This window comes from Salvelinus namaycush, chromosome 22 (genome assembly GCF_016432855.1).
Source record: "Salvelinus namaycush isolate Seneca chromosome 22, SaNama_1.0, whole genome shotgun sequence".
Taxonomy (NCBI): Eukaryota; Metazoa; Chordata; class Actinopteri; order Salmoniformes; family Salmonidae; genus Salvelinus; species Salvelinus namaycush.
The window spans coordinates 7,508,961-7,581,049 of record NC_052328.1 but is presented as its reverse complement, the minus strand read 5'-3'; the positions used below and the strand labels follow the sequence as shown (position 1 = coordinate 7,581,049).

Below are 72,089 nucleotides of genomic sequence, written 5' to 3'. Positions count from 1 at the left end.
ATGTTCAAAAAGCAGGTGTCCACATACTTTTGGTCATGTAGTGTATCTTATTTACATAAGTATTCACACCCCTGAGTCAATACATGTTAGAATCACCTTTGGCAGCGATTACAGCTGTGAGTTTTTCTGGGTAAGTCTTTAAGAGCTTTGCACACCTGGAAATGTACAATATTTGCACATGTATTATTTTTCAAATTCTTCAAGCTCTGTCAAGTTGGTTGTTGATCATTGCTAGCCAGCCACTTTCAAGTTTTCCCATAGATTCTCTAGCTAATTAACTTGGCCACTCAGGAAAATTCAATGTCATCTTGGTAAGCAACTGCAGTGTATATTTGGCCTTGTGTTTTAGGTTATTGTCCTGCTGAAAGGTGAATTTGTCTCCCAGTGTCTGTTGGAAAACAGACGGAACCTGGTTTTCCTCTAGAATTTTCCCTGTGCTTAGCTCTATTTCGTTTTTTTTTTATCCTCAACAAATTCCCTAGCCCTTGCTGCTGACAAGAATACCCATAACATGATGAAGTGATGTGTTGTTGGATTTTGCCCAAATATAACTCTTTGTATTCAGGACATTCAGGAAATTTTTTGCAGTTTTACTTTAGTACCTTTATTGGAATATTTTTACTCTGTTCAGGCTTCCGTCTCGTAAGTATAATATTGTTGATCCATCCTCAGTTCGTTCTCCTGTCACAGCCATTAAACTCTAACTGTCTTAAAGACATCATTGGCCTCATGGTGAAATCCCTAAGTGGTTTCCTTCCTCTCTGGCAACTGAGTTAGGAGGGATGCCTGTATCTTTGTAGTGACTGAATACTTATTGACTTTTAGCTTTTCATTCTAATTAATTTGTCAATTTCCAAAAGCATAATTACACTTTGACATTATGGGGTATTCTGGGTGTAGGCCAGTGACCAAAAAATCTAAAGTTAATCCATTTTATAGTCAGTCTGTAACACAACAAAATCTGGAAAAAGTCAAGGGGTGTGAATACTTTCTGAAGGCACTGTACTTACAGTGCATTCGGTAAGTATTCACACCCCTTCACTTTTTCCACATTTTGTTACGTTACAGCCTTAATCTAAAATGGAATAAATTGTTTTCCCCCCTCATCAATCTACACACAATGCTCCATAATGACAAAGCAAAAACAGGTTTTTAGAAATGTTTGCAAATGTATTAAAAATTAAAACTGATATCAAATTTACATAAGTATTCAGACCCTTTACTCAGTTCTTTGTTGAAGCATCTTTGGCAGCGATTACAGCCTCGATTCTTCTTGGGTATGACACTACAAACTTGGCACACCTGTATTTGGGGAGTTTCTCCCATTCTATTCTGCAGATCCTCTCAAGCTCTGTCAGGTTGAATGGGGTGTGTTGCTACAAAGCTATTTTCAGATCTCCAGAGATGTTAGATCGGGTTCATGTCCGGGCTCTGGCTGGGCCAGTCTAGGACATTCAGAGACTTGTCCCGAAGCCACTCCAGCGTTGTCTTGGCTGTGTGCTTAGGGTCGTTGTCCTGTTGAAAGGTGAACCTTCGCCCCAGTCTGAGGTCCTAACCTGCTCCAGAGCGCTTTTCATCAAGGATCGCTCTGTACCTTTCTCTGTTCATCTTTCCCTAGATCCTGATGTTGCCACCATAATGCTTCAGCGTAGGGATGGTGCCAGATGCCCTGCAGACGTGACGCTTGGCATTCAGGCCAAAGAGTTCAGTCTTGGTTTCATCAGACCAGAGAATCTTGTTTCTCATGGTCTGAGTCCTTTAGGTGCCTTTTGCAAACTCCAAGCGGGCTGTCTTGTGCCTCTTCCTGAGGAGTGGCTTCCGTATGGCCACTCTACCATGCAGAGATGGTTGTCCTTTTGGAATGTCCTCCCATCTCCACAGAGGAACTCTGGAGCTCTGTCAGAGTGACCATCAGGTTCTTGGTTACCTCCCGACCAAGGCCATTCTCCCATGATTGTTCAGTTTGGCCGGGCTGCAAGCTCTAGGTGGTTCTAAACTTCTACCATTTAAGAATGGTGGCCACTGTGTTCTTGGGGATCTTCAATGCTGCAGAAATGTTCTCATACCCTTTCCCAGATCTGTGCCTCGACACAATCCTGTCTCGGAGCTCTACGGACAATTCCCTCGACCTCATAGCTTGGTTTTAGCTCTGAAGTGCACTGGCCTCTGTGTTCTCACAGTTCTGCACTTTCTAACAGTATTAAGCATGTAAGCCTTATAATATTGAAACTGAAATGTACTTAATGAGGGTAGTATACAATGTTATGCGTTGTTTAGAAAATGCCACCAGAGGGCGTCAGAGTTTGAGGTTAAAGAGTCTGTGCACACTTTAATGGCATTTGACATGGTTATGATGCCAATAATTTCATTTAAATGTAATATTGTGACACAGAGGTTGGTAAATGACATAACACCTGTTATAACACCTGGTATGTAGACTCTTATGTAGCATGTAATCACATATTTGTCATGCAGACTGTGTAATAGCAGTTGTTATTAGCAGTTGACATTCAAGCAAATGACAACAGGATGAACAGTCATCTAGAACACCCATTACGACTAGTTTTATATCATCTTATGCTGTTACTCATAACAATTCAAAACTGCTTATGACAAATGATATAATGTGTTATGTAGCTGTAATAAAGGCTTTATTACTGGTTCCTCTCTAGGTTCCTTCCTAGGTTCTGGCCTTTCTGGGGAGTTTTTCCTAGCCACTGTGCTTCTACATCTGCATTGCTTGCTGTTTGGCGTTTTGGCTGGGTTTCTGTACAGCACTTTGTGACATCGGCTGATGTAAAAAGGGCTTTATGAATACATTTGATTGATTGATATGCATTCATAAGGACACCTAAAGTAAAGTGTTACAAAGTTCATCATACTGACCAGACAGTGTGCCATGGAGCAGTTCTGTCGGCTGCCAAACTGCGTAGGATCTAGTTTTGGCGTGATGTCCCTCGGGATCCAGTGTGCAGCAAACTGTTCGCAGTTGAGATGTTAATGAGATCGGCCTCAGTTCTTCAATGTTTTGTGGGGTAGATTTCGGTATGGGGACAACAGTGGTCTCTTTCCATTGTCCAGGGATGATAACTTATGTGAAGGACCTGTTGATGATGTCACAGAGAGGAACGCTGATCTCACATGCAAAGTCCTTCAATATTCTTGGAGGTATCATGTCATGGCCAGGGGATTTGTGACAGTTGATGGAGGCCAGTCTACTATACAGATCCCCCAATGAAATGGTGGGCAGTGAGGGGGCTGGCAGGAAAGGAGACCGAGCTGAATGTTTGTGGAGTGGAAATGACTAGGACATCTTGACAAACTTTGTGTTGATGGCGTTTGCGATTGCCGACAAGTGCTGGCGATGGATTCCAGGAAAGTTTTTTTTAAAGTTCTTTCGGTCAGCTTATTTTGCTGTGTTGCACATGGATTTTACTCTACAGTCGTGGCCAAAAGTTTTGAGAATGACACAAATATTAATTTCCACAAAGTTTGCTGCTTCAGTGTCTTTAGATATTTTTGTCAGATGTTACTATGGAATACTGAAGTATAATTACAAGCTTTTCATAAGTGTCAAAGGCTTTTATTGACAATTACATGATGTTGATGCAGAGAGTCAATAGTGGCAGTGTTGACCCTTCTTTTTCAAGACCTCTGCAATCTGCCCTGGCATGCTGTCAATTAACTTCTGGGCCACATCCTGACTGATGGCAGCCCATTCTTGCATAATCAATGCTTGGAGTTTGTCAGAATTTGTGGGTTTTTGTTTGTCCACCCGCCTCTTGAGGATTGACCACAAGTTCTCAATGGGATTAAGGTCTGGGGAGTTTCTTGGCCATGGACCCAAAATACCGTTGTTTTGTTCCCTGAGACACTTAGTTATCACTTTTGCCTTATGGCAAGTTGCTCCATCATGCTGGAAAAGGCATTGTTCGTCACCAAACTGTTCCTGGATGGTTGGGAGAAGTTACTCTCGGAGGATGTGTTAGTACCATTCTTTATTCATGGCTGTGTTCTCAGGCAAAATTGTGAGTGAGCCCACTCCCTTGGCTGAGAAGCAACCCCACACATGAATGGTCTCAGGATGCTTTACTGTTGGCATGACACAGGACTGATGGTAGCGCTCACCTTGTCTTCTCCGGACAAGCTTTTTTCCGGATGCCACAAACAATCGGAAAGGGGATTCATCAGAGAAAATAACTTTACCCCAGTCCTCAGCAGTCCAATCCCTGTGCCTTTTGCAGAATATCAGTCTGTCCCTGATGTTTTTCCTGGAGAGAAGTGGCTTATTTGCTGCCCTTCTTGACACCAGGCCATCCTCCAAAAGTCTTCGCCTCACTGTGCGTGCAGATGCACTCACACCTGCCTGCTGCCATTCCTGAGCAAGCTCTGTACTGGTGATGCCCCGATCCTGCAGCTGAATCAACTTTAGGAGACGGTCCTGGCGATTGCTGATTGTTCCCAAAATGTTTATAGTCCCGTACCCCTTCAAACATTCAACCTTGTAAGCCTGACACGATCACACTATACAATACATTTATTAAACATAAGAATGAGTGTGACTTTTTGTCACAACCCAGCTTGTGAGAAGTGACAAAGAGCTCTTATAAACTCAGCAAAAAAAGAAACATCCTCTCACTGTCAACTGCGTTTATTTTCAGCAAACTTAACATGTGTAAATATTTGTATGAACATAACAAGATTCAACAACTGAGACATAAACTGAACAAGTTCCACAGACATGTGACTAACAGTTATGGAATAATGTGTCCCTAAACAAAGGGTGGGTCAAAATCAAAAGTAACAGTCAGTATCTGGTGTGGCCACTAGCTGCATTAAGTACTGCAGTGCATCTCCTCCTCATGGACTGCAACAGATGTTACCCCACTCTTCCACCAAGGCACCTGCAAGTTCCCGGACATTTCTGGGGGGAATGGCCCTAGCCCTCACCCTCCGATCCAACAGGTCCCAGACGTGCTCAATGGAATTGAGATCCGGGCTCTTCGCTGGCCATGGCAGAACACTGACATTCATGTCTTGCAGGAAATCACGCACTGAACGAGCAGTATGGCTGGTGGCATTGTCATGCTGGAGGGTCATGTCAGGATGATCCCGCAGGAAGGGTATCACATGAGGGAGGAGGATGTCTTCCCTGTAACGCATAGCGTTGAGATTGCCTGCAATGACAACAAGCTCAGTCCGATGATGCTGTGACATACCGCCCCAGACCATGATGGACCCTCCACCTCCAAATCGATCCCGCTCCAGAGTACAGGCCTCGGTGTAATGCTTATTCCTTCAACGATAAACGCAAATCCAACCATCACCCCTAGTGAGACAAAACCGCGACATGTCAGTGAAGAGCACTTTTTGCCAGTCCTGTCTGGTCCAGCGACGGTGGGTTTGTGCCCATAGGCGACATTGTTGCTAGTGATGTCTGGTGAGGACCTTCCTTACAACAGGCCTACAAGCCCTCAGTCCAGCCTCTCTCAGCCTATTGCTGATGATGGCGGGATTGTGCGGTCCTGGTGTAACTCGGGTGGCTGTTGTTGCCATCCTGTACCTGTCCCGCAGGTGTGATATTCGGGTGTACTGATCCTGTGCAGGTGCTGTTACACGTGGTCTGTCACTGCGAGGACGATCAGCTGTCCGTCCTGTCTCCCTGTAGCGCTGTCTTAGGTGTCTCACAGTACAGACATTGCAATTTATTGCAATTTACATCTGCAGTCCTCACGCCTCCTTGCAGCATGCCTAAGGCACGTTTGTGCAGATGAGCAGGGACCCTGGGAATTTTTCTTTTGGTGTTTTTCAGAGTCAGTAGAAAGGCCTCTTTAGTGTCCTAAGTTTTCATAACTGTGACCTTAGTTGCCTACCGTCTGTAAGCTGTTAGTGTCTTAACTTCTAGTTCCTCCCAAACCCGGATCCGGGAGCACCCCCATCAGTAAAAAAGCTGACTAGCATAGCCTAGCATAGCGTCACAAGTAAATACTAGCATCTAAATATCATTAAATCACAAGTCCAAGACACCAGATGAAAGATACACATCTTGTGAATCCAGCCATCATTTCTGATTTTTAAAATGTTTTACAGGGAAGACACAATATGTAAATCTATTAGCTAACCACGTTAGCAAAAGACACCACTTTTTTTACTCCACCAGTTTTTTACTCCATCAGTAGCTATCACAAATTCGACCAAATAAAGATATAAATAGCCACTAACCAAGAAACAACTTCATCAGATGACAGTCTGATAACATATTTATTGTATAGCATATGTTTTGTTAGAAAAATGTGCATATTTCAGGTATAAATCATAGTTTACCATTGCAGCCACCATCACAACTCTCACCAAAGCGACTAGAATAACTACAGAGAGCAACGTGTATTACCTAATTACTCATCATAAAACATTTCTTAAAAATACACAGCGTACAGCAATTGAAAGACACAGATCTTGTGAATCCAGACAATATTTCAGTATTTCTAAGTGTTTTACAGCGAAAACACAATATAGCGTTATATTAGCTTACCACAATAGCAAACATCACAACAGCATTGATTCAAGCCAAACATAGCGATAACGTATAAACCACCAAAAGATATTAATTTTTTCACTAACCTTCTCAGAATTCTTCAGATGACAGTCCTATAACATCATATTACACAATGCATATAGAGTTTGTTCGAAAATGTGCATATTTAGCGGCACAAATCGTGGTTATACAATGAGAAAAGTAGCCAAGCTGCAAAGAAAATGTCAGGAGAAATCTTGGGAAAGGCACCTATTCTAATCGAAAACTATTCATAAACTTGACTAAAAAATACAAGTTGGACAGCAAATGAAAGATAAATTAGTTCTTAATGCAATCGCTGAGTTAGATTTTTAAAATTAACGTTACTGCGCAATACAGCGTGCGCTAAAGCGAGACCGCCCCATAATTCATGGCGGAATTATTATTTTACATTTGTCAACATAAGTACGAATTAACAGCATAAAGACTGCTTACTATTAGCTGAGCTTCCATCAGAAACTTGGGCAAGGTGTCCTTTCTCCAGAACAATCGTCTTTGGGTTGAAAGATGTCCTCTTGTCCGGTCGAAATAGCCGCTAATGTTAGCCACCAACTGGAGAGGTGTCCAACTCGTGAAAGCGCATGACAAAGAAATCCCAGAAAATCGCAATAAACTGCTATAAACTGCTATAAGTCGGTTTAAATGAACTACCTTATGATGTCTTTAACACTTATAACGAATAAAAACATGACCGGAGATATAGAACTACTAAAACGAAAGCGTTTGCAGGACGCCATTGTGATGTCTTCTTGCGCCAGGCGCACCGTTGAAAAGGACGGTACTTCCGTTCCACGGTCTTATATAATTATATATAAATATATAAATATAATTATATAATTCACGATGCGCAGGCCAGACGAAAAGTCAAAAAATTCCATTACAGTTCGTAGAAGCATGTCAAACGATGTATAGAATCAATCTTTAGGATGTTTTTAACATAAATCTTCAACAATATTTCAACCAGAGAATTCCTTTGTCTTTAGAAATGCAATGGAACACAGCTACCTCTCATGGGCGCGCGTCTGACTGAGCTCATGGACTTCTGCCAGACCTCTTACTCAATCAGCTCTTATTCCCTCATCCTTCACAGTAGAAGCATGAAACAAGGTTCTAAAGACTGTTGACATCTAGTGGAAGCCTTAGGAAGTGCAATCGGACCAAATTTCCACTGTATATTGGATAGGCAAAGACTTGAAAACCTACAAAGCTCAGATTTCCCACTTCCTGGTTGGATTCTTTCTCAGGTTTTTGCCTGCCATATGAGTTCTGTTATACTCACAGACATCATTCAAACAGTTTTAGAAACTTCAGAGTGTTTTCTATCCAAATCTACTAATAATATGCATATCTTAGCTTCTGGGCCTGAGTAGCAGGCAGTTTACTCTGAGCACCTTATTCATCCAAGCTACTGTCACGCCCTGGCCTTAGTATTCTTTGTTTTCTTTATGTTTTTTAGTTAGGTCAGGGTGTGACATGGGGAAGGTATGTGTTTTGTAATGTCTAGGGGTGTTGTATGTGTATGGGGCAGAGTAGAGTAGTGTTGTCTAGTTATGTCTATGGCTGCCTAGATTGGTTCTCAATCAGAGACAGCTGTCATTCATTGTCTCTGATTGGGAGCCATATTTAAGGCAGCCATAGGCAGTAGGCTTTTGTGGGGTGTTGTCTATGTTGAACGTTTGTTGCTTGTCTGTGCACTTACGTTATTTAGCTTCACGGTCGTTTGTTGTTTTGTTAGTTTGTGTATAGTGTTCGTTTCGTGTTTTTTCTCTCTTCCAAAATAAAGAGATGTATTTTGCACACGCTGCGCCTTGGTCCTCTCTTTCTCAAGAAGACGATCGTGACAGCTACTCAAAACTGCCCCTCATCCATAAGAATTTAAATAAAATGTTCACAGAACCGCTTGTTGCAATTTTGACAAGGCTCTCTTGTTCAGATATCGCTAAGTAGACTGGAGGCAGGTTATGAAAGGGATAACGAATCCAGTTGTTTGTGTCATCTGTTTCGGGAAAGTACCCGTGTAATTGCGCACCCAACTAACTCAGGTGCTTCGCTATATCACATTTGACATTGTCCGTAAGCTTGAGTTCATTTGCACACAAAAAATCATACAATAATGGAAAGACCTGTGTATTGTCCTTGTAAATGCAGACAGAGAAGAGCTCCAACTTCTTAATCATAGCTTCAATTTTGTCCCGCACATTGAATATAGTTGCGGAGAGTCCCTGTAATCCTAGATTCAGATCATTCAGGTGAGAAAAAACATCACCCAGATAGGCTAGTCGTGTGAGAAACTCGTCATCATGCAAGCGGTCAGACAAGTGAAAGTTATAGTCACTAAAGAAAACTTTAAGCTAGTCTCTCCATTAAAAAAAGTTTGGGCAGTCTTGATACAACATTTTGAACAGAAATGAACAGAAATGCAATGGTTCATTGGATCAGTCTAAAACTTTGCACATACACTGCTGCAATCTAGTGGCCAAAACCTAACCTGGAATAACACATTGTGGCCTTTCTCTTGCATTTCAAAGATAATTAAAAAATATATATTAAAACACTTTTTTTTCTTTGTATTTATCTATTATCAGATCTAATGTGTTATATTCTCTTACATTCATTTCACATTTCCACAAACTTCAGTGTTTCCTTTCAAATGGTATCAAGAATATGCATATCCTTGCTTCAGGTCCTGAGCTACAGGCAGTTAGATTTGGGTATGTCATTTTAGGCATTAAAAAAAAAAAAAGGGGTAAAATCCCTAAGTTAAAGCCAGGCTCCCTTTACAGGTCGTACAACCTGTTTAGTGCATTGGGAAGGTCTTGGTTGTTCATTTGGGCTCCAGAGGACACAGTTGTGGTCACTTGAGCCGACGAGAGGGAGGATCTCAGGCTTCAAGTACGATGTCTTTATGTTGGTGACAATCATGTCAGGATGGCTTCACCTCTGGTGTTGTTCTGAACTACCTGACAGTTTGTTGTCCAAGGCAGATTCCATGGACACAGGCGGTTGAAGTCCCCAAGAGTTGTCCGATGTCTGGGTACTTAGTACGGAGCAAATCAGATGAGGATATTAGATGTTCAAAGAGTTCATCCTGATGTGGTGATTGTGGCGGTGAGTACACCACACAATGTAATAGTAGATATGCGCCGTGCAAGTCTCAGGTGCCTCACGTTCACCCACAAGCATTTCAGATGGTCGGCAACACTAATGAAGGTTAAGGGGGTATGAATGATGGAACAGTCTCTGATGTACAGTGCAACACATCCTACCTGGTTGATCCTGCCAGTAACACATGCTTGTCTCAAAGATGAAGCCATGCAAGTCTTAGGGTGTTTCTCAATATGTCTACTACCGTGCTCCGATCATTCAAATTTGAGCATATGCGGTCGGAAAACGAGTCCAAATCAGAACACTCAAAACGGAGCAAGGAAGGCACTTCTTGGATGCGTACTCCATTTGTACACATTTTGAATAATGCATTGATGCAAGCTTCAATGGAAAGTATGCACAGAAATATGACTCAACCACTTAAAAAACAACGCAACATTTCTTGAAAACAATGGCAGACATTATTTGACCTGGAGCGAGAGAAAATAAACTCTGACTGCAGAATTAAATGTTGCCCATTCACGTCTCATATGTTGCCTGAAACGTTGTGTCTTGATACATGAATAAATATGAACTGTGTTAATTTTGGCATGTTTAAGCCAATAGTGCCAACTAGCTAGCTAGCCACGAAAAATTGGTTGCTAGCTAGATTAATTAGATTAATACGATTCACATATAGCTAGCTGGTAATTATGAAGTAAAAAGTTTGCTTTATGTATATCTTTCATCTCTTTTGCCATTGTCCTGGCTGGAAGCAGGTTCAGTGAATTGGGAATGTGCAGCGTGAGGGAATACGGTAGCAACGGCGTGCGAGTGCAATATCAACTGTAATATTTGATGCGTTCTCCACACTCTCGTCCCCCACAAGAACGTACTCAATAGAACACTCATGGAGAACGAACTCTGAGCGTGAACGTGTAGAGCACGGTTGTATGAGAAACACCCTTAAGTACAGAGAAACTGCGAATGGCTCATTAAGTCAATGATATAGCTATAGCATAGCAGCTGTCGAAAGCTGTGTATACTGGAAACCCTTGTGTGAGGAGGTCAAGTGAAGGGTTGTGTTGTTCATATGCATTTTGTGTGTTTTACGCTATTGACAACCGTAACAGAATGGTTGTGTGGTATAGGATAGGATGTGATTTTCTTGGAAAATTCTACTTGTTCAAGAGACTCGGATGGCGACTTAATGGGATAATAGGTTAGCCGGTCATGTTCGTGGCTAATGGATAACTGGATTAAGGATGGAGTTCAGGAAATTTGGAATACGTTTATTTGTATGACGTTATTGTAAACGAGCTGTAGAATTCACGACGTGATAGCATTCGTTCATGTTCTCTCTCTTTCTCTCACACACTCCCCTACCTCTTACCACCTCCCCTATCTCTCTCTGTCCCTCTCACTTTCTCCCCCTCTTTCCCTCCTTTCTCCCCCTCCCTCCCCCTCCAGGAGGTGTGTTCCAGGTCTCCCTCTATCTGCAGTCTGAGAGCCAGGGAACAGCTTGTGGTGGAGCTGCATAAGGCCAATGGCAGCCTGGGCATAAGTGTAGCTGTGAGTAAATCTATATATGTTACAGTAGTGCTTCCCAACTCCACACCTTGGCCATGCCATAGAAACAGAATAACTAGAATGTGTACCCATGAGTGTTCCAGTCAAATTGCTTTGTCGCTTCTAGCAATTATATTCCTCATTTCCACCTACAATACTACTACTGTCTCAGTCACACCAATCTACAGTACACATTCTTCTATAGGGTGGAGGTTAGGGGTCAGGTTAGGGTTTATGTTTAGGGGTCATGATCAAACCAATCCCTAGTGCCTTTGAATAGCCCCTACTCGCAGTCTCCTATACTTAATGCAGTATGTTATATGTTCTCTATAGGGGAGTCAACAACTGTGTTAGTGTTAGAGGCAGTAGTCTGAGGCTAGGGCCAGGGCCAGGGGTAGAAGCGATGATATATACAGTACAATATGGGATACAGTATGTGTTGTGCCCTACAGGGTGGAATGAACAGCTGTGTTCGTTACGAGGGGATATACATCAAGAGTCTGGTGCCAGGGGCCGCTGCTGAGCAGGACGGGCGCATTCAGATAGGTAACCAAACATCACTAATCAACCAATACCAGACTAGCTTCACACATTCAAATAGGTAACCAGACATCACTAATCAATCACGTGCGTATGTATGACAGGTGACCGACTGCTGGAAGTTGATGGGTCCAACCTACGAGGTGTAACACACAAACAGGCCGTGGAGTGCCTGAAGAAGACTGGAGAGGTACGATGCACACACACTCCATCTTTCTCTCGCTCTTTATCCTCGCCTCTCTTTCCTTCTCTCTCTTTCTCTCTGAGAGTGGCAGGGCAAACCATATGTTTTCAGTTGTTGTTATTTTAGCCCTTGCTAATGAGCTTTAGCCTCGGCCTTTAGGCTTGCTGACGTTAGCATGCTGACACCCGGGCCACATCTCTAACATAGTGTTAACAGACAGCTTAGCTTAGCCCAGTCACCCCCTGTCCAAACACTAGGTTACGTAAATCCCATGATTCCAGGACAAAAACAAATAACATAACAAATCTAGCTATTTTCTCACATGACTTCACTAGCATAATGAGTCTCTAAACAGCACTGTCTCCCTATTGTCGGACTTAATTCTGTGATTTTAGCTGTTTTGTTTTTTCTGTGTGCATGATCGTTGTGTGTGTGTGGACGCTGTGTGTATGTTCACTGTGTGTCTGTGTGTGTGTGTCTGCCTGCTTGTTTGCCCATGTCTATGGGGGTGTGTGTGTGTGTGTGTGTGTGTGTGTGTGTGTGTGTGTGTGTGTGTGTGTGTGTGTGTGTGTGTGTGTGTGTGTGTGTGTGTGTGTGTCTGTAAGTCGCTCTGGATAAGAGCGTCTGTTAAATGTAAATGTAAATGTGTGTGTCTGCCTGCTTGTGTGCCCATGTCTGTGTGTGTGTGTCTGCCTGCTTGTGTGCCCATGTGTGTGTGTGTGTTAGGTGGTGAGTCTGCTTTTAGAGAGGGAGCCCCAGGTGGTGTTGGAGGCGGGAGCGAATCGCCCCCGCTCAGCTTCACAGAGCCAATCAGGAAGTCTCAGGAGAGACAGCTCCATGGAGATGACCTTGAGTGGCAAGACCAAGGACTACAGCTTTGTCACTGATGGTGAGATGAGAGGGCACACATACACACACTCTCACACACACACAAACATATAGGCACACAACCAGGCAGACACACACTCAGACTCCCCCGAGGTGGCTGTGACTTATCTGACAGCTACATTGTGTTGGCTGTCACAGACACAGACAGCCCCGACACACCCCCAGTCCCCTGAGAGCAGCCTTATAGCTCAATGTGTGCCTGCACGTGCGTGTGTGTCAGCGTGTGCGTGTGCATGCGTCCGTACATATGTACAGAACTCGGTCTTGGTCTTGGTTTTAATGTTTACACACATTCCAGTCTGGTGGAGGGGTACAATGAAATGAAATGAGTTTAACAGCAGAAAATGCTTGTTGGTGCATGTAAATAATGATGTGAAGCGGAATCACCCTCCCCCTCTCTCAAACACTCCTAAAATAATGATGACTGTTTGCGCTCTTCTCAGACAACACTCTGAAGGTGCTGTTGAAGAAGAGCCTGTGCGGTTTGGGCTTCAGCTTCTACATCAGTGAGCTGAACAGTGGTTGTGACCAGGGCAGCAGTGTGGTGCGGATCAAAACCCTTTTCCAGGGTCAACCAGCCCAGGAGTCAGGACAGATCAGAGAAGGAGACGTCATATTGGCTGTTAATGGACAATGGGTTAAAGGCCTCAGCTACCAGGTACACAATGTCTTTCTCATGGTCCCTCAAGCCAGATATGAAGAATTGTGTCCTGTTGGTGAGTGTGAATGAGGTGGTTAGAGTTAGCGTTGTGTTAAGAAAAGTATGTTAGGGTTCGGCGTTAAATATTTTCATATGTTGGCGTACCTTGCTGAATCTGAGAGGGGGGAGGGGGGTGGTCTACCGATGAGGCGCAAGAGCGTCACTAATGACGTTCTTTGTCTTTTTGTATGTTCTTTTAACGAATCATGATCTGGTGCGTCAGCATCACAGATTGTTTTAACGAGTGATGATTTTCTGGAGGTGGTGCTGAAGAGGAGGTGAAGATTTTAACCAGAACGTTTGGGTAGTTCTGTTGGTGTCATCTAGCTAGCTAGTGCATGCAATATTTGGTTCTAGTTTCTGGAAAGAGGTTTAATTTAGTGTTCGAATGCAGTGCATCTCTCTGTATGTTAGCTCTGTGCTTTATTAAGCCCTCTCTCTCTACCTCCTTTGCTCTCTGTGCCACATCACAGTTAATCCCCTAATCTGATCTAACAGAAATTAACTCTGTATGTCTCACCTATGGCTCTGAACTATGGATTACACAGCGGTCGGACTGAGACGGCAGTGTAGTTGACATGCAAATTAGTTGTTGTCATGGAATGCTTGGTGGCAAAGGGGTACTGCATGTATCTGTGGCCCACCAAAATAACCATACATTTTTACATTAGTGCACAAAGTACAGTGGCAAATAAATGCAGCAGATACAGAGCACTCCTGACCAATATGCCCCTGCCCTCCCCAGCAGACTGACCCACACACATACCGAAAAATTCCTTGTACTGACCCTTGACCTCTCATCCACAGAGGGTGTTGTTCCTGCTCCGTGGGCCTCCGTCTGAGGTCCACCTGACTCTCTGCAGACCTGCTCTTGGAGTACTGTCTCAACTGGATGCTGACACACTGGTGAGTGTACACACACACACACACACACACACACACACACACACACACACACACACACACACACACACACACACACACACACACACACACACACACACACACACACACACACACACATTGAGCACTGAGTTGTATCTCTCTCTTTAAATAGGTTCCTTTCTTGTTTCCAACCCGTGGGGTGAGGTCCAAGTCTCTAGACATCAGGTTAGAGGAAGATTATAGCCAGCTGCTCAAGCTACAGGCATACCAGAACCATCAGTACAACCAAGAAAACCAGGCCCAGAAGGAGCCAATGCAGACATCACAAGCCCAGGACCAGGCTTCCATGCAGGCCAGCCAAACAGACAAATACCCTGAGCCCTCTGGAGGTCCGAAGACTCAACAGAGTCGGGATAGTCAAGACCGTGAGATGGACGCAGCCGAGAACCAGCCCTCCTCACCCTCTCCCACCCCTCCCTCACCCCCTTCCCCCATCTCCCTCGCCAGCAGAAGTGACGCAGGAGACAGTGAAGAGTTGTCGGTTGTGGACGAGGACGAGGAAGTTTCCGAAGAAATGAGCTCGGCATCTGTCGGGGCCAAGACCAGTACTAGTCCCGTGTACACCAGGTAACGTTGATGTAACATTTTAAGTACAGAACAAATGATTGATTGCTGCCTTTTAGAAACAGGTCGCTCATGTAAAATACATTTTTATTTTCAATGCGATTTACCTTAAAGGATCAATTAAATGAAAATAAATACACAGACAAACACACACACACACACACACACAACTGTGAATGAACCCTGTATGTACTTCCAGTGGCATCAGAGAAGAGGCGGACGGCAGTTTAACATACTGCCTTATGGGTGATGGAATAACCATTCTGGCTGATAAAGAATACTTGACCATCAGTTCGACTTCGGACAGTCCCTCTAGCCTCACCTCAAACACCTCATGTACCCCCAGTGTGGCTCCACACACTACCTCTCATACCCCCAGGACCAGATCCACCCCCCCTACTAGGGTCCGATCCACCACCCCCAAAAGTACTTCCATCCCCCACAGCTTGTTCTCGCAAACCACAAGCTCAACAAACCCCAATTTGTCATCGCAAACAACCTCTGTCCAGCAGACACCATCTCAGCCCTCCTCTAGGCCTACATCCAGCCTTTCCTCTAGGATGTCTGACCTCAACATCAGCCACTCGGTGCATCCTCTCCAGCCCCAGCATGCTACACCTCCTGTTCCCAGCCTCTCCTCCCATACCTCCAACCCCAAATCCAGGACCTCTGATCGCAAACAAAGCATCACCTCCGATCGTAAACACAGCATCACCTCCGATCGTAAACACAGCATCACCTCCGATCGTAAACACAGCATCACCTCCGATCGTAAATACAGCATCACCTCCGATCGTAAACACAGCATCACATTCAAGACTACCAATGCCTCCAACATCACTCGTTCAGTCATCCAATACAATCCCCAGCCCCCTGACACATTGCCCCCCTCGCAACCCGCCGCACGCCACCCCTCTCCCCAGCCTCCCTTGTCCTCACTCTCTCCCCCCATTCAGGCTGCACCTCTCCCACATACACACCCTACCTGGAGACAGGAGACAGAAGGGGAGGAGGACGAAGATGAGGATGAGAATGAGGAGGATCCCAGAAAAGTGAGACTTAATGTCAATGACATTACATTTAAATATTTTATTTTTTATTTTTATCACATCCATAAAATCACTTTCCTAGGTGCTGGATTAAAGAGGATAATGTAGAACAAAAAATACATCTGTCAGTATTATTTTCCTGACGCAGCCATAGTTTGGGGTTGAAATGTTGTCCTATTAAACAACACTTTGGGAGGATATACCAGTGTGCAGATCAATTTTTCGTTCTAATGGCATTTGATTGAACTTTATTCATAGGGATCCCGAGTGGCGCAGTGGTATAGAACTGCATCTTGAACCAGGGGCTGTAGAGACGTCACTACAGCCCCTGGTTCTAAACCAGGTTGCATCACAGCTGGCTGTGATTGGGTGTCCCATAGGGAATCACAATTGGCCCAGCGTCGCCATTGTAGGCCGTCATTGTAAATAATACTTTTTTATTAACTTTATTTAACTATTAACTAGTCAAATAAAGTTTCATTTTAATAAAACAAATTATAAAAGCAATTACCAAAAAAATTAAGTAGCACTTTTCACAAGTGCGTTCACAAAAACCCAAGCCTAAACCCTGAAGAAAACAGCAGAGATAGTGTCCAGGCTTTTGTTCTATTTTCTGTCTTTGTGTTTTCCATCCAGGGCATGATGAAGGAATTTGAGATGTGTGTGGTTCTGACCAAGTCGTGGAGCGGTAGTTTTGGGTTCACCATCACACGCAGCAAACTGGATGCCTGCTACTACATTCAGGACATACTGGACAACCCTGCTAAGACTGACGGACGGCTCAGACCAGGGGACAGACTAGTCACGGTATGCACACACACATGGACACACACACAGGAACACACACATACACATAGGCACACATTATCTTTACCCGTCTCCCCCATATTCCCCACTCCCAGGTCAACGGCCAGGATATGACGAATGTGACAGATGAGGTTGCCATGTCGATCCTGAGGTCGTCTCCTAGGAGACTGAGTTTGATCCTGGGGAGGGCGGTGACCAACCTGATAGCTCCACCTTTTCCAGACCACCTGCAAGACATCATACTGCACAAGACACCGACTGGACAGCTTGGTAAAACACTGAATGGGAGCGTGACTATTAGTATTTATCAGATAGGGGAACTCTATTATAGAAAGCCGGTGTGAGGGTCTGCGCTCAGGCTGCAATGTATGGCGGCCGGTGCGTGGGAGAAAAAATATTTGTAGAACTACGTAGGCACTCAAACCATGAAAAGGAAAAAAACCAAGGAGGTCGAGATGCAAAAAATATACTTAATTTAGTCCATGCTCAAAAGGATATTAAAAGGTCCTCGTGCAGAGTGCTAAAAAGTGCTGAACAAAAAAAGGAGCATACGTTTCGGCTTCTATGCCTTCGTCAGTGCTGTACAATCTCATTAAGGAGGCACGTACCTAAGAAGACACACCTGCTGTGCGTCACAGATGCAGGACAAAGGTGCTCTGTTGCAATTTCAACCTTTCCGTCTGTATGTATTTCTAATGTCTGGATGGTGTTCATTAGGGCACACCATAGCAAAACACTTTGCAACGGAAAACATTCAGTTGTTTAGGTCATATATCCTCGTCACTCTTTTTTTCTTCTGTTGTATTCCTAATGAACACATCTCTCAGGTATCAAGCTGACGGGTGGTATAGGCAGCAAATGGCAGGGGATCTACTGTCTGGAGGTGGTTCCTGGTTCACCTGCCTGTGAGGAAGGCAGCGTCCAACCAAACGACAGGATCCTGTACATCTGTGGCCGATGCACCATGGGAATGACTCTGGAGGACGCTGTCAAGGCCTGCGAGAACGCTCCGCGCAGAGTGAAACTCAAGGCCACCAGGTGTGTGGGGTTGCCTGAGTGTGTCTGTGTGTGTGTTTTGTAGGCACGCATGCGTTTCTTTTGTTAAATGATCCGTCTGTTTCTTATCTTTCTTGTTGTAGAGATGACCAGCCTGTGACTCCCAAAGCCAAGAGTAATGGTGCGTATAAGATCATGTAGGGAGATGCTTTAACCTCCCGGTGACCACTATGTTCTGTTCACGACTCATCTCGGTGTATATGACCGCTGGTTCACATAGAAACAGACACGAACTGAAACACTGGAATGCTGGCTAAGTGTTGCAATGGGTTAAGTTGATGTCATGAGTCGTTTGTAACCAGGCAGGTTGATGCCTCATTGACGAAGTAGATGCTATTCTCAGATCAATCATTACCAGGGTAGATAACCACATTACCTGAGACAGAAGCTTCATGGTTTGGTCTTTCAACATTACGGTGTGTGATTCTGTGTCCTGTCTGTCTGTGTCCAGGTCTCAGTGACCTGAGAGAGTGGAAGAAGGAGAAGGAAATGGACTATTTCAGTGGGACCTTTCTCTCGCTACATTTTTTTTATTGGTCTCTCTCCTCTGTCATCTCTTTGTCTGTGTTTGTAGCCGTAGCCCGGTGCTGACAGACAGTGTGTGTGTGTTTGTTGACAGACAGGGCCTGTGCTGCCACTGCAGGATTAATTATTACAGAGCATCTAAACCTCCACTGGGGTATTAGACCACACACACACACACACACACACACACACACACACACACACACACACACACACACACACACACACACTAGTTGTTTGTTGACAGTAAGGGGTGAGGTAGAGGGACAAGAGAGGGGCAGTCTGAAAGGCCAGTGTTGTCTACCTGTTCGAGAGGACACCTGCGCACCAAAATGGCCACAGAGGAGGGAGGTCAATGTGAGTTTCTGTCCTGTTCGGAATACATCATCACCAGGGGAATGTTTTACTTTTGTTTGACGTGGACAGCTTCTGCAGAGGCTTTGTTTTGTGACTGGAGGGATGGAACGTTATCCGAGGTCAAAACGGGAATGAATATGTGTCCGATTGATCTTGTTTGATCATACGTCTGTATTGGTTGTGGTACCTTCGCTTATGAATTATCGATGATGTATGTTTCTAATACTTGCAAGTTGTTTTTATCTCTCAGTAGATTAAGTTACATTGAGCAGGATTCAGGAACATTGAGCAGGTGCTATCATTTACCTTACCTGCCACACTGGCCTTTGGGTTGACCATAGGACTTACATAATATAGCAAACTTTTTTGTCCATTGAAATGGAACTATTTTGTTCTGTCTCTCTGTTTGTTCTGTAGCTAAAGCCGTGCCCGAGACCACTGGGAAATTCAGACCACTTCTCTCTGTCACCTCCGATCAAGACGTAAGTGTTAGCTCTCACTCTCTCCGTCTCTCTATCTACCTATCCCTCTCTCTCTTTTGCTGTCTCTCTTTTTCTATCTTTCCTCTCTGTCTCTTTCTCCAACTTTTCTTTCTCTATCTATTTCTCTCTCTCTCTGATGACACAGGTTGAAACTAGAGTCATCTGTTCTCTCGGCTTGGGGCCTGTGTGGGCATTCTCACCTGATTCATGCATTAATATTTTACTGCTCAAACACTGCTTACCTCAGCCTGTGGCAGAGAATTGGGAATGCTCTTATATCAGTCTGGATAAAAGTGTCTACTTAGTGGATAAATTGTAATTGCAAGTATCGCGGGATAAGGGCTTCCTAACTAGAATTTTCACAGTAGTTTGACTCAAGTGGAAGTTAGCATTCACCCCTATGACTGGATTTGTAACTTCTACCTCTCCCTCTCTCAGAGCTGTATCTTGCAAATATATGTGTGTAAGCCAGAGAGGGGGGGTCTGGGCTTTGCTCTGATTGGTGGATGCAACGGAAGCACGCTCAGAGTGAAGGAGATCTGCGCTGGAGGCGTGGCGCAGCAGGATGGACAGCTCAGAGTGGGAGACATACTGCTTGAGGTATGCACACGCTAAGGCCTACCCATGCCTGCGACATTCAGAAACTCGAAATCAGAAATAACTTCCTCCGTTAGTACAGTAAATCCATGAGTTGCTCCTCTCTGTCTGTCACTCGCGCCCTGCGCACAGCTCGCTCTGCATGCGCTCTACTCATGGCTGCTTTGAGTCTGTGAGTATCCATAGCAACAGCTCCACCTGGGCTGCTCTGCTCAATGAAGAGACACAAGAGAGCGTTTAGCTGTTAAGCTATTTTTTGTCACTCGAAACATTTTCTGTGAAATAATCTCTCCCGTCTTATATTTGACGAGGTTGAAGCACTTCGTTATGATCTTAGTCAGATATGACTGTACTGTGCAGCAGAGCACAAACAAGGGGTTCAGCTTCAAAATATTAGTGATACACGAGCCCTGCCTGTACCCTAGTTATTCATGGGAAAACAGGCCCTACCTGACCCTATCCTGATGTATAATGTTGGGGCCCGTCGGGCTCGGGTCGGGTGAGCAGAGCTCGCACACATGTGACTTATCAAGGACTGATCCATCCATGACTGATTATGCATCCAAACATGACTTTTAATACAGTTGAAGTCAGAAGTTTTACATACACCTTAGCCAAATACATTTAAACTCAGTTTTTCACAATTCCTGATATTTAATCCTAGTAAAATTCCCTGTCTTAGGTCAGTTAGGATCACCACTTAATTTGAAGAATGTGAAATGTCAGAATAATAGTAGAGAGAATGATTTATTTCAGCTTTTATTTCTTTCATCACACTCCCAGTGGGTCAGAAGTTTACATACACTCAATTAGTATTTGGTAGCATTGCCTTTAAATTGTTTAACTTGGGTCAAACGTTCCGGGTAGCCTTCCACAAGCTTCCCACAATAAGTTGGGTGAATTTTGGCCCATTCCCCTGACAGAGCTGGTGTAACTGAGTCAGGTTTGTAGGCAGCCTTGCTCGCACACACTTTTTCAGTTCTGCCCACACATTTTCTATAGGATTGAGGTCAGGGCTTTGTGATGGCCACTCCAATACCTTGACTTTGTTGTCCTTAAGCCATTTTGCCACAACTTTGGAAGAATGCTTGGGGTCGTTGTCCACCCCCACAACATGATGCTGCCACCCCCATGCTTCACGGTTGGGATGTGTTCTTCGGCTTGCAAGCCTCCCCCTTTTTCCTCCAAACATAACGATGGTCATTATGGCCAATCAGTTCTATTTTTGTTCATCAGACCAGAGGGTATTTCTCCAGAAAGTACGAACTTTGTGTAGTTGCAAACCATAGTCTGGCTTTTTTATGGCAGTTTTGGAGCAGTGGCTTCTTCCTTGCTGAGCGGCCTTTCAGGTTATGTCGATATAGGACTCGTTTTACTGTGGATATGGATACTTTTGTACCCGTCTCCTCCAGCATCTTCACAAGGTCCTTTACTGTTGTTCTGTGAATGATTTGCACTTTTCGCACCAAAGTACGTTCATCTCTAGGAGACAGAACGCGTCTCCTTCCCGAGATGTATGACGGCTGCGTAGTCCCATGGTGTTTATACTTGCGTGCTATTGTTTGTACAGATGAACATGGTACCTTCAGGCATTTGGAAATTGCTCCCAAGGGTGAACCAGACTTGTGGAGGTCTACAATTTTTTTTCTGAGGTCTTGGCTGATTTCTTTTGATTTTCCCATGATGTTAAGCAAAGAGGCACTGAGTTTGAAGGAAGGCCTTGAAATACATCCACAGGTACACCTCCAATTGACTCAAATTATGTCAATTAGCCTATCAGAAGCTTCTAAAGCCATGACATCATTTTCTGGAATTTTCCAAGCTGTTTAAAGGCACAGTCAACTTAGTGTATGCAAGATTCTGACCCACTGGAATTGTGATACAGTGAATTATAAGTCAAATAATCTCTCTGTAAACAATTCTTGGAAAAATGACTTGTGTCATGCACCAAGTAGATGTCATAACCGACTTGCCAAAACTATAGTTTGTTTTAACAAGACATTTTTGGAGTGGTTGAAAAACGAGTTTTAATGACTCCAACCTAAATGTATGTAAACATCCGACTTCAACTATATATTTTTACTAAATATGTGTCATTGTTGTATTCAAATGTGTTCTAGGTGAATGGTATAATAGTATCAGGTCTGAGCCACTGTAAGGTGGTGGATATCCTCCGTCAGGCTGAGGGAAACATCCAACTCACAATCTGTAGAGACATACCACGGGCCAGCACAGCACCCTGCACTGATGCATTCTTCTCTATGGGCTTCCCTGGAGACAACATGGCCGTCTGTCCTGGATCCAATATGGCCTCCTGTCCTGGATCAGCATCCAATATGGCTTCCTGTCCTGGATCAAATATGGCCTCTTATCCTGGATCAAATATGGCTTCTTATCCTGGATCAAATATGTCCTCTTATCCTGGATCAAACATGGCCTCCTGCCCTGAAGTCAACATGGCTACCAGCAACGGATCCAACATGGCATCCTGCACTGGATCAAATGTGTCAGTCTTCATCGAAGCCGAACCATACTCCAACCCTTCTGCATGTTCCTCACCTGATGTCCAGCAGGAGGACCTTCCCCCTGGTGAGATCTAAGGGATAGTTCATCCAAAAGTCATATTTGTTGTGGGGTTTCATACTTAAAAAGTGTTACTTTTATCTATTTTTAGCGAAGTAAATATTTCAATCCGCAGGCCTAAATCCTAAACAGAATGTACTTAAAGGCCCAATGCAGCCGTTTTTATCTCAATATCAAATCATTTCTGGGTAACAATTAAGTACCTTACTATGATTCTTTTTGACCATTTTAATTGAAAACAAACAAAAATAGCTTCTTAACAAGAGCAATTTCTCAAGCTAAAATTGCTCGGACTTTCAGGGAGTGGTCTGAGTGGGGAGGGGAAAACTGGAAACGAGTTGTTATTTGCAGATAGGTTTGTAACTCTTTCTTATCAAATCAAATCTTATTGGTCACATACACATGTTTAGCGGATATTATTGCACGTGTAGCGAAATGCTTGTGTTTCTAGCTCCAACAGTGCAGTAATACCTAACAAGTAATATCTAACGATTTCACAACAATACACAAAAATGTAAAGTAAAGGAATGGAATTAAGAAAATACAAATATTTGGTCGAACAATGTCGGAGCGGCATAGACTAAAATACAGTAGAATACAGTATGAGTAGTGCAAAATATGTAAACATTATTAAAGTGACTAGTGTTACAAATTATTAAAGTGGCCATTGATTTCAAGTCTATGTATATAGGGCAGCGGCCTCTAATATATTAACAAATTTACCGTCTGCTGATGTCACCAGGCAGGCCAAAACTCTATCCCACCAAAACAGGCTGAAATTTCAGGCGGTCTTTTCAAACGGCTCTTACACTAAAAGGGCATTAAAAAAACTATAAAGATATGTGTCCTCCGAAGAGGGGTGGTGGTGGGTGGGTTAATTATTTAATTTTTTTTATAAATAAAGAATATGAGCAGGGTAAATTTTATTCCGATGGCCATCAGGCTGCTGAACAGTGGAACATAGGACAGATGTAGGATGTTGAACAGTGGGACATAGGACAAATGTAGGCCCAATACATGGTCAGGCAGTAGACTGCAGAGACGGAATAATTATCTTTCCAGTGTTTTCCATATTGAATGTATTATAGTGTATTATATTTTGTATTTGTATTTATATGCTGGCTTCACAAAATAAATTTTCATGTAAAAAAAGAAAAAAAGAAAGAAGGGCATTACATTTGCACAATTTCACAGTATTATTCCAACCTCATACTGTGTAAATATATGTATAAAACCCAGGAAAATAACATTTTTGACTGCACTGGGCCTTCTAAATAATTGAGTCATACTGTATGTAATATTGCCTGTGTATTTGATTACAGAGGGGACTTCAGATCCAGTACCTGATGTAGAGGAGGACATTACCCCCCGTTTACCCCCCGACCCCTCCTATCACCCCTCACTCCGCCTGCGGGCCCTCACAGAAGAGGACATGGCTGGACAGGTAACACACATACACACAACACTGTAGCATTGCAGTCTATCATGAAAATAGGAGCCCCCACACTCACCTGTCACCTCTCTCTTTCTGTCCCATTCTCTCTCTGGTGTGTGTGCGTGTGTAGGAGAGCTGTAACAGTAAACCCTCTCATCCGGCTTGCTGCCTGTCCAGCAAGAGTATGACTAACTTGCTCCATGAAGCCTCGAACAGGTAAGACTGATCTTATCCTCCTCTCCTCTTTTCCTCCTCTCCATTTGTCTCTCATTAACAATCACACATTGTTGCCAGTAGGGGAGAGCGGGGTAAGTAGAGCCAAAATAAATAAAAAATATATATACAGTGCCTTCGGAAAGTATTCATAACCCTTGACTTTTTCCACATTTTGTTACGTTACAGCCTTATTCTTAACCAGATTAAATCGTTTGTTCCCATCATCAATCTACACTCAATACCCCGTAATGACAAAGCAAAAACAGGTTAGCGAATGGAGGACACTTTTCCTGTGGTTCATATTCATGCCAGCCAGGTAGACTATACTCCTGTAAATAGAAGCAATGTGCTTAATATTAGGAAAGTTAAGTTAAGAAATAAATATAGTAAGCCTAAAGAAAGCTGATGGGATTCTCCTATTTTTATTAGAGGCCACCACTCTGTTTTCTCACACAATTGCATAGCCTATATAAATGTTGCGCAACATGAGCTCATGGTCTCTCATGGAGTGTTTGATAAAATGTTTCATTACATGTGCATTGATGTCCGAGTGATTAGAAGGACAATAGAGTGCTGAGTAGCAGGCAGTTAGCAAGTTTGCTCGGCTACTACCAAACTAAATTACTTCTATGCTCTCTTCGAGCAAATAACACTGAAACATGCATGAGAGCACCAGCTGTTTCGGATGACTGTGTGATCACGCTCTACGTAGCCGATGTGAGTAAGACTTTTAAACAGGTCAACATTCACAAGGCCGTAGGGCCAGACGGATTACCAAGATGTGTACTCCGAGCATGCGCTGATCAACTGGCAGGTGTCTTCACTGACATTTTCAACCTGTCCCTGACTGAGTCTGTAATACCAACATGTTTCAAGCAGACCACCATAGTCCCTGTGCCCAAGAACACTAAGGTAACCTGTCTAAATGTACCTCTCACGTCTATAGCCATGAAGTGCTTTGAAAGGATGGTCATGGCTCACATCAACACCATTATCCCAGAAACTCTAGACCCACTCCAATTTGCATACCGCCCCAACAGATCCACAGATGATGCAATCTCTTTTGCACTCAACACTGACTGCCCTTTCTCACTTGGACAAAAGGAACACCTATGTGAGAATGCTATTCATTGACTACAGCTCAGCGTTTAACACCATAGGGCCCTCAAAGCTCATCACTAAGCTAAGGACCCTGGGACTAAACACCTCCCTCTACATCTGGATCCTGGACTTCCTGACAGGCCGCTCCCAGGTGGTAAGGGTAGGGAACAATACATCTACCACGCTGATCCTCAAAACAGGGGCCCCTCGGTTGCGTGCTCAGTCCCCTCCTGTACTCCTTGTTCACTCATGACTGCATGGCCAGGCACGACTCCAACACCATCATCAAGTTTGCCGATGACACAACAGCGGTAGGCCTGATCACCGACAATGATGAGACGACCTATAGGTAGGAGGTCAGAGATCTGGTTGTTTGGTGCCAGGACAACAACCTCTCTCTCAACATGATTAAGACAAAGTAGATGGTATGGACTACTGGAAAAGGAGGACCGAGCACACCCCCATTCTCATCGACGGGGCTACAGTGGAGCAGGTTTAGGGCTTCAAATTCCTTGGCGTCTACATCACCAACAAACTATCACGGTCCAAACACTCTAAGACAGTCGTGAAGAGGGCACAACAAAGCCTATTCCCCCTCAGGAGACTGAAAAGATTTGGCATGGGTACTCAGATCCTCAAAAGGTGTCAGCCACACCCGTTGCTGACAGGTGTATAAAATCGAGTGCACTCTCATAGGATGACACCTTTCCAAATAGTCAGTTCATCAAATTTCTGTCCTGCTATAGCTGCCCCGGTCAACTGTAAGTGTTGTTATTGTGAAGTGGAAACAACAGCTCAGCCACGACGAGGTAGGCCACAAGCTCACAGAATGGGACCGCTAACTGCTGAAGCGCGTAGCACTTCTAAATCGTCTGCTCTCGGTTGCAACACTCACTATCGATTTCCAAACTGCCTCTGGAAGCAACGTCAGCATAAAAACTGTTCGTCGGGAGCTTCATGAAATTGGTTTCCATGGCCGAGCAGCCGCACACAAGCCTAAGATCACCAAGCGCAATGCCATGCATTGGCTGGTGTGGTGTTAAGCTCGCCGCGTTTGGACTCTGGAGCAGTGGAAACAAGTCCTCTGGAGTGATGAATCACTCTTTACCATCTGGCAGTCCGACGAACGAATCTGGGTTTGGCGGATTCCAGGAGAACGCTACCTTCCCAAATGCATAGTGACAATTGTGAAGTTTGGTGGAGGAGGAATAATTGTCTGGGGCTGTTTTTCATGGTTTAGGCTAGGCGCCCTAGTGAAGGGAAATCTTAACACTACAGCACACAATGACATTCTAGACGATTTTGTGCTTCCAACTTTGTGGCAACATTTTGGGCGAAGGCCCTTTCCTGTTTCAGCATGACAATGCCCCCCTCCACAAAGCGAGGTCCATACAGAAATGGTTTGTTGAGATCGGTGTGGAAGAACTTGACTGGCCTGCACAGAGCCCTGACCTCAAACCCATCGAACACCTTTGGGATGACTTGGAACGCCGACTGCGAGCCAGGCCTAATCGCCCAATATCAGTTTGTGACCTAACTAATGCTCTTGTGGCTGAATGGAAGCAAGTCCCCGCAGCAATGTTTTCTACATCTAGTGGAAAAATTTACCTGAGGAGTGGAGGCTGTTATAGTAGCAAAGAGGGGACCAACTCCATATTAATCCCCATGATTTTGGAATGAGATGTTCAGCGAGCAGGTGTCCATATACCACACCCCCATTTCCATGCACCTTCACGAACTGTCACTGGACAACATCGCCCACGTACCCCAAGGAAACTCAACCTACACTATCCCTATGCTCAACTTACCCCATATCCCAATGACCATGCTTTACCGTAGGGATGGTGCCAGGTTTTCTCCAGATGTGACACTTGGCATTCAGGCCAAAGAGTTCAATATTGGTTTCATCAGACCAGAGAATCTTGTTACTCGTGGCCTGAGAGTCTTCTAAGTGCCTTTTGGCAAACTCCAAGTGGGCTGTCATGTGCCTTTTACTGTGGAGTGGCTTCTGTCTGGCCACTCTACCATAAAGGCCTGATTGGTGGAGTGCTGCAGAGATGGTTGTTCTTCTGGAATGTTCTACCTTCTCCACAGGGGATTTCTGGAGCCCTGTCAGTGACTATTGGGTTCTTGGTCACCTCCCTGACCAAGGCCCTTCTGACCCGAATGCTCAGTTTGGCTCTGGGAAGAGTCTTAGTGGTTCCAAACTTCTTCCATTTAACCTCTACAGATTGGTGCATGTTTTTTTCTTTGTATTGTCTTTTACCAGATCTAATGTGTTATATTATCCTACATTCATTTTACATTTCCACAAACTGCAAAGTGTTTCCTTTCAGATGGTATCAAGAATATGCATGTCCTTGCTTCAGGTCCTGAGCTTCAGGCAGTTAGATTTAGGCATGTCATTTTAGGCAACATAAATTGGAAAAAAAGGGTCCGATGGAGTCCACTGATGGAGGCCACTGTGTTCTTGAGGACCTTCAATGCTGCATACGTGTTTTAGTCCCTTCCCCAGATCTGTGCCTCGACACAATCTTGTCTCTGAACTCTACGGACAATTCCTTCGACCTCGTGGCTGGTTTTTGCTCTGACATGCGGTGTCAACTGTGGGACCTTATACAGACAGGTGTGTGCCTTTCCAAATCATGTACAATAAATTCAATTTACCACAGGTGGAATCCAATCAAGTTGTAGAAACATCTCAAGGATTCTCATAGCAAATGGTCTGAATACTTTTGTAAAAATGGAATTTCAGTTGGGTTTTTTTGTAATACATTTGCGAAAATTTCTAAAAACCTGTTTTCACTTTGTCATTATAAGGTATTGTGTAGATTGATGAGGATCATTTTTCATTTAATCAATTGCAAAATAAGGCTGTAATGTAACAAAATGTTGAAAAGTCAAGGAATCTGAATAGTTTCCGAATGCACTGTACAGTTGATGTCGGAAGTTTACATACACTTAGGTTGGAGTCATTAAAACTTGTTTTTCAACCACTCCACACATATTTTGTTAACAAACTATAGTTTTGGCAAGTCGGTTAGGACATCTACCTTGGTGCATGAAACAAATAATTTTTCCAACAATTGTTTACAGACAGATTATTTCACTTATAATTCACTGCATCACAATTCCAGTGGGTCAGAAGTTTACATACACTAAGTTGACTGTGTCTTTAAACAGGTGGACTTCACAACATTCATTTTACACCCGGCTTTTGGCTTGTTGACTGCGTGCATGACTGGGTTCGAAGCAGCAAACATCTCATATTTGACAAATCACATTACAGCATGTGTTTGGGTGCTACGTATCATTTCTTCTAAATAAATCAGCGTAACAATTCGAGGCACTTGACAACTGTATGTGATGAGTCAACAGAGTTAGTGCAAAAGGGTCAATGCAGATAGTTAAATAGTTAACCAATAGCTACACAGACTAACTATATTGATAAAATATTGAAAAATCTATATTGAAAAATCTGTCTGTGACATTGAGCAAAGCACTTCATCGTAATTGTTCTTGTAAATCTCTCTGGATAGATACGTCTGTTAAATTACTAAAATGTAATGTAAAATGTTCCAGACTTGTGCATTGGTACGGCTTGCTGTGCAGTAGCACAGAGAATAGTCCATGACATGGGTGGCTTTGACAATTTTTAGGGCATTCCTCTGACACCTGGTATAGAGGTCCTGGATGTCAGGGAGCTCAGACCCAGGGATGTACTGGGCCATGCACACCTCTGTAGCGCCTTGCGGTCGGATGCCAAGCAGTTGCCATACCAAACGGTGAATCAGCCAGTCAAGATGCTCTCAATGTTGCAGCTGTAAAACGTTTTGAGGATCTTAGGGCCCATGTCAAATATTTTCAGCCTCTTAAGGGGGAAGAGGTATTGTTGTGCCTTCTTCACGACTGTGTTAGTGTGTGTGGACCATGATAATTCCTTAGTTATATGGACACTGAGGAATTTGAAGCTCTCGACCTGTTCCACTACAGCCCCGTCAATGTGGATGGGGACATGCTCAGCCCTCCGTTTGCTGCACTGCACGATCAGCTCCTTTGTCTTGCTGACGTTGATTGAGAGGAGGTTGTCCTGGCACCACACTGCCAGGTCCTCCCTATAGACTGTCTCAAAGTCGTCGGTGGTCAGGCCAACCACCGTTGTGTCGTCAGCAAACTTAATGATGGTGTCAGTTGTGGGTGAACAAGGGAGTACAGAAAGGGACTAAGCACGCACCCCTGAGGGGCCCCCGTGTTGATGATCAGTGTGGCGGATGTGTTGTTGCCTACCCACACCCCCTGGGGGCGGCCTGTCAGGAAGTCCAGGATCCAGTTGCAAAGGGAGTTTAGTGATGAGCTTGGAGGGCACTATGGTGTTGAACACTGAGTTATATCGTCAATGAACAGCATTCTCATGTAGGTGTTCCTCTTGTCCAGGTTGGAGAGGGCAGTGTGGAGTGCAATAGAGATTGCGTCATCTGTGGATCTGTTGGGGCAGTATGCGAATTGGAGTGGGTCTAGGGTGTCCGGGATGATGATGTTGATGTGAGCCATAACCAGCCTGCTTTTCATTGCTACAGGTGTGAGTGTGTCGCGTAGTGTAGACCAGAAGGCTAAACTGAAAAACCTTACCTCTATCAAATAAAACGATGGAGGAACCGCAAAAGTACTTAGAGTTAATTTACATAGTGATTCCGGAGGAAAACAGTACTGCCACCAAAAGTATACATTATGGGACAGCTAAAAACAATGCTGCCCCATCAACAGCTCGATCAAAATGACTGGTACTTCCTATTTGAGTTTTTGCTTGTAAGCAGGAATCCGGTGGATAGAGTTATGGTCAGATTTGTCAAATGGAGGGCGAGGGAGAGCTTTGTATGCATTTCTATGTGTGGAGTAAAGGTGGTCTAGAGTTTTTTTGCATTTAGTTGCACAAGTGAAATGCTGGTTAAAATTAGGTCAAACGGATTTCAGTTTCCCTGCATTAAAACCACCGGCCACTAGGAGCGCCACCTCTGGATGTGCATTTTCTTGTTTGTTTATGGCCCTATACAGTTCATTGAGTGCGATCTTAGTGCCAGCATCGGTTTGTGGTGGTAAATAGACAGCTAAGAATAATATAGATGAAAACTCTTGGTAAATAGTTTGGTCTGCAGCTTATCATGAGGCATTCGAATTTAGGCAAGACAAAATACTTCCTTAACATTAAAGATTGCGAACTAACTGTTGTTTAAAAAAGAGACACACACCTCCCCCTTAACGTTACCTGAAGCTGCCGTTCGGTCTTGACGATGCATAGAAAACCAGCTCGATGTATATAATCCATGTCGTTGTTCAGCCACGACTCTGAAAAACATAGGATATTACAGTTCTTCAGGTGCCATTGATTGGATCGTCTTCGATCGAAGCTCGTCAAGTTTAGTGTACATTCACCATTAGAATGGAGGATAGAGGCGATTTATTTACTCGCAGACGTAGACTCGTCAGGGAACCCTCTCGTTTGCCTCTCTTGTACCGTCGCTTTCAAACCCCAGGGATTAGGGCCTGGTCCAGAATGAGCAGTACATCCATAGACTCAAAATAGAAGATGTTTCCATGATACGGTAACTGCACTGTAAGCACAGTGTGTTCATATTGAAGTCGTGTCTCAGTTGTCATCGGAGTACACTGTGTACATCTGTAGTGTCATACCACAGACTGTTACTCAACGTTTTTGGGAGTGTAGACTAACTTTGACCACAAGGAAGCAGCAAAGAGTCACTGATGAAACACAAACTTGTGCTGCCTATGATGATGCTGTATAACCATATCACAATGGGATCTCCTGGTTGAATAGAGGTTGACTTGATAGTTAGTATATCAGTGATGATATATCATAATATAATTATTGATAAATAATTTGATATCAGATACAGTATTGAAAAGCTGCTATTGTATCTTAGGTGAAAAACGTGCATGGAAAATAGGCTCAGCATGATTTCAACCCCCTACGAAACACTATAACTAGTCTGGTCTGCCTCCCTACAGAAGAGTAGAAATGTTCTCATCCCTATCCCCTGATCCCCCCCAGGAACCAAATCCCTGTGATGCCATTGGACAAAACCATGATGGGCAGCAAGAACAGCCAATCAGACGGCTGGAGCAGCGAGGATGAGGATGATGAGACATTTGAAGCTAAAGGTCAGGAGACCATGTCACCCTTCCCAGGTACAGGGTCAGGGGAGGGTGGCCGGTTCAAATCCTACTCTGACAGAAAAATGTGTTTCCGTTGTGCCTTTGAGCAAGGCACTTACCCCTAAACTGCTCCAGAGCTCTGCACCATGGGCTATTATTTTTTATAGCACTTATAACTACAGTGCATAGGTCCCATATTTATAATCATGAAGAACTTATTCCCTCTCCTCTTTCCAGGTCCACCTATAGTATCAGAAGAAGAGTTGGCCAGCCTAGCCATGATCAGTCCAGCTAAGACCAGTCAATACGCTGGGTCCAGAGTGAAAGCCCTCATACAGATACTACAACATCAACTAGACCAGCAAGAACTGGTCCGAGAGTTCATGGTGGGTATACACTGTGTGTTCCTCATGCGCACACACACACACACACACACACACACACACACACACACACACACACACACACACACACACAGTCTTGTACAGCTAACCTTGTGGGGGACATACAATTCAGTCCCAATCAAAATCCTATTTTCCCTAACCCCTAACCCTTAACCTAACCCGTACTCTTACCCTAACCCTAACCTTAACCCTAACCCTAACCCAAAAACCTAAACTTTATCCTAACCCTAAACCTAACCCTAGCTCCTAACCTTAATATTTAACTTAATTCTAACACTAATTCTAACCTTAACCCTAAACCCCCTAGAAATAGCATTTGACCTTGTGGGGACTAACAAAATGTCCCCAGCTGGTCAACTTTTTGTTCGTTTACTATTCTTGTAGGGACTTCTGGTCCCCACAAGAATAGTTAAACACGTCCACACACACACACACACACACACGCATGCAAACACACACACTTATGAAGTATGTTAACCATGTCATGTAACTTGGTCTGCCTTTTCAATAGCAGCAGGAAACATTTTCAGTGTGTGTTGTTTGTTTCAGGCCTTGGAGCATCTAAAGCCGTCTGATAACTGTCTAGTGGGGAAAGCTCCGGAGAACCGGGAGAAGAACCGCTACCGGGACATCCTGCCCTGTAAGTCCCTGTTAAACCGGTTGAACTACAGTCCCTTTCATGCTTCTGTGTAGTCTGCACTGGAACCATCTAATCTGGGCTGGAGAGGACAGCTGCGGGAAAAATTGACACAAGACGTGTTAATTACGTAATTTTCCGGTTGTAAGATGACAACCTAATGGTCCCTGTTGCAACCAGATAATGACGTCTTTTTCATGACGGTATCAAGACGTCATATTTTGTTTGTTATCTGGTCATATAATAGTTAATAAAGATAAAGACATATTTTTATGGTGGCTAAAAGACGTCAGCAACACGTCCTTATACAACCGGTATACAACCTAAAGGGTATACTACAAAGCAGATTCAATGAGTTAGCCAGTATTTCTGTATTTGTAAGTTATATATCTTGAAAACTTTATTGCTGACATGCAAAACATTTCGGGACTATATCAACAATGGACTAATGAAACAAATACCTAAATATTGTTTTGGGGTGGAATTTTCCTTTAAATTTGATAAACAACCAGAAATAACTATTTATTTTCTGTTTCAATGAGAAAGCTAAATGTAGGAGTTTAGGGGTTTTGAGTCAATTAGACCATGCCCATTTCAAGTTCAAGGCCATCTTTCCAAAAAATGTAAATGTATTTCAGGATATTTTGTCAAGTTAGCTGGTTAACTAATTTATGCTGCTTTGTAGTATACACCTCTGAACATAACGACATAATTTTGTCATTCCAACCAGTTTTGCTAGCTGGGCAGTGGTCACTCAAGTCTTATCACTTATTTTAGGAGTTCCCATATTTAGTGTATTTTTTTCCTCTCACACACTCGATTTCACGATTTCCGTGGTAATTTACTCTGGTGACTCTTACCCACTCTAGCTTGTGCCATTTGCTTTCTTGTCAACGAAACGACCGTGGAAACGTTCGTAATGACCTCTCAACAACCCTCCGTTGTGGATTTAACTCAGTGTCTCGACACTTACATCACAAGAAAGAGAAGAAAGTTAACTTTTATTTTAGTGGGTGTGGATTATTTTGTGCAATTGGAAAAGTAATGATTTAATACAGTCGAAATGTTTACAAATTAGATGTGCTGAAATGAAAGCATCCACACTCGGATTACAGTGATATTATGTCTGATCTCACAAACAATGTCAAGTATGTATAGATAAGTGTAGTCTATAGCCAAGTGTTTAGATTTTAAATCTGTGGGCGTCATTCTCTTGACATAGTTGTTGTCACGTTCTCTTGCGTAATTCAACGACATTAATTCATTAGGCAGTCTAGACAGCGCAGGTGGGTGCAGATAGGGGTGTCGGCGGTGAAAGTCGGCGATGAGGGCGGAGTCTAGGATGTCTTTAGCGGGGACCCAGCACCAAATCGTCCGGGCCATAACCCATAAGTCAATCAGGTACTGGAAACCCCTGCCCCGTGGTCGAACGCTCAGGAGGCGTCTCACCCTGTACTTGCTTCTCGTTTTCCAGCGTCTGTCCTCACACCCTTTCTGTCATTATTAAAGTAATCACTAATCACTGTATTAATGCCACTTTAATAATGTTCACATATCTTGCATTACTCATCTCATATGTATACACTGTATTTTAAACCATCTATTGCATCTTGCTCATGCCTCTCTGTCATTGCTCATCCATATATTTATATGTATATATTCTTATTCCAATTTGTAGATTTGTGTGTATTAGGTAGTTGTTGTGGAATTGTTAGATTACATGTTAGATATTGCTGTACTGTCGGAAACCAGAAGCACAAGCATTTCGCTACACTTGCAATAGCATCTGCTCACCATGTGTATGTGACCAATAAGATTTGATTTGATTCTCTCTGCTCCTGCTCTCTAGATGATAAGACGCGTGTTCCAGTGGGTGATAACCAGGACTATATTAATGCCAGTTATATCCATATGGAGGTTGGCAGTGAGGAGTTCATCTATATCTCCTGCCAGGGTCCTCTGCCCTCCACCGTGCCCGACTTCTGGCAGATGGTCTGGGAGAACAGGTCTGTGCTGATTACTGTGTTGTGAAGTTCACATACAGTGCATGACGTCAGTGTATACACAATCGTTGCCAGGCATCGTTTCGACAGAAGACGTTTTGCAGGGGGAAATGAGAAATTCTTCTTGTCCCATGTGGTCCCTCCCTGTTTCAGTCCGTTTTCTTCCGTTTGGTGCCGAATGAACACGAGCCTGGTGTGTCAGTGCTGACCTGTAACTAAAGTCTTATGGCATGAATAGTACAACATTGTTAACAACCCTCCTTCCCCGCTCCCCAGGTCTGATGTGATAGCCATGATGACCCAGGAGGTGGAGCGAGGCCGGGTGAAGTGTCACCGCTACTGGCCAGAGAGGGTGAGCTGCCCCCTAGACACGGGGCGCTTCCAGCTCAGCCTGGAGAACCAGCAGATCAAGGAATACTTCCACATCAAGATCATCCGCATGGTGGAGAAAGAGGTGAGGGGGAAGGAGGGACGAAAGAGGGGACAGCTCAAATACAATCCACTCATAGATGTGACGGAGAGGATACTGAAAAGAAAAATGAAAAAATGTAAAGCATGAATTAGCATGAGTACAATGTGTCTGTTTTTTTGTGTCTACTAAATCCAGCGAAAGTCATTTTGAAGGATACACTATCTCTCATATCAATTACATTTGTCATCAGCCACTGTCATCTCTGCTGTCTCTTAGAGGGTTTAGGCACTGGTCTCGTTTATGACAAAACACATTTGTAAAATTTTACAATTTGGAATTTGATTGGTTGATCAGTTGATTGATATCTGTTCCCTCCTCCTGTTCCAGTCTGGTGAGACCCACTTTGTCCGTCACCTGAAGTTTATGCGTTGGCCTGACCACGGTGTGCCGCGGTGTTCAGAGCAGCTGGTCAGATTTATCCGCTACCTCCGAGCAGTCCACCATAAAGGACCTGTCACTGTACACTGTAGTGCTGGGATAGGACGAACAGGAGTACTGATCTGCACCGATGTCATCCTGAGTCTCATAGAGAACGATCTCCCGGTGAGTTCGAACACACAGGTGCGCACCAATGATGTATAAACACTAGATTGCTGATACTATGTATTGGCCAATGAGAGGCTTTGAAGCCACCATATTGGTACTCCTCAGAAGGAGCCAGTCCTCCATTGGAATTAATAGAATTCTACAGTATTTCAATTTAATGTTTCAATTTAATTTAATATATTTAAGTATTTCTTTGTTGTAGTGGAGACATTAAAAGTATGCATTAAGATGTCTGTAATATAATATATTAGCAAACATTTATGTAGTCACAGGATCGGACTCTTTTTTTTTTTAAATCTCCTAAAATGGCATACCCAAATCTAACTGCCTGTAGCTTAGGACCTGGAGCAAGGATATGCATATTCTTGATACCATTTGAAAGGAAACACTTTGAAGTTTGTCAAAATGTGAAATTAATGTAGGAGAATATAACACATTAAATCTGGTAAAAGATAATACAAAGAACATGCGTTTAAAAAAGAAAAAGTATAATCTTTGAAATGCAATAGAAAGGACCATTATATCGCTTAGGAGTCTAGGTGCAATTTAGCTTTTGGCCACTAGATGGCAGCAGTGTATCTGCACAGTTTTAGACTGATCCAATGAACCATTGCGTTCCTGTTCAAAATGTTGTATCAAGTCTGCCCAAATGTGCCGAATTGGTCAATTGATACATTTTCAAATCAAATCAAAATCAAATGTATTTATATAGCCCTTCTTACATCAGCTGATATATCAAAGAGCTGTACAGAAACCCAGCCTAAAACCCCAAACAGCAAGCAATGCAGGTGTAGAAGCACGGTGGCTAGGAAAAACTCCCTAGAACGCCAAAACCTAGGAAGAAACCTAGAGAGGAACCAGGCTATGAGGGGTGCCCAGTCCTCTTCTGGCTGTGCCGGGTGAAGATTATAACAGAACATGGCCAAGATGTTCAAATGTTCATAAATGACCAGCATGGTCAAATAATAATAATCACAGTAGTTGTCGAGGGTGCAACAAGTCAGCACCTCAGGAGTAAATGTCAGTTGACTTTTCATACCCAATCATTGAGAGTATCTCTACCGCTCCTGCTGTCTCTAGAGAGTTGAAAACAGCAGGCCTGGGACAGGTAGCACGTCCGGTGAACAGGTCAGGGTTCCATAGCCGCAGGCATGGTCCTAGGGCTCAGGTCCTCAGAGAGAGAGAGAAAGAAAGAAAGAAAGAAAGAAAGACAGAAAGACAGAAAGAAAGAAAGAAAGAAAGAAAGAAAGAATTAGAGAGCGCATACTTAAATTCACACAGGACACCGGATAAGACAGAAGAAATACTCCAGATATAACAGACTGACCCTAGCCCCCCGACACATAAACTACTGCAGCATAAATACTGGAGGCTGAGACAGGAGGGGTCAGGAGACACTGTTGCCCCATCCGATGATACCCCCGGACAGGGCCAACCAGGCAGGATATAAACCCACCCCATTTGCCAAAGCACAGCCCCCACACCACTAGAGGGATATCTTCAACCACCAACTTATCATCCTGAGACAAGGCCGAGTATAGCCCATAAAGATCTCCGCCACGGCACAACCCAAAGGGGGGGCGCCAACCCAGACAGGAAGACCACGTCAGCGACTCAACCCACTCAAGTGACGCACCCCTCCTAGGGACGGCATGGAAGAGCACCAGTAAGCCAGTGACTCAGCCCCTGTAATAGGGTTAGAGGCAGAGAATCCCAATCAAGTACATAACTATGGAGAACATACATTTTTTATTACCCTATAATTTTTTGTAAGTTTACACACTTCCAGGAATGTTATAAATTATGGATAATTGGCTTCCCTTGCAGAAAAGACCCTAACCGTCACACATCTAGATATGGGGGGGGCACAGTAGGGGTTCCCACATTTTAATATCAAAATGGATTTTATCAAACAAAACTATGCTACGTTTTATTTCTGGGACCCTCAGGATAATAAATCAGAGCAAGATTACTGAATGTAAGTACATTATTTACCTTCAGAGATGAATGTATCAAACCAGTTTCCGTGATAAACGTTTTTTGTTGTTGTGCACTCTCCTCAGACAAAAAGCATGGTCTTTTTTCACTGTAATAGCTACTGTAAATTGGACAGTGCAGTTAGATTAACAAGAATGTAAGCTTTCTGCCCATATAAGACATTTCTATGTCCTAGGAAATGTTCTTGTTACTTGCAACGTCATGCTAATCACATTAGCGCACGTTAGCTCAACAGTCCTGCAGGGGGGGGACATGGCTTTCGAAACAGTGCCTCTGGTCAGTTATCTAGTGTTTATATACATAATTGGTGCACACCAAGACACAAACATGCACACGCTTACACACACTCCTTACCTCAAATAAGGATACAAACTATGCTCTTCACTTGGTGTTCTTAAAAGTCCTTATATATGTCAGAGAGATACCTGTACTAACCTCCATGAACCTAACTCCTTGTCCTTCTCTGTCCACAGATCAACGTCAGTAACATTGTGAGGGAGATGAGACTGCAGCGATATGGCATGATTCAGACTAAGGTCAGTACAGTAGGCCTACCTGTATGAGGTTAGTGTCAGGAGTCACAGGTCAAACTTTTGATTGAACAGGCTACCATCAATCAGGCTACCATTGATTATTTGTCTATGGCTTCCATAATCCTATCCACTATTGTTTCCTACATAATCAAATATTAAATGAAATATTCCACACACCCAGTTTGAGTGGTTCTTTGGTCCTACTATCCTGGGGTGGGTTTCCCAAAGCCTTCATAGAGTTAGTGGACCCCCAGAGAGCTAGACAGAGAGGCTGCCACCCAGAAGCTGGTTCCCCCTAACCACTAATGTACCACATCATAAGTCATTATAACATCCTATAATTATCTGACTACAGTCAGCTCTTTACTGCACTGTGTGTGTGTGTGTGTGTGTGTGTGTGTGTGTGTGTGTGTGTGTGTGTGTGTGTGTGTGTGTGTGTGTGTGTGTGTGTGTGTGTGTGTGTGTGTGTGTCCGTGTGACAGTGCATGTGTGTGTGTGTGTGCGTGTGACAGTACATGAGCGTTTGGGTGTGTGTGTGTGTGTGTAGTAACATCTCTGTTTTGTCTCTGGTTATAGGAGCAGTACCTGTTCTGCTACAAGGTATGGTTGGAGGTTCTACATCGCATCCTGCAGCTGCATGGTAAGCATTGGCAACCAGAGAGCCCCCGCAAACTTAATGCGAGCCCTCGCACACACAGTAACCGATGGCAACCGGAGAGCCCCCATGAAGATAATCAATTTGTTTGACCAGGTTTCTTGCCCCCGCCCGTTAGTTGATTTTGTTATGAACACTGTATGTGTTTTAGCCAATTCCTCTGTTCGTTTGATGTCATGCCAAAACATGACTATTCAGAGTTGGCTAAACCACATATAGATGGGACGACCAGGCCACAGTATGTTTCTGCATGGTTTTGATATTTGGGTTCTGAATTTATTGATGGAGGTAGAAATTTTTACTGTTGGTTCTTTTGTGTTTTTTTTTCGAGATGGCAGTGACTGATTAAACACTTAATTGAAAGGAGAGATACTGTGATTGCAGTATTGGTTTGAGTTAGATCAATTATTTGACAGCCTTTAGGGGTTTAGTGACTTTGTCTTCTTTGTTAAGTTAGGAGTGTTTTGGTTGTGTGACTTTTAAAGGGTGTTACTATTTAAATTGTTCTATTTAATCATTCCACATTTTTAAAGTTAATGTGTATATTTTGCATATGATCAATTATAACCTAAATACATTTAATTGCACCACAGCACATCACTAATCAACGATGTCACTGCTCATTGCAATGCACAGGGTGAGGTGTATTATACCAAAATGTATATTAGAATATCTTTAAATATGTAGCTAATATATAGAGTTAATGAAATATTGTGTTTAAATATTGTGAAATAAGTGCATGTAAATCTTGTATGAGTTTTGTCAATGACTGAAACCAGAAGTGAATAGAATCAAGTGCCTTGGAAAGACTTTGTTTCACCTTCGGAAACCTGAAAACCAGGTTTGATTGAACAGGACCCTGAGAACACGTGCTCTGTGTGATTCTGTAAGGAATCTCTGTCCGATACTTTCACCGTTTGTTGGTCATGTTGTGTTGTCCCACAGCTCAGATTCACTGTATGTGAATTAGTGGTGAATCTATCTTCATTTTGCAGTCTGTCTACAACCACTGAACAAGTGCTTAGGTGTTTGAAATGTAATGGCAGTCAAATGCACAAAAAAAACATATTGTATTTCTGAAAGCATTTCTCATCATTGTACAGTAACATCACTATTGTAGCTGCAGTTTCAGTAGCGTGATAATATACCTCACTGTAACATACACTACCAGTACAGTGTAACCTTGGTCTGGTCACTATGTATTACCTCTGACTGTCATATAAAAGCTGTTCTCAAATACGTATTTGTTTCACATCGTGGTATGAGACAGGATCAGGATTAGTAACAGATTTTCTTCATTTGGTAGGTCACAGGTATTGTATATGACAAGGACTATTTACAAACTGACAGAATATGGAAAAGAGAGAAAGAAGGAGAGAAGAAAAGAGAGAGGTCTACCTACAGGGCTAACTGACAGAACATGGAAAAGAAAGAACGAGACAAAACCTTAACTGTGACTACATGGAGCCCTTTTCTTGTACAGAGTAAATTCTCTCTCCAGGTTTACTACATGATAAATAAGTGTGTCTCACACGGGCCTTTGTGACGGCATGGAAACCCCACTGGGTACACACTGGTTGGATCAACGTTGTTTCCACACACACACACACTTCTTAAAACCTGAGACTGGGGAAAGCCCTGCAGCAATGTCTCCCTCCCCCACTGTCAGGACTCCATACCTCACTCCTTCACTAAGTCCCTTCCTCATTCCCTCTCTCACACTCTCTCCCTCCTTCACTCTCTACCTCAGATGTTGTAATAGTTGTGCGTTATTGTATACTAGGCATGGCGTGGGTTATTCGGGGTCCAGTCACTTTTAGGTTTATAGAGTTATATCAATCCTAATAGCCTTTTATAGTTTTGTATAAATAGTTATCTCCTTTTTTATAAAAGGTGATTGCAGGAGTCTTGGCTGGAATGAATGAATAAAGAAATCAGTGAATTAATAAATTATTGTAATCCCTGGGCAGGGTCTGAGTGAGAGCTGGAACCTCTCTGGGAGAATCTCAATTGCGTTGCCTTGATTCCTCGCGACCTCTGACCTCCAATGGGTTTTGAGAAGGAGACAAGGAGAGAGGATGCAAGGAATTTAGGAAATTCAATTAAGATGATCCCCCCTGATCAAGTCTCACATCCTCCTTATCCGTCACCAGGCACCATTCTAAAGCACCACTGTGAATACTGCACTCTCTTTTCTAACCATATGACACACGGGAGAGGATAAACACTGCTTTAGCTGTAAGGAGAAGAGAGAAGGAGGGGAGGAGAGGACAGACGGTGGTGATGGAGCGGAGGAGAGGACGTACAGAGGTGAAAGAAGGAGTGGAGGAGAGGACAGACGGTGGTGATGGAGCGGAGGAGAGGATGTACAGAGGTGATAGAGATGGAGTGTGGAGGACATGGGGAGGTGGTGAAGTAATTAGTTGTGGTGTGTTCAGTGCGAGAACAGTAATTTATAGACCACGCGGGAATGTGTAGAAATGAACTCACCGACTTCCAGTAAATCCTCGCTGTCTTGGTTTGGGTTCGCACCGCAACACACACACACACACGCCGCCATGTTTTCTGTTCAGTAGATATATTTAAAAAATATATATAACACACACATGAGCTGCTGCATTACTCGTCGCGCACACATCTTGTTGGGCTTTAAAGAGCGTCTAACTGTTCCATGGGAAGGTTGGTCTAGGACTCATCACCTGTGGGACACTGGGAATTTGAATTGTCTCATGACTACTGTGGACTCCTCATGGACAGTTGAATGAGTGATATAAAGAACAGACTGACATAAACACTCAGGGAGGATAGAACACATCTTCCACATATCCTGGAGTTTTCTGAGTGGCCAGAGAGCTGTAACTGACACACACACAGAGAAGGTGCTGGAGGTTCAAAGGCAAGCAGCTGGATTTTCAGTTAGACTTCGGGTCTAGGGGGAGCGTGAGGTGGGGGGGGGGGTATTTTTGTCTCGGTGGAGGTGTGTTGTCGGCACCAGCCTGTTGTTGAATGGGGGCCGAAGGTTAGTGATGATAGGGGCTCAATCGTCTTGGAGCGTACAGTACGAGTCAGTACATACCTCACTGTCACCACCACAACTTAGCAAAGTAGTTGGTGGCTGTGTGTGTGTGCACATATTTGTATTTGTGTATGCGCGCATAAGTGGATGTGCAGGCATATGTGTGTTTGTGTGTGTTATTCACATCCCTTGTGCGTGTGTTTGTGTGTGTAGACCCCCTTGTCGTCTCTGGAGTGACAAAGTGACACTCAGAGAACAACCATTCATGACAACACTGACTAAAACCACTTATTTTACAGACACACTCAAAGGAACAAGGAAGTCAAGGAAAAACAGTTATGAGAAGTCCCTCTTGTAGGTCGACTTATAATTATCTTAGGACTGACTTAAGGGGGAGTAGCTACTGTCATGTTCTGTGGTCATGTGGGGTTTTGAGTTACTGCCAGAAGTAAATAAAACACCATTTTATTTGTCACATGCTTCGTAGACAACAGGTGTAGACTGACAGTGAAATGCTTACTTACAGGTCCAAATAGTGACCCGAGGAATAAATACAGGGTGAATTACGAATACAAATATAGAGTAAAAATATCATGGCTATATATAGGGAGTAGAAAATAACGTGGCTATATACAGGGAGTAGCAGTACTGAGTCAATGTGCAGGGGTACGAGGTAATTGAGGTAGCTATGTACTGTACATATACAGTAGGTAGGGGTAAAGTGACTAGGTAACAGGATAGACAGTAGCAGCAGCGTGTGTGTGTGTGTGTGTGTGTGTGTGTGTGTGTGTGTGTGTGTGTGTGTGTGTGTGTGTGTGTGTGTGTGTGTGTGTGTGTGTGTGTGTGTGTGTAGAGTCCAGTGTGTGTGCATAGTCAGTGCAAGAGAGTTAGTGCAAAAAAAGGGTCAATGCAGGTAGTCCGGGTAGCCATTTGTTTAGAAGTCTTATGGCTGTGAGGGTAGAAGCTGTTCAGGGTCTTGTTGCGTCCAGACTTGGTGCATTGGTACCGCTTGCCGTGCAGTAACAGAGAGAACAGTCTGTGGCTTGGGTGGGTGGAGTCTTTGGGGCTTGGTATAGAGGTCCTGGATGGCTGGGAGTTCGGCCCTGTGATGTACTGGGGTGTACGCACTACCCTCTGTAGCACCTTGTGGTCAGATGCCAAGCAGTTGCAATACCAAGCTGTGATGCAGCCAGTCAAGATGTTCTAGATAGTGCAGCTGTAGAACTTTTTGAGGATCTGAGGGACCATGCCAAATCTTTTCAGCCTCTTGGGGGGGGGGGGGGGGGGGGGGGGGTTGTCGTGCCCTCTTCACGACTGTCTTGTGATATTTGGACCATGATAGCACCTTAGTGATGTGGACAATGAGGAACTTGAAGCTCTCGACCCGCTCCACTACAGCCCTGTCGATGTGAATGGGGTCGTGCTCTCCATTCTGTTTCCTGTAGTCTACGATCTGCTCCTTTGTCTTACCGATGTTGAGGGAGAGATTGTTGTCCTGGCACCACACTGCCCAGTCTCTGACCTCCTTCCTGTAGGTTGTCTCATCGTCGTCAGTGATCAGGCCTACCACCGTCGTATCGTTGGCAAACTTAATGATGGTGTTGGAGTTGTGCGCGGCCACTCAGCCATGGGTGAACAAGGAGAACAGGATTGGACTAAGCACGCATCCCTGAGGGGCCCCCGTGTTGAGGGTCAGCATGGCGGATGTGTTTTTGCCTACCCTCACCACCTGGGGGCAGCCCGTCAAGAAGTCCAGGATCCAGTTACAGAGGGAAGTGTTTAGTCCCAGGGTCCTTAGCTTAGTGAGGAGCTTCAAGGGCACTATGGCATTGAACGCTTAGCTGTAGTCAATGAACAGCATCTTCACGTAGGTGTTCCTTTTGTCCAAGTGGGAAAGGCTAGTTTGGAGTCAATAGAGATTCTGTCATCTGTGGATCTGTTGGGGCGGTATGCAAATTAGGGTGGGTGATGGTGGTGTTGATGTGAGCCATGACCAGCCTTTCAAGCATTTCATGGCTACAGATGTGAGTACTACGGGCGGTAGTAATTTAGACGGGTTACATTGGCGTTCTTGGGCACAGGGACTATGGTGGTCTGTTTGAAACATGTAGGTATTATATCCTGGGTCAGGGAGAGGTTGATTAACGAGACGTGGTGTGATCATAACAACATACAGGAACTCAAGTCCTTCGAGTCCTTCTGTTCACCCGACTTAGAATTCCTCACAATCAAATGTCGACCGCATTATCTACCAAGAGAATTCTCTTCGATTATAATCACAGCCGCATATATTCCCCCCCAAGCAGACGCATCGACCGTGCTGAACGAACTGTATTTTGACTCTATGTAAACTGGAAACCACATATCCTGAGGCTGCATTCATTGTAGCTGGGGATTCTAACAAGGCTAATCTGAAAACAGGACTCCCTAAATTCTATCAGCATATTGATTGTGCTACCAGGGCTGGTAAAAACCTGGATCATTGTTATTCTAACTTCCGCGACGCATATAAGGCCCTCCCCTGCCCTCCTTTTGGAAAAGCTGACCACAACTCCATTTAGTTGCTCCCAGCCTATAGACAGAGACTAAAGCATGAAGCTCCCGCGCTCAGGTCTGTTCAACGCTGGTCCGACCAATCTGATTCCACCCTTCAAGATTGCTTCGATCACGTGGATTGGGATATGTTCCGCATTGCGTCAAACAATAACATTGACGAATACGCTGATTCGGTCAGCGAGTTTATTAGCAAGTGCGTCGGCGATGTCGTACCCACAGCAACTATTAAAACATTCCCAAACCAGAAACCGTGGACTGATGGCAGCATTCGCGCGAAACTAAAAGCGCGAACCACTGCTTTTAACCAGGGCAAGGTGACCAGAAACATGACCGAATACAAACAGTGTAGCCATTCCCTCCGCAAGGCAATCAAACAAGCTAAGCTTCAGTATAGAGACAAAGTAGAGTTGCAATTCAACGGCTCAGACACAAGAGGTATGTGGCAGGGTCTACAGTCAATCACGGATTACAAAAAGAAAACCAGCCCCGTCGCGGACCAGAATGTCTTGCTCCCAGACAGACTAAACAACTTCTTTGCTCACTTTGAGGACAATACAGTGCCACTGATACAGCCCGCTACCAAAACCTGTGGACTCTCCTTCACTGCAGCCGACGTGAGTAAACCATTTAAACCTGTTAACCCTCGCAAGGCTGCAGGCTCAGACAACATCCCCAGCCGCGTCCTCAGAGCATGCGCAGACCAGCTGGCTGGTGTGTTTACGGACATATTCAATCAATCCTTATCCCAGTCTGCTGTTCCCACATGCTTCAAGAGGGCCACCATTGTTCCTGTTCCCAAGAAAGCTAAGGTAACTGAGCTAAACAACTACCGCCCCGTAGCACTCACTTCCGTCATCATGAAGTGCTTTGAGAGACTAGTCAAGGACCTTATCACCTCCACCCTACCTGACACCCTAGGCCCACTCCAATTTGCTTACCGCCCCAATAGGTCCACAGACGATGCAATCGCAACAACACCACACACTGCCCTAACCAATCTGGACAAGAGGAATACCTATGTGAGAATGCTGTTCATCGACTACAGCTCAGCATTTAACTTTTTATGGCTGCAGGGGCAGTATTGAGTAGCCAGATAAAAGGTGCCCATTTCAAACGGCCTCGTACTCAATTCTTGCTCGTACAATATGCATATTATTATTACTATTGGATAGAAAACACTCTCTAGTTTCTAAAACCGTTTGAATTATATCTGTGAGTGAAACAGAACTCATTCTGCAGCAAACTTCCTGACAGGAAGTGGAAAGTCTGAAATTGAGGCTCTGTTCCAGGGGCTGCCTATTAAAGTCCATGTTATTTATTAGTTTAGATGCACTTCATACGTCTTCCACTAGATGTCGACAAGGAGTGAGAGAAGAAATGGACTGTGTAACTTGATCTGGAGTCGAATTACAGCCCTTGGAATGACGTGTCCTCCATTTCCTGTTTTCAGGACGGCGAGAAGAGGGACATGGATTTGCCTTTTGAAAAGCTGTCGTTATAGCCGATTACTATCTCCGGCTTTGATTTTATTTGATACATGTGACCATATCATCGTAAAGTATGTTTTTTCAATATAGTTTAATCAGATTATTGACATTTTTTCGGGAGTTTTGCCATGTTCCGTTCTATTCCGTTTGTTGACATGGAGAGATTCGTGCCACTTGGCTAGTGTGCTTGCTAAATAGAGAGGGATAATGGACGTTCCAAACCCAAACAACGATTGTTCCCGACAAAGGACCCCTTGTCCAACATTCTGATGAAAGATCAGCAAAAGTAAGAAACATTTTATGATGCTATTTCATATATCTGTCGTACATGTGAACTAGTCGCCGACGCCCAACGTTTGGGTACTCTAGCTATACCGAAGCTGCATATCTTAATGAAGTTATTTTTAGAATTCTAACACTGCGATTTCATTAAGAACTAATGGATCTATCATTTCCTATACAACATGTATTTTTTAGTTATGTTTATGAATAGCTATTTGGTCAGAATATGTGTGTCAGAAAAAGTGTCAGGAAAAATCCGGACGTAGTGGGAAAAAGTAGCTAAGTTAGCACAATGTGTAACCATTGATTTCAGCTCTAAATATGCACATTTTCGAACAAAACATAAGTGTATGTATAACCTGATGTTATAGGACTGTCATCTGAGGAAGAAAATCAAGGTTAGTCAAAAATTATATATCTTTTGCTTGTTTGTTACGATCGCTAACTTTTGCTACTGGGAAATTGCATGTGTTTCTGGCTATTGTGGTAAGCTAATATAACGCTATATTGTGTTTTCGCTGTAAAACACTTAATAAATCGGAAATATTGTCTGGAATCACAAGATGCCTGTCTTTAATTTGCTGTACACTATGTATTTTTCAGAAATGTTTTATGATGAGTAATTAGGTATTTGACGTTGGTGTCTGTAATTATTATGGCTGCTTTCGGTGCAATTTCTGATTGTAGCTGCAATGTAAACTATGATTTATACCTGAAATATGCACATTTTTCGAACAAAACATAGATTTATTGTATAACATGTTATAAGACTGTCATCTGATGAAGTTGTTTCTTGGTTAGTTTGGTTGGTTCTTGGTTAGTTAGGTTGGCTTTGTGCATGCTACCTGTGCTGTGAAAAATGTCTGTCCTTTTTTGTATTTGGTGGTGAGCTAACATAAATATACGTGCTGTTTTCGCTGTAAAACATTTTAAAAATCGGACATGTTGACTGGATTCACAAGATGTGTATCTTTCATTTGCTGTATTGGACTTGTTAATGTGTGAAAGTTAAATATTTGTAAAAAATATCTTTTGAATTTCCCGCCCTGCACTTGAGCTGGCTGTTGTCATAAGTGTACCGACGTCGGGCTTGCAGCCATAAGAAGTTTTAACACCATAGTACCCTCCAAACTCGTCATCAAGCTCGAGACCCTGGGTCTCAACCCCGCCCTGTACGACTGGGTACTGACGGGCCGCCCCCAGGTGGTGAGGGTAGGTAACAACATCTTCACCCCGCTGATCCTCAACACTGGGGCCTCACAAGGGTGCGTTCTGAGCCCTCTTCGACGAGACGGCCTACAGGGAGGAGGTGAGGGCCCTCGGAGTGTGGTGTCAGGAAAATAACCTCACACTCAATGTCAACAAAACAAATGAGATGATCGTGGACTTCAGGAAACAGCAGATGGAGCACCCCCCAATCCACATCGACGGGACAGTAGTGGAGAGGGTAGTAAGTTTTAAGTTCCTCAGCGTACACATCATGGACAAACTGCATTGGTCCACCCACACATACAGCGTGGTGAAGAAGGCGCAGCAGCGCCTCTTCAACCTCAGGAGGCTGAAGAAATTTGGCTTGTCACCAAAAGCACTCACAAACTTTTACAGATGCACAATCGAGAGCATCCTGTCGGGCTGTATCACCGCCTGGTACGGCAACTGCTCCGCCCACAACCGTAAGGCTCTCCAGAGGGTAGTGAGTTCTGCACAATATATCACCGGGGGCAAACTACTTGCCCTCCAGGACACCTACACCACCCGATGTCCTTGATGATCTTTATGGCCTTCCTGTGACAACAACCACCCAAGCCACTGCCTGTTCACCCCGCTATCATCCAGAAGGCGATGTCAGTACAGGTGCATCAAAGCAGGGACCGAGAGACTGAAAAACAGCTTTTATCTCAAGGCCATCAGACTGTTAAACAGCCACCACTAACATTGAGTGGCTGCTGCCAACATACTGACTCAACTCCAGCCACTTTAATAATGGAAAAATTGATGTAAATTTTTTTTTCACTAGCCACTTTAAACAATGTCACTTAATATAATGTTTACATACCCTACATTACTCATCTCATATGCATATACTGTACTCTATAACATCTACTGCACCTTGCCTATGCCATTCTGTACCATCACTCATTCATATATTTTTATGTACATATTCTTCATCCCTTTACACTTATGTGTATACGGTAGTTGTTGTGAAATTGTTAGGTTAGATTACTCGTTGGTTATTACTGCATTGTCGGAACTAGAAGCACAAGCATTTCGCTACACTCGCATTAACATCTGCTAACCATGTGTATGTGACAAATAAAATTTGATTTGGTTTGAAAATGTCAGTGAAGACAATTGCATCTGGCTACCATCTGGCCTTGTGAACATTAACCTGCTTAAGGGTCTAACTCACATCGCTACGGAGAGCATGATCACACAGTCGTCCTCTCACGCATGGTTCAGTGTTGCTTGCCTCGAATCGAGCATAGAAGGCCTTTAGCTCATCTGTTTGGCTCACTGGGCAGCTAGCGTCTGGGTTTCCCTTTGTAATCTGTGATAATTTGCAAGCCCTTCCACATCAGATGAGCATCAGAACCAGTGTAGTAGGATTTGATCTTGGTGCTGTATTGATGCTTTGCCTGTTTGATGGTTCATCGGAAGGAGTAGTGGGATTTCTTATAAGCATCAAGGGTAGTGTCCCAATCCTTGACAGCGGCAGCTCTAGCCTTTAGCTCAGTGCGGATGTTGCCTGTAATCCATGGATTCTGGTTAGGATATGTACGTACGGTCATTGTGGGGACAACATTGTCGATGCCGGTGACTGATGTGGTAAACTTCTCAATGCCATCGGATGAATCCCGGAACATGTTCCTGTCGGTGCTAGCGAAACAATCAAGTAGCTTAGCATCCACTTAGCATCTCAGTATTGAGCACATCACTGGTGCTTCCTGTGAGTTTTTGCTCGCAATCAGGAGGATAGAGTTTTGGTCAGATTTGCCAAATGGAGGGATGAGGGAGAGCTTTGTATTTGTCTGTGTCTGGAGTAAAGAAGTTTTTATCCCTCTAGTTGCAGATATCCTGCATTAAAATCACCTATGAGTGCTGCCTCTGGCTGAGCATTTTCTTATTGGCTTATGGCCCTATATAGCTCGTTGAGCGTGGTCTTAGTGCCAGCATTGGTGTGGGGTGGTAAATAGACAGCTACGAAAAATATAGATAAAAACTCAGTTGGTAAATGGCATGGTTTACAGCTTATCATGAGGTATTCTAACTCAGGTGAGCAGAACCTCGAGACTTCCTTAATATTAGAGATTGCGCACCAGCTGTTGTTAACAAAGTGACACACACCCCTGCACTTGAGTTTATGACACACTGCCGCTCTGTCCTTCCGATGCATAGAAAAAACACAGCTAGATTTAAATTAACCATGTCCTCGTTCAGCCACGACTCCAGGAAGTATAGAATATTACAGTTCTTCAGGTCCCGTTGATAGGATCATCTCGAACGGAGCTTGTCTAGTTTGTTCACCAGCGATTATACAGTACATTTAACAATAGAACAGAAGGTAGTGGCAGTTTATTTACTTGCCCCCGCCGTTTCATCAGGGTGCCCCACGTCGGCCTCTATAATGCCGTCTTTTCCTCTTCCGAGTGTCGGGGATTAGAGCCTGGTTTGGAACCTGCGCAGCCGAGTCATTGAAGTAGAATTCTTCATCCAAATCGAGGTTGGTGATCGCTGTTCTGATGTCCAGAAGCCGTTTTCGGTCATAGGAAACAATGGCATTATGTACAACGAAAGTTAACATCAGCGCAAAAAAACACAACAATAGCTAAATTGATCAGCGGCTGCAATACATCCCAGTGCCATTTTTAAATTTTTTTACATTTTAGTCATTTAGCAGACGCTCTTATCCAGAGCGACTTACAGTAGAGTGCATACATTTTATTACATTTACATACTGAGACAAGGATATGCCTACCGGCCAAACCCTCCCTAACCCGGACGACGCTATGCCAATTGTGCGTCGCCCCACGGACCTCCCGGTTGCGGCCGGCTGCGACAGAGCCTGGGCGTGAACCCAGAGACTCTGGTGGCGCAGCTAGCACTGCGATGCAGTGCCCTAGACCACTGCACCACCCGGGAGACCCATTCTCTCCTGCTCTCTGTGCATGCTCCTCTTTGTTTGAGTTGGTGAGTGTTTTGAGGCTGTCAGTTGGTGTTTTTCGCAAGAGTATTTTCTCATTGAGTGGTGGTTGTATTGTGAAAGCAGGAGTTTCTATATTAGCAAAGGACAATTGTTGTCTTTGAGATCTACTGTGAGATTGTTGTAAATTAATAAGTTCTTCAAAAAGACAACGTTGAAGGAAATGGACAGGTGAAAGCATTAAACCAGTGGACCTTCACTTAATTGCTTTCACCTATATTATGTTTCCAGATCAGTGCAGATAAAGGAGATGAAACAAGTAGAGGACGCCACTGTAGACTATTGAGATGCAGCCCTGGGTCTATTGAAGGAAAGGTCTAAGAAGCAGATGTGAAGTAGCTAGGGTAGGGTTGGCTAGCCCATCATGCTGTGACGTCATTTCCCCTAGAACTTGAAGTAGTGTGTCATTTCCTGTCTACCAAAGCTGCTATTTTCCTAGGGATATTATCCTGGGTCAGGCATACAGGTAGGATCTGCTTACATCTACACTAAAGATACTGGATCTGAATACACCACTAGCTGGGTTAAATACACCACTAGCAATTTGTTTCCACTAGCATTGCTACATGCTCCTGAAATGCTTCTACACAAACCATACTGGGTCTAGGCAGGACTCAGCTTTCCCAGCCCCACTGATTGGCTCTTCTGTATCTGCTTGATTATAATTAGATAGCTGATATCTGAAGCGGACAGGGATACTGATGATGACGGACACTGATGAGGTAGAAACACTCATTGGGTTAACATGTGGTGCTTTGACCCTGAAATAGAATAATAGTCAATGATTTAAAAAAAAATGGAGAAAGGTCTGCACTCTTAATATTGAGCCGATGAAAAGATCAATTGAGCTCGTTCACTATTCAATTTCATCTCATTCTCCGCAATGCACCTCTCCTTACCACGGTCTCTTCACAGACACTGATTAATCTAATATCTTCCCGCCCATAGGGTTATTCATGATCATCAATCCCTATTCCTCCGTAGAATAAGAATTATATTTCCCATGAATCTGGCTATTCCCCTCATCAGTCAGAGTCTTCTTCCAGTAACCCTAACGCACAGAGACCATCTATCCGTGTAATGACAGGGGTGGTATAAGGATGGTCTAGACATTAGTTGTGTGTGTGTGTGTGTGTGTGTGTGTGTGTGTGTGTGTGTGTGTGTGTGTGTGTGTGTGTGTGTGTGTGTGTGTGTGTGTGTGTGTGTGTGTGTGTGTGTGTGAGCGTGCGTGCGTGCGTGTGTGTAATTGCACACGTGTGTATGTGTGTGATTGAAAAGCAGACTGAATCCAACATCTGTCCTCCAGGTCTTCGATGTGTCCTAATTAAGGAGCACTGAGTATCTCCATGGATGGGTTAATTTTACTGTAAACTCTATGTCAGTCTCTGTTCAATTAGACTGCTAGTCCTATTACGGATCTCAGAGGTCCCATCTCAGGTAAATAGATGGGATAACCATACTACTTCCCAAGATGGCGCCGACGGAGATGGCAGCGTCGCAACTAGCTCTTAGGAAACGTTGCAGCATTTTTTTTTTATGTACTATTTTTTACCTTATTAGCTCAGGAAATGTTTTGTGTCAATACATACAGTCGGGAAGAACTATTGGATATTAGAGTGGCGGTAACTCACCAGAACTACCAGCATTACGAACAAGAATATGACTTCCCTGGAGCAGATCCTTTGTTCACTCTCCCCAGAGCAATTTAACTTATTCCAGAGGCCAACTCAAAACATCGCCGGTGGAGGAAAGGCGCTTGAGGTGGCCTGCTGTTTCGACTTAGGAGGCGCCCACACCACCCACAGCTTCCGAGTGTATTACTCACTAATGTTCAGTCTTTGGATAAGAAAGTTGATGAGCTTAGAGCAAGGACTTATTTCCAGAGAGACATCGGGGCCTGTAACATACTTTGTTTCACAGAAACATGGCTCTCTCGGGATACTCTGTCAGAGTCGATAAAGCCAGCAGGAGTACATCGCGCAGATAGGAATAAATATCTCTCTGGGAAACAGAAGGGGCGGAGGGGTGTGTTTCATGATTAACAACTCATGGTGTAATTCTAGGAATATACAGGAACTCAAGTCCTTTTGTTCAACCGACCTAGAATACCTCACAATTTAATGCCAAACATTATATCCCAAAATAATTATCCTCCGTCATCTCCACAGCCGTTTACATCCCACCTCAAGCCGAACCCTCGACGGCCCTCAAAAGAACTTCACTGGACTTTATGCAAACTGGAAACCACACATCCTGAGGCTGCATTTATTGTAGCTGGAGATTTCAACAAAGCAAATCTGAGGACAAGGCTGGCGAAGTTATATCAACATATCGACTGTACTACTTGTGCTACTAAGACTCTCGACCATTGCTATTCAAACTTCCTGTCACGCCCTGACCTTAGAGCCTTTTTATTTCTCTATTTGGTTAGGTCAGGGTGTGATTTGGGTGGGCATTCTATGTTTTCTGTTTCTTTGTTTTTGGCCGAGTGTGGTTCCCAATCAGAGGCAGCTGTCTATCGTTGTCTCTGATTGGGGATCATCCTTAGGCAGCCCTTTTTCCCACCATTAGGTTGTGGGATCGTGTTTTCTGTTTGGTGTTTCTGCCTGAAAGAACTGTGCACTTTCGTTTTCACGTTTGTTATGTTGTTTGAGTGTTTTTGAAATAAAAGAATCATGAACACTTACCACGCTGCGCCTTGGTCCACTCTTCATACCACCAACGAGAGACGTTACACTTCCGGAATGCTTACAAGGCCCTCCCCTGCCCTCCTTTCGGCAAATCTAACCACAACTCCATCTTGCTCCTTCCGTCCTATAGGCAAAATCTCAAACAGGAAGTGCCCGTGCTTCATACTATTCAACGCTGGTCTGACCAATCAGAATCCACGCTTGAGGATTGTTATGATCACATGGACTGGGATATGTTCCGGGTATCTTGCGAAAATATTCTAGATGAATACACGGATACGGTGACTGAGTTTATAAGGGAGTGTATAGCAGATGTAGTACCCACTGTGACTATGAAAACCTACCCTAATCAGAAACCGTGGATAGATAGTAGCAATCGCGCGAAACTGAAAGCGAGAACCACTGCATTTAACCATGGCAAGGCGATTGGTAAATGACAGAAATTAAACAGTGTAGTTATTCACTCCGCAAGGCAATCAAACAAGCTAAACGTCAGTATAGAGATAAAGTGGAGTCGCAATTCAACGGCTCGGACACAAGACATATGTGGCAGGGACTACAGACAATCACGGACTACAAAAGGAAAACCAGCCATGTCGCCGAGACCGATGTTTTGCTTCTGGACAGGCTAAACACATTCTTCGCACTCTTTGAGGATAACACAGTGCCACTGACGTAGCCCGCTACCAAGGACTGTGGGCTCTCCTTCTCCGTGGCCGACATGAGTAAAACATTTAAACGTGTTAACCCTCGCAAGGCCCAGACGGCATCCCTAGCCGCGTCCTCAGAGCATGCGCAGACCAGCTGGCTGGTGTGTTTATGGGCATATTCAATCTTTCCCTATCCCAGTCTGCTGTCCTCACATGCTTCTAGATGCCACCATTGTTCCTGTACCCAAGAAGGCAAAGGTAACTGAACTGAATGACTATCGCCCTGTACCACTCACCTCTGTCATCATGAAGTGCTTGGAGAGACTAGTCAAGGATCATAGCACCTCTACCTTACCTGCCACCCTAGACCCACTTCAATTTGCTTACCGCCCCAATAGATCCACAGACGATGCAATCGCCATCACTCTGCCCACTGCCCTATCCCATCTGGACAAGAGGAATACCGATGTAAGAATGCTGTTTATTGACTATAGCTCAGCATTCAACACCATAGTACCCTCCAAGCTCATCATTAAGCTCGGGGCCCTGGGCCTGAACCCCACCCTGTGCAACTGTGTACTCATGTCCTGGACATTTACTCATGTCCTGGACTTCCTGATGGGCCGCCCAAGGTGGTGAAGGTAGGAAACATCACCTCCAGTCCGCTGATCCTCAACACTGGGGCCCCACAAGGGTGCGTGCTCAGCCCCCACTCATGACTGTGTGGCCGAGCACACCTCCAACTCAATCATCAAGTTTGCAGACGACACAACAGTGGTAGGCTTGATTACCAACGATGATGAGACAGCCTACAGTGAGAAGGTGAGGGCTCTGGGAGTGTGGTGCCAGGAAAATAACCTCTCACTCAACGTCAACAAAACAAAGGAGATGATCATGGACTTCAGGAAACAGCAGAGGGTCACCCACCTATCTACATTGACGGGACTGCAGTGAAGAAGGTGGAAAGCTTCAAGTTCCTTGGCATACACATCACTGCCCAACTGAAATGGACCACCCACACAAACAGTGTGGTGAAGAAGGTGCAACAGAGCCTCTTCAACCTCAGGATGCTGAAGAAATTTGGCTTGTCACCTAAAACCCTCACAAACTTTTACAGATGCACAATTGAGAGCATTCTGCCGGGCTATATCACCGCCTGGTACGGCAACTGCACCACCCGCAACCGCAAGGCTCTCCAGCGGGTCATGCGGTCTACCCAACGCATTACCGGGAGAAAACTAGCCGCCCTCCAGGACATCTACAGCACCCTATGTCACAGGAAGGCCATCAACCACCTGATCCACTACATGTTCACCCCGCTATCATCCAGAAGCGAGGTCAGTACAGGTGCATCAAATCTGGGACCGAGAGACTGAAAAACAGCTTCTATCTCAATGCCATCAGAATGTTAAACAGCCATCAGTAGCACATTAGAGGTTGTTGCCTATAGGCATAGACTAGAAATCACTGGCTTCTTTAAGGAATGGAACACTAGTCCCTTTAATACATATTTGGCCTTGCTCATCTCATATGTACAGTGGGGCAAAAAAGTATTGTCAGCCACCAATTGTGCAAGTTCTCTCACCTAAAAATATGAGAGAGGCCTGTAATTTTCATCATAGGTACACTTCAACTATGACAGACAAAATGAGAAAAAAAATCCAGAAAATCACATTCTAGGATTTTTTATGAATTTATTTGCAAATTATGGTGGAAAATAAGTATTTGGTCAATAACAAAACAAAAGTTTATCTCAATACTTTGTTATATACCCTTTGTTGTCAATGACAGAGGTCAAACGTTTTCTGTAAGTCTTCACAAGGTTTTCACACACTGTTGCTGGTATTTTGGCCCATTCCTCCATGCAGATCTCCTCTAGAGCAGTGATGTTTTGGGGCTGTTGCTGGGCAACACGGACTTTCAACTCCCTCCAAAGATTTTCTATGGTGTTGATATCTGGAGACTGGCTAGGCCACTCCAGGACCTTGAAATGCTTCTTACGAAGCCACTCCTTCGTTGCCCATGCGGTGTGTTTGGGATCATTGTCATGCTGAAAGACCCAGCCACGTTTCATCTTCAATTCCCTTGCTGATGGAAGGAGATTTTCACTCAAAATCTCACGATACATGGCCCCATTCATTCTGTCCTTTACACGGATCAGTCGTCCTGGTCCCTTTGCAGAAAAACAGCCCCAAAGCATGATGTTTCCACCCCCATGCTTCACAGTAGGTATGGTGTTCTTTGGATGCAACTCAGCATTCTTTGTCCTCAAAACACGACGAGTTGAGTTTTTACCAAAAAGTTCTATTTTGGTTTCATCTGACCATATGACATTCTCCCAACCTTCTTCTGGATCATCCAAATGCTCTCTAGCAAACTTCAGACGGGCCTGGACATGTAGTGGCTTAAGCAGGGGGACACATCTGGCACTGCAGGATTTGAGTCCCTGGCGGCGTAGTGTGTTACTGATGGTAGGCTTTGTTACTTTGGTCCCAGCTCTCTGCAGGTCATTCACTAGGTCCCCCCGTGTGGTTCTGGGATTTTTGCTCACCGTTCTTGTGATCATTTTAACCCCACGGGGTGAGATCTTGCGTGGAGCCCCAGATCGAGGGAGATTATCAGTGGTCTTGTATGTCTTCCATTTCCTAATAATTGCTCCCACAGTTGATTTCTTCAAACCAAGCTGCTTACCTATTGCAGATTCAGTCTTCCCAGCCTGGTGCAGGTCTACAGTTTTTGTTTCTGGTGTCCTTTGACAGCTCTTTGGTCTTGGCCATAGTGGAGTTTGGAGTGTGACTGTTTGAGGTTGTGGACAGGTGTCTTTTATACTGATAACAAGTTCAAACAGGTGCCATTAATACAGGTAACGAGTGGAGGACAGAGGAGCCTCTTAAAGAAGAAGTTACTGGTCTGTGAGAGACAGAAATCTTGCTTTTTTGTAGGTGACCAAATACTTATTTTCCACCATAATTTGCAAATAAATTCATTAAAAATCCTACAATGTGATTTTCTGGATTTTTTTTCTCATTTTGTCTTTCATAGTTGAAGTGTACCTATGATGAAAATTACAGCCCTCTCATCTTTTTAAGTGGGAGAACTTGCACAATTGGTGGCTGACTAAATACTTTTTTGCCCCACTGTATATTCTACACTATTCTACGGTATCTTAGTCACTTAATAATGTTTACATATCTTGCAATACTAACCTAATATGTATATACTGTATTCTATAATATTCTATGGTATCATAGTCACTTAATGTTTACATATCTGGCATTACTCATCTCTTATGTATATACTGTTTTCTATAATATTTTATGGTATCTATTTCACTTAATAATGTTTACATATCTTGCAGTACTCATCTCATATGTATATACTGTATTCTATACTTTTCTACTGTATCTTAGTTCGTTCCGCTCTGACATCGGTCGTCCATATGTTAGCTATTACTGCACCGCCGGAGCTAGAAGCACAAGCATTTCGCTACATCTGCAATAACATCTGCTAATCAGGTGTATGTGATGAATAACATTTGATTTGATTTGATATGACTTTGTCTGTCTTCTACAGGAAACTCGCTCTTTCTCTTGTCTCGAGCTCAATGAATTCAGATTAGCCTACTGATGCCAGCTCTGGGCCCAGTTTTTCAAAAACTTTTCTGTAATCCAGGATCAGATCAATCTGGCTGATTCTTAGCCAGTCTTTCTGAAAATAATTGCATAGGATCATTCTGATCCAGATATCACAATATCAAGATCACACAATACAGATTTCCAGTGCTTTGACTAGACCTACACCTTGCCATCTACTGGACAGGTTATGTTATAACGTCTACACTGTCATAGTGAAACAGAGATGGGTAAACTATGTACATACATGAATAAAGGTAACTATGATTAAAAAGAATATATCCTGCATTGCACTTTTAAATAAGTACACACATTTCTTATAACAACTGACCACATACCTTTACCACAGTCAATTTAAAGTAATGAACCTTTGGTTTTCAGACGTAAGATTAAACACGTTTTAGACCTTCCCATTTTAGTTACATTGAAATGTATTGGTTGTGGTGCTTTTCAACTCTCGGAATCCACCCTGAATCCAGATCATCCAGATTTTCAGCACCAACACAATCCCATAATTAAATCAGTCATTCAAGAACATATAATCCTGATTTAAAAATTGGATCGGATTACCAAATCTGAATCCCAATCCGAATGATGAGAATCTTATTATACATTTTGAAATACAAAATTCTAAGAATGAATTCGATCCGATTGCCAACATCCGATCAAGAAAGAGAGAGGGAGAGATGCACCCCCCTCTAGCACAACAAGCCTCTCCCAAACCACAAAACACAATACACATCAATCAAATAGACACACACCTCCACTTCCAGTGCTCCTCAGTCACATCACATCCTATGATCCTCCTGTTACATACACAAGGCCGTTATAATTACACACACACACACACACACACAGCTCTTCACAGCCAGAATAGTGGGAAGCATTGTAAAGAGGTTTGGTCTGGAGAGAGTAAATCAAAAGGTGTTTGGGAACAGAGCCTGGACAGGGCCCATCTTCAGAGCTCTGGAAACACTGACACGCACGCAAGCGCACACACACGCACTGTTTCCACTCCATTTCTGTAATTATCTCTCCCTGCAGGGAGAGAAGCAGACTACATGTGAATGGGCATCGGTCACCAACAGTACTGAGGGTTTCACCACCACAACTCTGGGAATGGAAACAACTTTACTGAGTAAAATGTCCCTCGGTAAAGGGACATTACACTTTAAAAAATCAAATTTTGTCAGCTGTTTTCAGACCTCAAAGTATTCTTATATCAAGATGAGTCAACATTCCATGCCGTCGGTGGTGTAGATCCAGCTACACGTCCCGACCCAAATGAATGGAAAACATCAGCACTGCAAATCTGGATATTACATGGTGCTTATCTTTTCCATTCAATGGCCTGTAATGTGAACGTATATCAACAGAAGACCAATTTTAAGGTATGTCAAACTTAGATTTTGCGGTGTAATGTCCCTTTAAACTCCTATAGGTCACGAATTAAAAGATGTATCATAAATCATATCAGAAAGACATTTATCCAAAATCAGTTGGGTCAGGATCTTCTGAGACTTAGCGGCCTTTTCAGACGGCTTTTATCCACTTTCTTTACTCTTACAGAGACTTCAAGGACTTTCTGTTCTCACAACTACAACACGTCACGTGAGTGTCAAGGACAGTCTTCTCTCTGTCACACACACACACGCACCTCCCGAACTCCCCCACCCCTCAACAGCCGCGTCACAATATCGTGATTAACACCTGCTGCCAATTAGCCAACCCTCTTCGACAAGCTGTTGTTTGAGAAAAATAACTGCGGCTCGCCACATCGAAGATGTTCCCCAAATGAGAAAACGATATTACACACACACACTCCATGGTTAGGAACGTCGTTTATCTTCATCTATGGCAGACCATCCTTGAGCGGCTCCGGCAGGAGCAAGTAATTGAAAAACAGCTTCGGAGCTTCGAATCCATGTTATTTAGCGGCGATGATAATTGATGACTCTCAGCTTGTGGAGTCCTGGGAGTCGTTTGTATTCATTAGTGTAAATTCTAATTAGGGTTTGTGATTAAAATGTGACTGTAACAGGCAGCGGGGTGCCGGGTGCGGAGACAGCCGCTGATGAGACCTCTGGTTCGGGTCACTGGCTCAGAGATTTGCCCTTAACCAGTAGTGCCATGGATGAGGAGGACGATAGTCCTCACTGCCGGCTAGCGCCATCAATCTGTGTCTACTTCCAGTTGAGACATCCGCTCTGATGGACACTGCATTTGCGTGAAGGAGAGATAGGGAGAGTGCTCCGGGTAAGCAATTAAATAACCACATGCATGCATACACGTGTCATTGGCCAATATACCTACATGCATGTGCACATGTGCACACATACACACATTCCGGGAGAGACGAAACATACTTAATAAAAGTCACTGTGCAACGTTCCAAAAGACTAGTTAGAAATCATCTTCACTTCGCACTAATAATAATACCAGTCTCTTTCCTGATAGTTATCCATTGAAGAGTATTAATCCATTAATTAAAGAGCGACTGCACCTAAAAACCATGCGGCATCAATATGAGTCAAACATTTATTCTAGTGACAAATTTACCACAAAGTGTAAATAGGTTAATTTTAATTATAAAGTCAATCTCGTCTAAAACAGAGTTTGGAACTTCAGTGCGTCACAACGAGGAAATTAGGGTTGGGTTTGGATTATAATTATGTCATCAAATCATGACCCCTTTTGCCAAGCTCCACCTGCAAATCGCCCCCCGCCCACTTTGCTTCCCTTTATTGAGGGCTCTCTTGTTTCATGGCCATTTAACACTGAAAAGCCCTATACGGATTGACCATGCAATGCATCCAGCAGGGTGCACAGCCAACAACTATGGTTGCATGTCCTGCCAAAGGGCCCTGCGGAATAGGTGGTTGGAGTTTGTTGGTCCCCAGTGGTGGTGAATATACCGGTAGCTAGACCATAAACTTCTGGGTATGTACTGTATCTGTTTATGTTTATTTTGATAATCATGATCAACTATCATCGCTAGTATAGCTGACATTAGCCAGCTAGCTAACTAGCTAACATTAACCTACCTCAATACAACTTGGATTTGGCTTGGAAACACGATAACATTTAAGAATGAAAATAATTAGTAGGAAAACCTTTTGTCATGATTGTGATGTTGCCAGATTGACTTTAGATGCATTATAACTTTATCCAGCTAACTACGATTGAGGGGACCGCCGTGTTTTAGCTAGCTAACATTAGCATTGCTTGCTATTTTTGACAAACTTGCTAGTGACAGTAATGGCAACACTCCCATCTCTCTAAAGTATATTTCAAGTAGATTTGACGACGTCATAATATGGCAAAGTTGTTTGCTACAAATTATTTGCATACTTTAGCATTGTCATTGTATTTCTATGCCACTATAAATGAGTGTAATTTAGACTAAACAGTCACATTAGCCTCTGAGGTGCAACCCATGTCTAGGGCACAAATAAACATTGGCTGCAGCTATGGTGTTACTATCTAACTCATGTCTGACTACAACCATGTACTAACTAGCAGCAATAAAGTCAAACCAATCCAGGGCCATAGCAAAACATGTCATCACCGGCCTGTATCTAATCCAATCTGAAGCCAGTCAGTCTACATTGTAAAGCATATAATTAGCTTCCAAACAAGATTACGTTATTTCTAAAGCAATGTTCATAATTCAGGGAAGACGACAATCGTTGACCCTGTTTTTCTGTAAGACAAAGTGCACAGTTGGCTGCCAGACGTATCCCCTGGTTATGAATGGACGACCTACCAGAAGGAGCAAAGGTGGGTATTATAACATGTCCAGCAATGTGATTGCAATGGTTTAACGACCTCCCACAATTATTTAATGTACTCTTCACCTGCTATTTTCACAGCTTGTCAGGTAAGACCTCAGAATAAAATTGTAATGCTACACAAGTACCCTTGTGACACCTCCTCCATTGTTGCCAGTCTCCATCGACTCCTATGAAAAGGACACCCCATCATGAGGCCTCTGATAGTGACCCGAGCTACTGTCCTGATGACACAGACGGCTTCATCAACAACGACAGGCAATGTGAATAGTTGTATTAAAAAATACCTGGCTTGATAAACTAACAGGCTAATTCCCCAGCCAAGCAGATACAACTCGAGTCATTTTTAGAACAAAATGCAATTTACCACTTGGCTGTCTATTATATCACCCTGTCACATGCCTTTCCAGTCAACACCAACACATAAGATTGCCTGCTGCAGTTGTTTTAAGAGATGTCCAGTTTGCAGCCGAACATGCAGCATATATACTGGACAAAAATATAAATGCAACAATTTCAACAATTTGACTCAGTTTACTGTTCATATATGGAAATCGGTTAACTGAAAAAAAATGTATTAGGCCCTGATCTATGGATTTCACATGACTGGGCAGGGGCGCAGTCATGGGAGGACATAGGCCCACCCACTTGGAAGCCAGGCTCACCCACAGGGAAGCCAGGCCCAGCCAATCAGAATGAGTTTTCCCCCACAAAAGGGCTTTATTACAGGGAAATAGTATGCGGTTTCATCAGCTGTCCAGGTGGCTGGTCTCAGATTATCCCACAGGTGAAGAAGTCGGATGTGGAGGTCCTGGGCTTGCGTGGTCTGTATTTGGACGTACTGCCAAATACAGACCATTTGGACGTACTGCCAAATTCTCTAAAATAACGTTGGGGGTGGCTTATGGTAGAGAAATGAACATGAAATTCTCTGACAACAGCTCTGGTGGACAATCCTGCAGTCAGCATGCCAATTGCATGCTCCCTCAAAACTTCAGACATCTGTGGTGTTGTTTTGTGTGACAAAACTGCAGATTTTAGAGTGGCCATTTTTTAAACGTGGGCCCAACACTTCACACTTCACACTTCACAGACCTAGCAAGGGGGCTCTCATCGGCATCATGCAGACATGCACTTGCTGTGAGCATTCCAATTAATGGAACAGTCAGACTCATGTTGGCAAGTAATCTTGTGTGTTTGTGTGTGACCAACCAGTATCTTTTATGAGGGTCCAGGAGCTGATCTATGCTGCTATGTCCATCAATGGGGTTCTGGTAAAGACCTCACCTCCAGCCTCACCTCTTGCCTGCTCTTCAACGGTCGTCAATGGGGAGAACAGAATTAGGACGTATAGACTGACTTCACCAAAGTATATATTTGTTTGTCAGATTTCACCTGTTCCGGGATGCTGGCCTTCGAGGCAGAGTTTCTCTGTCCAGTGTCTGTGTTCTTTTGCCCATCTTAATATTTTATTTTTTATTGCAAGTCTTCTCGGGAGAGTTGCAAAGAAAAAGATATGGCTTAAAGTGACAAGTGATCCATTTATTAAAGTGGCCAATGATTTCAAGTCTGTATGTAGGCAGCAGCCTCTCAGTGTTAGTGATGGCTGTTTAACAGTCTGATGGCCTTGAGATAGAAGCTGGTTTTCAGTCTCTCGGTCCCAGCTTTGATGCACCTGTACTGACCTCGCCTTCTGGATGGTAGCGGGGTGAACATGCAGTGGCTCGGGTGGTTGTTGTCTTTGAGGATCTTTTTGACCTTGCTGTGGGATCGGGTGCTGTAGGTGTCCTGGAGGGCAGGTAGTTAACCCCCGGTGATGTATTGTGCAGACCGCACCACCCTCTGGAGAGCCTTTACGGTTGTGGGCGGTGCAGTTGCCGTACCAGGCGGTGATACAGCCCGGCAGGATGCTCTCAATTGTGCATCTGTAAAAGTTTGTGAGGGTTTTAGGTGACAAGCCAAATTTCTTCATGAACAGCATTCTTACATCGGTATTCCTTATGTCCAGATGGGATAGGGCAGTGTGCAGTGTGATGGCGATTGCATCGTCTGTGGACCTATTGGGGCGATAAGCATACTGAAGTGGGTCTAGGGCACAGGTGTCAAACTCATTCCACGGGGGGCCGAGTGTCTGCGGGTTTTCGCTCCTCCCTTATACTTGATTGATGAATTAACATCACTAATTAGTTAGGAACTCCCCACACCTGGTTGTCTAGGGCTTTATTGAAAGGAAAAACCAAAAACCTGCAGACACTAGGCCCTCCGTGGAATGAGTTTGACACCCCTGGTCTAGGGTGATGGCTAAGGTGGAGGTGATATGATCCTTGACTAGTCTCTCAAAGCACTTCATGATGACAGAAGTGAGTGCTACAGGGCAATAGTCAGTTAGTTCAGGTACCTTTGCCTTTTAAGTACAAGAACAATGGTGGCCATCTTGAAGCATGTGGGGACAGCAGACTGCTTTAGGGAAAGATTGAATATGGCCGTAAACACACCAGCCAGCTAGTCTGCGCATACTCTGAGTGACTGCTTGTATGTGTCCACAGATGCAGAGACCTGGGGCCTCATTCTCAACCTTGTATATCACAAATCTGTGTGTAAACCATACAGGGGGATCATTTCCACGCGCAGTGTGAGATTTATCAATATGAATGTTTGCTTGAGTGTGGTTAAATTTACACACAGCCATGACCATGCGTAAGCACAGTGCCAAGTGGTTTAATAAGGGAACTTCTTGTCAAGTGTAGAATGGGGAAGATATATGTTGAAAATGTGTGAAGTATATGTTGAAAATGTAATTAATAATCAAATAATTTTGTTTTATTTTGTTGTATTTCCACTGTGAATGAATGCAACGTATATTTTATTATTTTTATTGGTCCATCCACCACCACCCCTCTTCAGAGGACAAAAGTGTTAATTGTCTTACAATTAGTTTTTTTGCAACATATCTTCATATAACATATATCAACATGCTATGTAATTTGACCACATCAGTGCATTTGTTACAATAATAATCCATATAAAGTACAGTAATTTTTTTAATGAGAGATACGTGTGAAAGTGATACCATTTATGAAATAAAATTAATGACTGAGATAAGGGGAATTGAATGAAAGATGGCTAATCTTGCTCTGTTTGAAGATTTGGCCAATGGTACATTTAGCAGAAAGCGCGTTTTTAGAGACAGGTGGGACTTTTTTCTGCAGAAAGTACAGAATGCCATGCGAGGTTTAATTAAGACCCACTTTAAAAAGGCAAACGCATGCCATTCCGGTGCACGTCCAACTGCTATCCACCCCCGGGTTTTTGGGAACAGGCACTTTTCAGCGGGAGCTTGTCGATCAACATCTCACAGCCCTAGATGAGCCAATGTTTTGGATACAATCATCAGCAAAATGAACAGTAACACATACAATTTCCATACACAATCGCACAACAGGATGAAGTCAAAAGGGGTGTCTTTGCCACGATGCCATCAATGGGTTCCAAAGTACGAACGGAGCAATAGACGGCACCCACATCACCATAAAAGCACCATCCCAAAATTATTTCAACTATGTGAACAGAAAAGGCTTCCACTCTTAATGTGCAGGTGATAGGTTATGTAATGCACAAAACACGCTGCTGAATGTGGTGGCAAGGTGGTCCGGTGGAACGTAAGACTTGTTCATTCTGCAGAACAGCAATGTTGACCTATACGCCTACAGGAGGGAGCTGTTGAAGATGGATGGCTTATTGGTGAGTGTTGCCTACTCATTTTAAGATGGTCATACCAAGGATCATTTAGCTGTTTGATTTTGAATTTTGAGACCCCTTTAGGTATCCCAAAAATATGTAAAAAATGCTGGCCTTACTGCTATTAGCCCATAGACACGTAATGAATAACAGATTCATACATGGGGAAAAAAAGATGGTTGCCAAAAAAATCTAAAGGAAGTTTGTTTTGAGGTGTCTGTCCTATATCTGAGAGATATAGGAAAGATCAGGAAACTATCATTTATTTGTACACATATTTAACCCCATTTTTTCACCAAACTACTTCTATAATATATTTCCATTAATTTTACTTTACATACAGTGGTCATATTAGTTTATGTAGGCCAAACCGTTCAGACGCTACAGACGTTTTTGTGAGAAGACTGATTTTTCGTGGTCTGACCAACACTGCTGTAGCTCGGCAGTGGATTGAGATGCCACCCATGCAAAAAAAACATATCTCTATCTTAAACATACAATATATAGAAATCGCTGCGCCATTTCCTGGTTGCTAAAATTCTAATAGTTGAGTTTATGTGACAAAACAAGAAATGGATAGTGTAGAGAATCATTGTACCATCTTAACCACTGTGAAAATATACAGTACCAGTCAAGTTTGGACACACCTACTCATTAAAGGGTTTTTCATAATATTTCCTATTTTCTACATTGTAGAATAATAGTGAAGACATCAAAACTATGAAGTAACACATGGAATCATGTACTAACCAAAAAAGTGTTAAACAAATCAATATTTTATATTTGAGATTCTTCATAGTAGCCACTCTTTGCCTTGATGACAGCTTTGCACACTCTTGGCATTATCTCAACCAGCTTCACCTGGAATGCTTTTCCAACAGTCTTGAAGGAGTTCCCACATACACTGAGGACTTGTTGGCTGCTTTTTCTTCACTCTGCGGTCCAACTCATCCCAAACCATCTCAATTGGGTTGAGGTCGGGGTGATTGTGGAGGCCAGGTCATCTGATGCAGCACTCCATTACTCTCATTTGGTCAAATAGCCCTTACACAACCTGGAGGTGTATTGGGTCATTATCCTGTTGAAAAAATATATATACTCCCACTATCGCTGCAGAACACTGTGGTAGCCATGCTGGTTAAGTGTGCCTTGAATTCTAAATAAATCACAGAAAGTGTCACCAGCAAAGCACCCCCAGACCACCTCCATGCTTCTCTGTGGGAACCACACATGCAGAGATAATCCGTTCACCTACTCTGCATCTCACAAAGACACTGCGGTTGAAACCAAAAATCTCAAATTTGGACTCATCAGACCAAAGGACAGATTTCCACAGTTCTAAAATCCATTGCTTGTGTTTCTTGGCCCAAGCAAGTCTCTTCTTATTGGTGTCCTTTAGTAGTGATTTCTTTGCAGCAATTCGACCATGAAGGCCTGATTCACACAGTCCTCTGAACAGTTGATGTTGAGATGTGTCTGTTACTTGAACTCTGTGAAGTATTTATTTGGGCAGCAATTTCTGAGGCTGGTAACTCTAATGAACTCTGGGTCTTCCTTTCCTGTGGCGGTCCTCATGAGAGCCAGTTTCATCATTGCGCTTGATGGTTTTTGCGACTGCAATTGAAATTTTCAACATTGACTGACCTTCATGTCTTAAAGTAATGATGAACTGTTGTTTCTCTTTGCTTATTTGAGCTTTTCTTGCCATAATATGGACTTGGTCTTTTACCACATCTTCTGTATACCACCCCTACCTTGTCTCAACACAACTGATTGGCTCAAATACATTAAGAAGAAAAGAAATTCCACAAATTAACTTAACAAGGCACAACTGTTAATTGAAATGCCTTCCAGGTGGTTTTGAGGTCTTCATTAATATTCTACATTGTAGAAAAATATTAAAAATAAAGAAAAACTCTTGAACGAGTAGGTGTGTCCAAACCTTTGACTGGTACTATATTTGAATTAAACCAAAAATATTGTATTTTCATCTGTTTGAAACCGGTGTACAAAACCTAAAGTAAAAGACGCAAAAACCAAACTTAAGAATTGGAAGCATAGAAATAGGGCCCATTTTACATATTGGCGTAATATTTTTTATTACCACACAAATTACCAAAATTACAGGCTAAGAATGGTCAAAGAGATATGCCGATGTGTTCATTTTATCATATTTCTCCAAATCAGTGTGTCTTGTTTGCAATGAAACTGTCCCAGTTTGCAAATAATTACAATAAATCTGAGAAGTCATTAGGAATCTGAGCATTCACTGAAATTGAAAAAGCATGACTGTCCCACATTTTCCTCCAGGTACTCATTATGTACCTTTCGATCCATCCCTAACTGCCGTTGATAATAGAACAGTGACTATGTGTTCACAAAAACATGTATGGAGCCAGCAGGTGGAGACTTGCAAGATGACTGACAGACAGCCTTGATACTGATGTCTCGGGAATGGAGAGAGACCTGGAACTCAGCATAACATTTTTACTAGACACAACTTTTACTTGTATTGTCTTTTTTATTATTGAATTGAGTGGTATCAGTCAATATCGGGAGGGAGAAACCCTGTGTATTCTGCACTAGGATCAGGAAACTCCTGTTGTATACGGGACACCGTATACAACAGACAGGCACGAGAGTTCTAACCGGACATGCCCACTCTTTGACTGGATGGGAAAAGTCAGAAAGTCGTTTTCATTTCAAGTTAGTGCACTGTTAGCTGGCTGGCTCGCTAGCTACGTATATGATCTGTGTGTAGTTATATTATTCGTATCTGAGTCATTTGCATTGCTAGTTATAGCCTAATGTTAGCTAGCTAACATTGAAACTGGTTGGTTAGCTACCTGCAGATTCATGCAGTGTAGTAAATGTGTGAGTTGGGATTATGGTTCATTGTTTAGCTACCTAGCTACATGTCCAAGCAAATGACTCCACTACTATGCAAGTAACCATTTCAATTGAATGTTCATGATGTCACTGCGACAACTGTCGATAGACGTAGCTGTTAAATTCGCTCTGGCTATCTACTCCAATTTCAGAGCACTCTCGTCTCTGTGCAAGTGAATGATTTAATTCCTGTTCTGTTTGTAAATACCCTGGTAGGTTGATTGATAACCTGAACCAGTTTGCAGGCACTGGTTACAGTTTGACGCTTTTTCTTGAGTGGACAGCTTGATGAAAGCCAGTCAATATTAGATACCTCTCTGTTGATATGACTGTCTATTCAAGCAGTTGGTACAATTCGGACACTCATCGGTTTCACACAAGACATGCAACCAGAGGTCTCTTCACAATCCCCAGGTCCAGAACAGAGGCTGGGAAACACACAGTATTAAATAGAGCCATGACTAACTCTCTGCCATCCCAGATAACTCAAGCTAGAAATAAAAACATAAACAAAAAAATGATAAAAGAACAGTTTACGGCACGACGGGGGACTGTGAAGAGACACAGACATTTTCATTGTATTTTGCTTTGCATTATGTGTGTGATACGACTATGATATGTGGTTGTCTCGCCTGGCTATCTTAACATGAATGCACTAGCTGTAGGTTGGATTGGAGTGTCTGCTCAATGGCTAAATTGTAATGTAAATGTAGTCTTATGTATGTACTCTATATTTATGTATATTATGTATTTGATTTGTTGTGTTTCCTGTTTGGACCCCAGGAGGCATCGGCTAATTGGGGATCCCAGTAAATACTAAATAAATACTAAATACCACACAGAAAGGTATGACTACTCTGACATGTTTGCCAAGGTAACCCCATTACCACCAGGCAAAATGCCGATAGGCAAAGTATCCGTATCGGCTGGGAATGACAATGAAAGATGCACATTGTTATGTTAACAGAACGCTGCTTCTACGGTATTATGTAAATTGTTGATTATACTACATGGACCTGTTATTACATTTGAAAGTTATCAAAAAACTTAGTTTGGCATATTTACATAAATTCAGCAATTGCATTCTTCTCATATTACTCTGTATGCTACTGACCTACTGCTTCCTCCGGCATCTCACCATACATCTCCCTGTAGTTGTTGAAGTCAACCTGCAGGAGGTGTGTTTGTTGTGATTGAGTGAGGGGAAACCACACCCCCAAGCCAACATCAAACCACACCCCCAAGCCAACTCACAGTTGGCTTCTGTCATGGCCGCCAACATTTCTTGAGGAGCAAGCCAAAAAATGAGGCCAAAATCAGCTCATACAGTTCCCCTTTAAATAAGCGTGTGCAGATAACGATGACCAAGCACCGTCCATCCCCAGACGTGCTGATACTGTGACGTGTTTGACATCCCAGTGGAGGGGACAATAAGTAGGTCACAGTGATACACATCAGACACGGCGTGTCACTGGCTGTGCCGCTCCTCCACTTGGCAGCCTGTCACTAAATGGGTAGGCAGAACGGCTTATTGAGTGCTCCGTTAGGGAGTGGCGGAGCGCCGTAGGTTACTGCTAATGCATGCTGTCGCTACGGAATAACGCAGCGCCCTGTCACGGTGGGTGGGAGAGGAACTTTATTAAATGTGCCATGCCAAAGGTCATCTGTCACCGGACTGATATGCGACAGACAGGTCCCTGTCTGTGTGGACTACGATGTGAGGCGGGAGGGACAGGGGGGAAGGGGCGGGTAGAAGGTTATGAGGAATAGGGGAGGGTAGAGTAGGGACCTATAAAATCATTTTTTTTTGGCCTGATTCTGTTTTTGTTTTGTTTTTCTCCTGGTTTCCGTTTTCCACAGTTTTTTTCAGGTTTTCGCTCTCAAAATCTAACATTTTTCATAGAACATCCAATTGAGTTGTTTATCTTAGTCCACAGCAATGCTTAACATCTTGATGTGTATGAACACAGAGGTGTGCTCATTCTACAATGGTCCCTGCAGCGTACACTCAAACCGGTGTGATTAGAACACTTCATTAGTACGTCTAGTTACGATTGACGCAGCAGTTAGCGTTTGAGCTGGCCGCAACGTTTTTTCACAGAAACATTTTGCACAAACACAGTCTTTACAACGTTATGTCCTCAATGTGAGCAGTTTATATTTGGACGCCATGTTCAGACATTCACAAAAGTAGCAACAGCATAACAATATTTTCATCCAAATCGGAAAATGAAGCCTACATTAGTCCTAGCGCTAACTGAGTAAATAGTGAGCTAACACAAGCGGTCATATTTAGCTAACTCTCGACTGATAGAAAGCATAATATGAATTAGGTAATAGCAACTACTATTTACAATTTATCACATCACGGGTGCGCTCACCAGTGCTAGAAATACTTGAGTAAACACTTTCTAAAAGTCGAAAGAAATCCGTTTATGCTCACCGCCAGGTTTGTTTAGCCGTCAAGATGACTTGGGTCTGTTTGCAGTATGCATGTTGAAGGCAAAAGGGGTGTGTTGTCTACCACCATTCATTTCCCACCCTTCACTTCCGGAAGTTTACTGGAAAGACGAGTGAACCATCCCTTCACCTTGTTTTGCTATAACATCTTTGGTTGTTTACGTTTTGTCACCACAGAAGGTTTGTGTTTCTACTGTTGTGGCTAGATAGAGCTGTTGTAGCCTAGCTACTCCATCTAAACTCAGCAACAACAAAAAAATGTCCCTTTTTCAGGACCCTGTCTTTCAAAGATAATTCATAAAAATCCATATAACTTCGCAGATCCTCATTGTAAAGGGTTTAAACACTGTTTCCCATGCTTGTTCAATGAACCATAAACAATTAATGAACATGCACCTGTGGAACGGTCGTTAAGACACAAACAGCTTACAGACGGTAGGCAATTAAGGTCACAGTTATGAAAACTTAGGACACTAAAGAGGCCTTTCTACTGACTCTCAAAAACACCAAAAGAAAGATGGCCAGGGTCCCTGCTCATGTGTAAACGTGCCTTAGGCATGATGCAAGGAGGCATGAGGACTGCAGATGTGGCCAGGGTAATAAATTGCAATGTCTGTACTGTGAGACACCTAAGACAGCGCTACAGGGAGACAGGACGGACAGCTAATCATCCTCGCAGTGGCAGACCACGTGTAACAACACCTGCACAGGATCAGTACATCCGAACATCACACCTGCGGGACAGGTACAGGATGGCAACAACAACTGCCCGAGTTACACCAGGAACGCACAATCCCTCCATCAGTTCTCAGACTGTCTGCAATAGGCTGAGAGAGGCTGGACTGAGGGCTTGTAGGCCTGTTGTAAGGCAGGTCCTCACCAGACATCACCGGCAACAACGTCGCCTATGGGCACAAATCCACCGTCGCTGGACCAGACAGGACTGGCAAAAAGTGCTCTTCACTGACGAGTCGCGGTTTTGTCTCACCAGGGGTGATGGTCAGATTCGCGATTACCGTCAAAGGAATGAGCGTTACACCGAGGCCTGTACTCTGGAGTGGGATTGATTCAGAGGTGGAGGGTCCGTCATGATCTGGGGCGGTGTGTCACAGCATCATTGGACTGAGCTTGTTGTCATTGCAGGCAATCTCAACGCTGTGCGTTACAGGGAAGACATCCTCCTCCCTCATGTGGTACCCTTCCTGCAGGCTCATCCTGACATGACCCTCCAGCATGACAATGCTACCAGCCATACTGCTCGTTCTGTGCGTGATTTCCTGCAAGACAGGAATGTCAGTGTTCTGCCATGGCCATGGAAGAGCCCGGATCTCAATCCCATTGAGCACATCTGAGACCTGTTGGATCAGAGGGTGAGGGCTAGGGCCATTCCCCATAGAAATGTCCGGGAACTTGCAGGTGCCTTGGTGGAAGAGTGGGGTAACATCTCACAGCAAGAACTGGCAAATACAAGTGAAATTAGGAGGTTGCAGATTTCACAGAACAAAACATCAAGGATTGTTTTAAGATATGGTTATTCTGTTGTAGTCATATGCAATGATCTTGGTTGGTCATCAATCAACAAGATAATTGAAAAAAACATGCTTATTTTATTTCATAATATACCAAACTCTATTCACAATGGTATTCAGTTGGTAAGAGACAGACATTCAGTAAATACTAGGAATAGATTGTCCAGATGTGTTATCCAGACAGAAAAGAGAAATAGGCAAAAGAACATTTCGATTTAGAGCAATAAAGAAATTGAATAATTTAACTGAGAAAACCAGAAACCTTTCAATAAATAAATGTTAAAAATACTTTAAAACCATTTAAATATAATACATAGGAAGGTTCTGCTGGACTATGGTAAATGAAGAATCAACATATATTTTTAGACTGAGTATTAATCGGGTCGATATGTTAGTGTATTATGTATGTTTGTAACAGTGAAATGATATGTGAAAATGTGTTTGTATTATAAATTGTATTTTAATGTTTAAGGACTCTTGGAAGATTAGTCCA

The 72,089-nt window shown here is 43.5% G+C and overlaps 1 protein-coding gene across 1 annotated transcript; it reads left to right on the top strand.

The window, feature by feature from the left end:
• Positions 1–14,938: 14,938 nt before the first annotated feature.
• ptpn20 (protein tyrosine phosphatase non-receptor type 20) lies at positions 14,939–40,501 on the top strand. Its single transcript, XM_038960297.1, has 18 exons — positions 14,939–15,051; positions 16,734–16,904; positions 17,000–17,174; positions 17,732–17,942; positions 18,044–18,081; positions 19,260–19,324; positions 19,763–19,924; positions 22,042–22,510; positions 23,827–23,948; positions 24,070–24,155; positions 31,324–31,460; positions 31,665–31,813; positions 32,381–32,471; positions 34,318–34,474; positions 34,748–34,925; positions 35,271–35,486; positions 37,961–38,023; positions 38,597–40,501. The coding sequence occupies exons 2-18, from the start codon at positions 16,737–16,739 to the stop codon at positions 38,765–38,767; spliced, it is 2,658 nt and encodes an 885-aa protein (XP_038816225.1). The 5' UTR covers positions 14,939–15,051; positions 16,734–16,736; the 3' UTR covers positions 38,768–40,501.
• Positions 40,502–72,089: the final 31,588 nt, after the last annotated feature.

Excerpts from the sequence above, each read along its gene's own strand:
- ptpn20 (XM_038960297.1), top strand. The coding sequence starts at position 16,737 with ATGATGAAGGAATTTGAGATGTGTGTGGTTCTGACCAAGTCGTGGAGC. Across the intron at positions 17,943-18,043 it reads GTGAAACTCAAGGCCACCAG|AGATGACCAGCCTGTGACTC; the intron begins GTGTGTGGGGTT and ends TTCTTGTTGTAG. Across the intron at positions 19,925-22,041 it reads TGGGAGACATACTGCTTGAG|GTGAATGGTATAATAGTATC; the intron begins GTATGCACACGC and ends AATGTGTTCTAG.